This window comes from Crinia signifera, unplaced genomic scaffold (genome assembly GCF_055691185.1).
Source record: "Crinia signifera unplaced genomic scaffold, ASM5569118v1 HAP2_SCAFFOLD_159, whole genome shotgun sequence".
NCBI classification, from domain to species: Eukaryota; Metazoa; Chordata; class Amphibia; order Anura; family Myobatrachidae; genus Crinia; species Crinia signifera.
In genome coordinates this window covers 133111-205199 of record NW_028142052.1, presented here as the reverse complement: position 1 = coordinate 205199, position 72089 = coordinate 133111, and the positions used below count along the sequence as shown (strand labels likewise).

Here is a 72089-nt window from a genome sequence, read left to right as displayed (position 1 = left end):
AAAATAATTACCAAAAAATTAGGTTTAACAATCAGTTGATACATTGTTTCAGATGTTGTGATTCAGATCTAGTTTAAATAGAGCATTACAATAGAAATTCATTTATTTTTGGCCGTATACATTAATTGAGTAATTTAAAGCAGTCCATATTACTGTGAGAATCCAGACTTTTTCTTAGGGTCTGGATCACTAGAATATACATTTTATGAGGGAAAGGAAAGAGAAGAGGAGTGCAAAGACTATTTAGAAAATGCAAATATGGAGACAGATAGCTATTGTCTCCCTATATGATTAAGAGAGAAGAGGAGCTCGAGATATATCATTAATGCTAGATAGAATGGTGTGTGAGGGGTGTGGGGAGCGGCGACTGCAAACCCAGGGCATCACCCTAACCCATTCATTCCATCACTAATACTCTGGCTGCTGTAGCGCTATACTAACATTGCTCCTTAAAGTATTTCTTGATTCATCTAATTATTACGTGACCCGTCCCGGAGCTGGACATTCATTACTAATACACCTATGTGTTCCTTCTTTTTAATGAAATTATACGGTATCTGCCTGATTTTATTTATGTACTTTTTTATGTATTTTTGTATTGTTTTTTTGAACTCATGTGTACAAACCACCCTTTTTTAAAGATAAAAGTAAAAATCTTTTTTTATATATATAAAAAATTATCAGTGATAACTCAATTGTGCCTTGGTGTCCTTCTGTTCAGTACGGTTCACTAGGAAATTACTTGATCTCAGCAGCGCAAGTGCAATAAAACCCCAGCCCATTATACATATGCCACACACAGAGATGCCCATTATACATATGCCACACACAGAGATGCCCATTATACATATGCCACACACAGAGATGCCCGTTATACATATGCTACATACAGAGATGCCCGTTATACATATGCCACACACAGAGATGCCCGTTATACATATGCCACACACTGAGATGCACGTTATATATATGTCACACACAGAGATGCCCGTTATACATATGCCACAGACTGAGATGCCCGTTATACATATGCCACAGACTGAGATGCCCGTTATACATATGACACAGACTGAGATGCTCGTTATACATATGCCACACACTGAGATGCCCGTTATACATATGCCACACACTGAGATGCCCATTATACATATGCCACACACAGAGATGCCCGTTATACATATGCTACATACAGAGATGCCCGTTATACATATGCCACACACAGAGATGCCCGTTATACATATGCCACACACTGAGATGCCCGTTATACATATGCCACACACAGAGATGCCCGTTATACATATGCCACACACACAGAGATGCCCGTTATACATATGCCACACACGGAGATGCCAGTTATACATATGTCACACACAGAGATGCCCGTTATACATATGCCACACACAGAGATGCCCGTTATACATATGCCACAGACTGAGATGCTCGTTATACATATGCCACACACTGAGATGCCCGTTATACATATGCCACACACAGAGATGCCTGTTATACATATGCCACAGACTGAGATGCCCATTATACATATGCTACACACAGAGATGCCCATTAAACATTTGCCACACACAGAGATGCCCGTTATACATATGCCACACACAGAGATGCCCGTTATACATATGCCACACACTGAGATGCCCGTTATACATATGCTACATACAGAGATGCCCATTAAACATATGCCACACACAGAGATTCCTTTTATATATATATGGCCACACAGAGATGCCCATTACACATTTGACACTTAAGTGCCACTTACCTACATGCTCAAAGCCAGGGGCTTCATGCTCAATGGAGGGTTGCGGGCCCACAAGCTCTAACCTGCTCCAGCTCCCGCTCCCTGGACATGTCAGTCAGGCTGCCACCAGAGCCTCCCAGGTCACCAGCTCCTCTCCTGTCCGCAGCAGCCCCTGATCCAGCGCAGCTCTTGGTCCGGAAGATCCTAGAGAATCCTCAGCGACCCCTTCCTCCCTGCTACCCTCCGGGCTGCCGCCCCGGCCTGTCCCTCCACGGCCTCCGCTGCTGCTGCGGCGTCCTCCTCCTCTTCCAGCCTCCGGGCCTCGGGCGCCTCCAGCACTAGCAGGGCACCGCTGGTCTCTTCGCACGGGCACCTCCTCCACTCCGGCCCCTGGCTCCGTGGAGGCCTCCGCGTCCTCCTCCCCCCGGAACACCATGAGCCTCGGTCTTGCCGCCTCCTCCCCGGCCTCTGCTCTGCAGCCTAGCAGCAGGCTTAGCACCCGGTAGGAAGCGGCGTCCTCCTCTGCCGCTGCGCCTCGCATGACCCCGGTGGCTCTGCAGGCCCCGGCCCGAGCCTCCTCCAGCTCCACTCCCCGGACTCCAGGAGAGAGACATGCTGCTAAAATTCATATCTCCCGCTGGTCCAGCAGCCACCAGTTGATTGGCTGCTGGACCGCAAGCGCCCATTGGCTAGTGGTCCAGCGTGAGACGTGAATGTTACTGCTGCATGTCTCTCTCCTGGACTTCATCCATAAACAGCGGGCAGTGGAGAGGGGTGCGGGCAGGCGATGCGGGTGCCACGCAGCCTGGAGCAGGTTCCGGAACGCCGTTGCTGATGATGTCATTTTTAATTTGAGCTTCAGGAACGGCGTTCCGGCTGAAAAATAGCCCTGTATATATATATATATATATATATATATGTCAGGTAGCGCACGGCGGCACTCAGCGAATAAATGAATAACACAACGCAGGTAAATGTCCAAACGTTTTCGATGTATTAGAATCACATCTTCATCAGGAACAACAGAAAGCATAAAGAAACATACCTTATAACCCCACCAGATCACACGTGAAAGCCGGTATGGGGATGCGGGAAATCTCTGCCGGTAATCAATGATGGTCATACCGCACAGTTTAGACAGCGAAAGCAGCCCTTACGTAATTGTAAGAAGCCACTCTGCTCTGAGGTCGCTTGTTTGAGACCCGTGATGTCAGTCTTGACTAAAATATCGCGTATGTTCCTGCCACGGCTGTAGCATGGCATCACCCTGGTGTCCTGCAGGTTAAGCTCAGGGTCGGAGCTAACTATTGGCCATGTCTCATTGGTAATCTTTTTAATGTCCTTGCTTGCTACATTGTAGTGGTTGACCCAAGGGAAGCGATTGGACAGTGTCTTTTTGGTTTTACAGATTAGGGTCTCAGTGCGGGTGGACCGGAGTGCTTTGGCCTTTGCCAAGACAAGTTGTGGCCTCTCATATCCTCTCAGGGCAAAGTTGTCAATCATCCTGTCAATGTGCGTGATGACTATCTGTCTATCTGAGCAAATGCGTATTGCTCTGAGGAATTTGGAGTAAGGGAGTGAGAATTTTAAGTTGGTCGGATGAAAGCTATTGGCATGTAGGACCGTATTCCGGTCGGTGGGTTTACAGTATAATTCGGTGGACAGACTACCCTCTTTGAGATTGACCTGGACATCCAGGTAGTGTACCTGCTCTCTGCTTATGTCAAAGGTAAATTGTACCGGATGGTTGGACCTAGTGTGTGTTTCTATGAAAGCTACTAATGCTTGTTCACTGCTTGTCTACATAGTGAACAAGTCATCTATATACCTCTGATAAGTAAGCAAATGGGGAAAGAAATCATGGTTGTTAAATAAAATATCATCCTCTACGGCATACATGTAAGCATTAGCATACAACGGAGCCACGGCGGACCCCATCGCACACCCTGATGTCTGAACATAGAAAGCACCATCGAATAGGAAGTAATTACATGTCAAAACCATTTCAAGTAAATCTATCACAAGACCCACATCAGGACCGGTATACCATGGATTGTCATGTATCAGCCGTCGAACAGCAGCCATCCCTTCATCATTGGGGATGACTGTGTAAAGGCTGGAAATGTCCATGCTACACAGTATGGTATCAGCAGGTATCGTCGTGATGTTGAGCAATTTATTAAGAAAAGAGGTAGTGTCAAGTAAATGTCTCGGATGATTAACAATGCATGGTTGCAAAATCATATCAAGGTAAGTTGAAACCTTCTGAAAGACCCCACCCCTAGCCGAAATGATCGGGCGTCCAGGGGGGTTCACTAGCGATTTATGTATCTTGGGGAGTGAATATAAAACCGGCACCGTCGGGGTGTCATTATACAATGCCGTCGCCAGCTTGCGGTCAATTTTGTTCATACTCACGGCCAGATTCAGACGGTCGAGCAGGCGCTTATTGAACGTCAGGGTAGGGTCAAGGTTGAGTAGTCTGTAAACCTTGACATCACTCAGTTGACGGTAAAGTTCTTTAGAGTAATCAGACAGGTCCTGGATCATGATCGCCCCGCCTTTGTCGGCGGGGCGGATGATAATGTCTTTGTAATCCGCAAGATTTTTCAGGGCCCGGAACTCATCACCACTGAGGTTGGGATAACCCATATCGCCGGTGGTCGTCCGTATCACCTCCTTATTGACAGATTGGTCAAGTACACGGTTGAAGGTCTTGATCGATGCGTTGTATGAAACTGGATCGAAGCGAAAGCGCTTCTGGAGATGCCGTAGGGCCGCAGGGAGATGGGGTGTATCGTCACCAGTCGGGGTAGCCTTGCTACCTTTGAAGTGTTCATGTAATTTTAGTTGACGATTCATTTTATATTTCTCGATTGTCCACTGCATGGGATCAAGGCGTACTGTGGGCACAAAAGACAAACCACGTCGTAACACACTTTCTTCTGTTTTAGTCAGGGGGTGTTGTGAGAGATTGAAGATCAGGTTCTCGGGTTCAGGGGTGGGCGACCCACCCTGCCCCGACCTTTTCCACTTGCCTTCCCTCTGCCTTTGGCCGCCGCGGCGGGTCCTTTTTCTCGTGCGCCGCGTCCGCGACGGGGTCCTACCCCTAAAGGGGATTGTCTGCTGCTGTTGGGATTGTCAGATGGAATATCGGATTCACTATTGGTGCCCTGGTCCTGAGACGAGTCAGATTGCCAGAGTTGGCGATAGTTTCTGGGCTTGAAGCGTCTATTGCGCTGTCTGTCACTATTACCAGTGCCAGCGGTAGACTCTGTTCTGTTCGTAATCATCAATGACTTTTGACAGTTTGTCTTTTTTAAATTGGATTAAATCCTGTTTGTAGGATGCAATCTGGTTATCCAATCAATTGATCCAATCTTGTGACTCGTCTTCTTTGAAAGCGCCCAAGTGCTTGTGTTCAAATTCGGCAATGCATTCTTTTGCAATGGACAGCTACCGAGCAGACTCCTCAATTACCAGTAGGAGCAGATCAAAGCTGCATTTATTGAGTACAGCGATCCACCGTTTTACAAATGTAGAGTTATTGCGCCCGATGGTAGGGGAATTGTTCACTCTGAAACCACGTGGGATTCTCTTCTCTTTGTAGTAATCACTAAATGTGATACCGTGGTATAGATAATCGATTTTTTTTTTGTTTCAACTTAACCCAATCACGGTAAAGGTAATTTAGGGGAAGAGTCTCTAGTTCATCCTGGAACTTCTGTCCAAACAGAATCCTGTCAGCTTCAGCTTCTGAGAAGGTTACGAAGACACCCTGGTTTTTTTTGGAGGGCACCAGTACCAATTGACTTATTTACCAGGTGTGCTGCCTATTGGAATATATATATATAAGTCCTGGGGGGGCGGCACTCCAAGCGATGATATCTATAATGAAATGGCAAATGAGCCGGTGCCCTCCACTGACAGTTAGTGGCTGTCAATCTGTATATGTCTCTGTGGTGTCGGCGGCACTCGGAAATAAAACACACACCGAACTGTGATGCCAACGTTTCGAGGCTCGGCGACCTCTTTATCAAGGTGCTCAAACAACAAACAATGCTCAAAACGTGTTTAAATACCTGTACAGCTCCTGTGAGTTCCCGCGGCTTGGTCCGGCGTCTCCGGCGGCTGCTGATTACGTCACCGTCACAGGCCGTGGGAACAAGAGGTAATCACACTTCAAAAAAACTTTTACTCTGTGAAAAAAACATGGTACAAACAATGTAAGGTCCACTATATGACATATCACATAATGTACATGCAATTCTAAAATGGATTTTAAAAAAACCCATTTCATTCAGTGTTAAAGTGCCTAGTGCATTGAAATGGAAGCGGTCATCTATTAGAATGAATTTAGGTCTACAGTCATTAGGTCGACCCCACTAGGTCGACTGGCAGGAAGGTCGACCTGACTTAAGGTCGACATGGGCCAAGGTCGACATGACTTAAGGTCAAATTTGCATAAAGGTCGACATGAGGAAGGTCGACTGGTCATAAGGTCGACATGGGGTTTTTCACTGTTTTTTGAGCCGACATGTGCCGACAGGCGGTATTTCATGCCCTACCATCCACTAGGGCGTGGAGGAGGTTATTAAAGCTGTGGCGAGCGAAGCAAGCCACCGTGCCCGAAGCATCGCGAGGGTCCGATTCTCATTGCCAACTGTGTCCATGTCGACTGTGTCGACATTCGGATTAAAAAACAGTGAAAAACCCATGTCGACCTTATGACCAGTCGACCTTCCTCGTGTCGACCTTTATGCAAATTCGACCTTAAGTCATGTCGACATTGGCCCATGTCGACCTTAAATCAGGTCGACCTTCCTGTCAGTCGACTTAGTGGGGTCGACCTAATGACTGTAGACCTAAGTTCATTCTGATAGATGTGCCGATTCCATTGAAATGACGTACTGCATTTCCATTTAAAGTGACAGTGCTTAATAAAGTGCATATACATACAAGTTGACCTACAAGTGCAAACAACCCCTAAAACATACAGAAAAATATATTTAAAATGCTACTGCTGTGTTTCCTTCTACGTCAAAGCATCCTGCATTACACATTTACTGTACAGGAACATGTTATACCGCTCTGCGGGCCCAGTGTCGACACTGTTCTGTGTCGATTGCTGTACTCAACGGTGCCTTTACCAAGCTAAGCTAGATGTTATCATGAGGGCTGACCTGGCGCTGTCCATTTTATTTTATAAAAAGCACGACAAACCTGCGTGCTCGTTCAGGCCTCTGGGGGCCAGGGTACCCAAACGATGTATCCAGCGGCACTCCAACTGGAGTAACCGCAATGACCTGTCCCCTCCTCTAGAAAGTGGGGGGACATGGTCAATAATCCGATACCTCAATGCTGTGAGGCTATGTCGTGCTTCAACAAAATGTCTTGCAACTGGCTGGTCACTGTGTCCAGTTGCCAAAGCTGTCTTGATGGCCGACCGGTGGGCCGCAGCCCTTTCTTTGAATGTACGGTCGGTCTTGCCGAAATAGTGTCGGCCACAAGGACAGCTTATCAGGTATATCACGAATTTGGTGGAACAACCAACCCTCTGAAAGATTTTAAACTTTTTCCCGGAGTACGGATGATGGAAAGTGTCTCCCGGGGTTAGGTAGCTGCACGTAGTGCATCCGCAGCACCTGTAACAACCCCCCTTGGGTTTACCCAAAAAAGAAGGGTTAGCAGGGAGTGGAAAGCTGACGTCATTTTTGACTAAAAAGTCTTTTATATTCTTGCCTCGGGTGTAAGAACTCATGATTTTCTTAGAATGTAGAGAGGGCAATCCCTTATCAGAAGTGATGATGGGCCAATGGGAATTAACAATGCGTTTCATCTCCGCACTGGCTGGATGAAACTTGTTTACCCAGATGATTTTATTATTAATTTTTTGTTTATCAGTTCTGGGTGTAAATGACTCCTCTCTAGACAAGTTCAACACCTTCACTTTAGTTGTCTCTATTTCTTGGGCCGGATACCCCCTTTCTATAAATTTTATGCCCATGGTCATGAGAGATTTGTCAAGCCCCTCACGTTCACTACATATGCGGCGGCCCTGCAACATCTGTGAAAATGGTAATCCCTTTTTCAGGGGCAAAGGATGGAAACCTGTGGCCAGGAGGGTGTTATTCCGGTCCGTGGGCTTTGAAAATAATGACGTTTAAATGCGACCACCCACCAGTGATATAAAAACAGAGAAAAATACCGACAGTTTTTTCAAGCGCTCCTTTTTGTGTACCTCAGCGTAAAAGTCGGCAAGTATGCTTTAATTGTGGCAGTTTACTTTAAACATGAATATGGGGGAGGGGGCGCCAGAAACTTCTTTGCATGGGGGAGCAAAATTCTAGTTACGCCTCTGATAGAGGCTGTGCGCACAGCTTTGATTCATGGGTGACAGGGGAAACTCCCAACTGCACCCCACCCCTCCACAGGACACTGCCAGCCTTGGGCAGGAAGCGCGAACGTCCCAAAACAAAACGGACGCTCCCGCGATAAGCGCAACAGTTGGGAGGTAAAACTAAATCTATATATATATATATATATATATATATATATATATATATATATAAATGTTTTCCTTTAATACAGGGATGGGGAACCTTTGATGCTCCACATGTTGTTGAACTACACATCCCAGCATGTCCTGCTACAGTTTTGCTTTTTGCCCATGCTTGCTGGGATGTGTAGTTCAACAACAGCTGAAGGGACGAAAGTTCCCCATCCCAGCTTTAATGTTAAGGATATAGTGGGAGAAAATTAAAATAAATATATTAACCAGCAGTCAATTGATTAATCTGTAAAATTAATGAAAAAAATGTTTATAACTAAGACCTAGAGATATATAATGTAATGTTCCTTTCTTATTGTGTATTTGTAGTACATAAGGAGTTAAATATTAAGCTGCGAACTGTCATTACCTTCCATAGTATGAGACTGTACTGTGGGCAAAAATGTATATAGCCAGCTTGGATTTGCCCTTAGTTAAAATGGCCACCGGAGCATCACCATATATTCACCTCTCTAAAAATTAGAAAGGGGTTGGGGGCAGGGGTTCCCAATCTTTTTCGAGAGGATCAGACCATAGAATAAAAATTTTCCACGGCACCCTTAGGCCCCCCCAAAATATATATAAAATTAAGTAGATTGTGTTTGTATGTGCTTCTAAGGTTCAGTTATGTGTTGAAGCGCATATATTTTATGATTGGCAGCCACCAGCACTGGTTTTGTCCACAAATAATTGATAATAACTATTTGCTGGTTGTTTGTTTTTGGGCTTGTTGCCTTGTTCTCAGGGCCCGCCGTGGATTGGATGCTGCAAAACAAAGCTGGCTCATGATTTGCTGTGCAGGGATCGGGTGGGCGGGTCTGTAAGTAGCAGGGAAGTGCTCACTGCTTCCTGTAGCTGCTGTATCTTGTCCATAGTTGCCAAGTCAGCTTGAAACAAGCGGATTTGGGCTTGTTTTTTTCGTGAGTTGCTTATTTTTTTTGATGGTTGCTTGTTGCTTGTTTTTGGGCTTATAATTTTTTTTAGTAGCTTGTTTTGGGCTTGTTTTATTTTGGGCTTCTCTGTAATTCAGTTATTCAGCACAGAGATAAGCGTGGTGAGAACTAGGCTTATAGAAATGGTAATGACTCCCATTATCTATGTTGCGGCTTGTGTGTATTCAGTAGGGCTAATCTGATTTTAGCAATGATACTTGTAGTAAGATTGTTCTATCTTTTCTTAAGATGTCCACACATGGTACAATTTATCCCGCTCACATCGCACAGCACAAAAAGTATGTGCTCACTAGATTGCATTGCAGCGCATTCAAAACGCATGCGATCTAGTACCAAACGTACATCGCCTGTCGCACCATGTATGGTAAATATTTCTCAGTGCGTACAAAGAACAATGTTCACTTGAGATTTTTCTTTAGAGAAAAAAATGAAAGTAAAATATCTCATATTGGGGCAGATGTATGAAGGCGCGCTATGGGGGAGAAGGGGGAATCAGTGCATGTTATGTGCACCAATACACACACACAGCGCGGCACAGATACACACACACAGCGCATATTGGGGCAGATGTATGAAGGCGCGCTATGGGGGAGAAGGGGTATCGGCGCATGTTATGTGCACTGATCCCGCTTCTCCCCCATGTAAGAAGGAGCCGGTGTGCACAGGCCGCTATGTAAGGTAAATGTACTGTATGAACGGTCCACAGCGCTGACTGTTCCGCCTCCTGACGCTATCAGCTTCAACAGCTGCAGGGTGACGAAGCCCTATACCCAAAACAGTGACATCACTGTCCTTGCTGCTAGCTTCGGGCTGCGCTGGGATCTCACGTGAGTAGCGAGATCTCACGCATGCCCAGTACAGCCGGCCATGGGGAAGGAGTCAGCGCGCAAGTTTGTGTTCGCCCGCTTCGGCAGACAAGATGTTAATACATCTTGTCGATGTCCCTTCCTGCTTTGCCTCATCAATGAGGCGAAGCAGAAAGTGTTATAGTATTCTTTAAAAGCCAGTTTTGTGCTGATAAAATATCATTGTAAAGACATTACATGTATAAATAATACGTAAAATATCTACCTATCTATAGTCAAATGTAAGTTGGGCTTGTTTTGGGGCTTTTTAGGATTAGATTGGGCTTGTTTTTTGGTCATCAGTTGCTTGTTTTACGTTTCAGAGTTGGCAACACTGATCTTGTCGTGTGGCCTCTTATCTTCAGGGACCCAGGTGAGGGATAGAAGCAGGTATGTGTATGTGTGCTGCAGCAGCCTGTACATCAGCAGCCACTCAGCCTCCACATTTCCTGGGCTTCCTTATAGTTACTTAGCTCACACGGAAGCCGGGGCTGCTCTGGCCGTGCTCTGTGTGCTGCTGTACATTCCTCAGCAGCAGGGAGGGGAGGAAGGGGAACTGCTGCACTAATCTCACCCTGTACTCGGGCTGAGAACACAGACTTATCAGAGGTGCAGCAGCAGGGAGGGGGAGGACGGGGGACTGCTGCACTAATCTCACCCTGTACTGGGGCTGAGAACACAGACTTATCAGAGGTGCAGCAGGGAGGGGGAGGACGGGGACTGCTGCACTAATCTCACCCTGTATTTGGGCTGAGAACACAGACTTATCAGAGGTGCAGCAGGGAGGGGGAGGACGGGACTGCTGCACTAATCTCACCCTGTACTCGGGCTGAGAACACAGACTTATCAGAGGTGCAGCAGCAGCAGGGAGGGGGAGGACGGGGACTGCTGCACTAATCTCACCCTGTACTCGGGCTGAGAACACAGACTTATCAGAGGTGCAGCAGCAGCAGGGAGGGGGAGGACGGGGACTGCTGCACTAATCTCACCCTGTACTCCGGCTGAGAACACAGACTTATCAGAGGTGCAGCAGCAGCAGGGAGGGGGAGGACGGGGACTGCTGCACTAATCTCACCCTGTACTGGGGCTGAGGACACAGACTTATCAGAGGTGCAGCAGCAGCAGGGAGGGGGAGGACGGGGGACTGCTGCACTAATCTCACCCTGTACTCGGGCTGAGAACACAGATTTATCAGAGGTGCAGCAGCAGGGAGGGGGAGGACGGGGGACTGCTGCACTAATCTCACCCTGTACTCGGGCTGAGAACACAGACTTATCAGAGGTGCAGCAGCAGCAGGGAGGGGGAGGACGGGGGACTGCTGCACTAATCTCACCCTGTACTGGGCTGAGAACACAGACTTATCAGAGGTGCAGCAGCAGCAGGGAGGGGAGGACGGGGGACTGCTGCACTAATCTCACCCTGTACTCGGGCTGAGAACACAGACTTATCAGAGGTACAGCAGCAGCAGGGAGGGGGAGGACGGGGACTGCTGCACTAATCTCACCCTGTACTCGGGCTGAGAACACAGACTTATCAGAGGTACAGCAGCAGCAGGGAGGGGGAGGACGGGGACTGCTGCACTAATCTCACCCTGTACTCGGGCTGAGAACACAGACTTATCAGAGGTGCAGCAGCCACAGGGAGGGGAGGACGGGGGACTGCTGCACTAATTTCACCCTGTACTCGGGCTGAGAACACAGGCTTATCGGTACTTGTTTCCTAGCACGGCCACACCGATTTACATCGGGGTGGTCGTGTCGGAAAAATCGGGTCGATCGCATCGCATGCGATTTGGTCGCATGCGATGCGACCGACCGATTTTGGACCCGATTTTTTTTTTAATGAAATGTAAATCGGGTCCCTGGGACCCGATTTTACATTGGATTCAATGTAGAATATTCCCAACACCCCCAAATTTAACGGCGCACACCGCACCCCACGATAGACGTCAACCCGAAGCGTGGCGAGCGCAGCGAGCCCGCGAGGGGCGGCGGTGCGCGTCCTCCGACCTTTTCATTCCCCTACTATCCACGTCGGCGTGGAGTTGAGAATAGAATAGTGTGGCGAGCGCAGCGAGCCACCGAGCCCGAAGCGTGGCGAGCGGACGCGTATACCTGTGAAGTTATACGCGTCCCCTCGCGGGGCTCGCTGCGCTCGCCACACTATTCTATTCTCACCTCCACGCCGACGTGGATAGTAGGGGAATGAAAAGGTCGGAGGACGCGCACCGCCGCCCCTCGCGGGCTCGCTGCGCTCGCCACGCTTCAGGTTGGCGTCTATCGTGGGGTGACGACGGGGACATCTATAATGTGAAATGGGTCATATTGGCCCATTTCACATTTTTCACATTTTTTCACTATTTCAATGTTAAAAAATATTTTAACATTGAAGCCTATGGAAAAATCGGGGGCATCGCGTCGGGACCATTGTTAATGGTCCCGACCGACGCGATGCCCCCGATATTTTACCTTTCCCGACACGATTTCAATGTTAAAATATTTTTTTACATTGAAGCCTATGGGGAAATCGCGGGCATCGCGTCGGTCGCGTCGTGACCATTGTTAATGGTCCCGACCGACGCGATGCCCCCGATATTTTGTCCTAGCCGGCCAAATGGACCTGATTTCAAAGGAAATCGGGTCCATAGTATGGATCGTGTACCTTAACTTAAAGGTACACGATCCATACGATTGTGGCCGTGCTAGGAAACAAGTACCGACTTATCAGAGGTGCAGCAGCAGGGAGGGGGAGGAGGGGGGACTGCTGCACTAATCTCACCCTGTACTCGGGCTGAGAACACAGACTTATCAGAGGTGCAGCAGCCACAGGGAGGGGGAGGACGGGGGCTGCTGTACTAATCTCACCCTGTACTCGGGCTGAGAACACAGATTTATCAGAGGTGCAGCAGCAGCACAGGGAGGGGGAGGACGGGGACTGCTGCACTAATCTCACCCTGTACTCGGGCTGAGAACACAGACTTATCAGAGGTGCAGCAGCCGCAGGGAGGGGGAGGATGGGAACTGCTGCACTAATCTCACCCTGTACTCGGGCTGAGAACACAGACTTATCAGAGGTGCAGCAGCAGCAGGGAGGGGGAGGACGGGACTGCTGCACTAATCTCACCCTGTACTCTGGCTGAGAACACAGACTTATCAGAGGTGCAGCAGCAGCAGCAGGGAGGGGGAGGACGGGGGACTGCTGCACTAATCTCACCCTGTACTCGGGCTGAGAACACAGACTTATCAGAGGTGCAGCAGCAGGGAGGGGGAGGACGGGGGACTGCTGCACTAATCTCACCCTGTACTCGGGCTGAGAACACAGACTTATCAGAGGTGCAGCAGCAGCAAGGAGGGAGGACGGGGACTGCTACACTAATCTCACCCTGTACTCGGGCTGAGAACACAGACTTATCAGAGGTGCAGCAGCCACAGGGAGGGGAGGATGGGGGACTGCTGCACTAATCTCACCCTGTACTCGGGCTGAGAACACAGACTTATCAGAGGTGCAGCAGCAGGGAGGGGGAGGACGGGGGACTGCTGCACTAATCTCACCCTGTACTCGGGCTGAGAACACAGACTTATCAGAGGTGCAGCAGCAGCAGGGAGGGGGAGGACGGGAACTGCTGCACTAATCTCACCCTGTACTCGGGCTGAGAACACAGACTTATCAGAGGTGCAGCAGCAGCAGGGAGGGGCAGGACGGGACTGCTGCACTAATCTCACCCTGTACTCGGGCTGAGAACACAGACTTATCAGAGGTGCAGCAGCAGCAAGGAGGGGGAGGACGGGGGACTGCTGCACTAATCTCACCCTGTACTCGGGCTGAGAACACAGACTTATCAGAGGTGCAGCAGGGAGGGGGAGGACGGGGGACTGCTGCACTAATCTCACCCTGTACTCGGGCTGAGAACACAGACTTATCAGAGGTGCAGCAGCAGCAGGGAGGGGGAGGACGGGGACTGCTGCACTAATCTCACCCTGTACTCGGGCTGAGAACACAGACTTATCAGAGGTGCAGCAGAGAGGGGGAGGACGGGGACTGCTGCACTAATCTCACCCTGTACTCGGGCTGAGAACACAGACTTATCAGAGGTGCAGCAGCAGCAGGGAGGGGGAGGACGGGGACTGCTGCACTAATCTCACCCTGTACTCGGGCTGAGAACACAGACTTATCAGAGGTGCAGCAGGGAGGGGGAGGACGGGGGACTGCTGCACTAATCTCACCCTGTACTCGGGCTGAGAACACAGACTTATCAGAGGTGCAGCAGCAGCAGGGAGGGGGAGGACGGGGACTGCTACACTAATCTCACCCTGTACTCGGGCTGAGAACACAGACTTATCAGAGGTGCAGCAGCCACAGGGAGGGGAGGATGGGGGACTGCTGCACTAATCTCACCCTGTACTCGGGCTGAGAACACAGACTTATCAGAGGTGCAGCAGCAGGGAGGGGGAGGACGGGGGACTGCTGCACTAATCTCACCCTGTACTCGGGCTGAGAACACAGACTTATCAGAGGTGCAGCAGCCACAGGGAGGGGGAGGAGGGGGAACTGCTGTACTAATCTCACCCTGTACTCGGGCTGAGAACACAGATTTATCAGAGGTGCAGCAGCAGCACAGGGAGGGGGAGGACGGGGACTGCTGCACTAATCTCACCCTGTACTCGGGCTGAGAACACAGACTTATCAGAGGTGCAGCAGCAGGGAGGGGGAGGACGGGGGACTGCTGCACTAATCTCACCCTGTACTCGGGCTGAGAACACAGACTTATCAGAGGTGCAGCAGCAGCACGGAGGGGGAGGACGGGGGACTGCTGCACTAATCTCACCCTGTACTCGGGCTGAGAACACAGATTTATCAGAGGTGCAGCAGCAGCAGCAGCAGCAGGGAGGACGGGGGACTGCTGCACTAATCTCACCCTGTACTCGGGCTGAGAACACAGACTTATCAGAGATGCAGCAGGAAGGGGGATGATGGGGAACTGCTGCACTAATCTCACCCTGTACTCGGGCTGAGAACACAGACTTATCAGAGGTGCAGCAGCAGCAGGGAGGGATAGGACGGGGGACTGCTGCACTAATCTCACCCTGTACTCGGGCTGAGAACACAAACTTATCAGAGGTGCAGCAGCAGGGAGGGGGGGACGGGGACTGCTACACTAATCTCACCCTCTACTCGGGCTGACAACACAGACTTATCAGAGGTGCAGCAGCAGCAGCAGGGAGGGGGAGGACGGGGACTGCTGCACTAATCTCACCCTGTACTCGGGCTGAGAACAAAGACTTATCAGAGGTGCAGCAGCAGCAGGGAGGGGGAGGACGGGGGACTGCTGCACTAATCTCACCCTGTACTCGGGCTGAGAACACAGACTTATCAGAGGTGCAGCAGCAGCAGGGAGGGGGAGGACGGGGGACTGCTGCACTAATATCATCCTGTACTCGGGCTGAGAACACAGACTTATCAGATGTGCAGCAGGGAGGGGCGGGGGGGGACTGCTGCACTAATCTCACCCTGTACTCCGGCTGAGAACACAGACTTATCAGATGTGCAGCAGGGAGGGGGAGGACGGGGACTGCTACACTAATCTCACCCTTTACTCGGGCTGAGTACACAGACTTATCAGAGGTGCAGCAGCAGGGAGGGGGAGGACGGGGGACTGCTGCACTAATCTCACCCTGTACTCGGGCTGAGAACACAGACTTATCAGAGGTGCAGCAGCAGCAGGGAGGGGGAGGATGGGGACTGCTGCACTAATCTCACCCTGTACTCGGACTGAGAACACAGACTTATCAGAGGGGCAGCAGCAGGGAGGGGGAGGACGGGGACTGCTGCACTAATCTCACCCTGTACTCGGGCTGAGAACACAGACTTATCAGAGGTGCAGCAGCAGCAGGGAGGGGGAGGACGGGGACTGCTGCACTAATCTCACCCTGTACTCGGGCTGAGAACACAGACTTATCAGAGGTGCAGCAGCAGCAGCAGGGAGGGGGAGGACGGGGGACTGCTGCACTAATCTCACCCTGTACTCGGGCTGAGAACACAGACTTATCAGAGGTGCAGCAGCAGCAGGGAGGGGGAGGACGGGGACTGCTGCACTAATCTCACCCTCTACTCAGGCTGAGAACACAGACTTATCAGATGTGCAGCAGCAGCAGGGAGGGGAGGACGGGGGACTGCTGCACTAATCTCACCCTGTACTCGGGCTGAGAACACAGACTTATCAGATGTGCAGCAGCAGCAGGGAGGGGGAGGACGGGGACTGCTGCACTAATCTCACCCTCTACTCAGGCTGAGAACACAGACTTATCAGATGTGCAGCAGCAGCAGGGAGGGGAGGACGAGGGACTGCTGCACTAATCTCACCCTGTACTCGGGCTGAGAACACAGACTTATCAGAGGTGCAGCAGCAGCAGGGAGGGGGAGGACGGGGGACTGCTGCACTAATCTCACCCGGTACTCGGGCTGAGAACACAGACTTATCAGAGGTGCAGCAGCAGGGAGGGGGCAGGGCCAGTGCTAGGTTTCTTGACACCCTAGGCAAAACTTCTGACTCCCCCCCCCCCCCCCCACCACCCCCCCCCCACACACACACACACACACACACACACACACACTTTTCAGCTTATCATGGAGAAAAAGCACAATAAAATGCTGAATTGATGACACTATTTTATTAGTCCAGTGTGCTGCCACTTATGTGTTATTGTTGTTACTATATATATATATATATATATATATATATATATATATATTTATATATATATACACACAGTCTTTGGTAGCAGGGAGGCACTCCATGCATTATTGGAAACCATAAAGTAAACATAAAGAAAAAACCCTTACCCCCACGGAGTTGGAGAATTCGGAACCGGGACTCAGAGCTTGAAGAAAGTTTTCTTTTAGGTACTTATGTATTATCTGGGCTCCCATGTTAAATGCACCCCATTTTTTCATACCCCTACTATCCAACTACGCATGGAGTTGATTTTATATAGTGTGGCGAGCGCAGCGAGCCCTGCGAGGGGACGTGGTCTCATAAGAAAAACGGGAGCCCAGATATTACATAAGTACCTTCTTTTATTTTTACATAGGTGCAGAAGTTACAGCCGACAGCTGTGTCAACCAGTTTTCATTAGGTGTTAGAGCACAATGCAGCAAGCACATCTAAATACCCCTAAATTGAGCCCAAACTATGCAAATCGCATCTGCGGGTCATTGCAGCCTCTGGACCCCGTTGGGGGCTGATTGACAGGCATGGACGGGGCGGAGTGGTGCGATCAGCGGGGTGTCCCTGTAATGTCATCCGTACAGGGAACCGCGTCTGGGGCTACAGAAGCGCCGGGCAGGAGACACAAGACACGGTGTGCAGATAGTGAGATGAGAGGGAGGACAGCGTGTGAGTGTTATGCGCTGTGTGGGTGCGCTCTTGGATTAGCGCTGGCTGACACTTGTTCTCCTCACTGCGGGGGAGAGAGACAATTAATATGCAAAAAATAAGCAGGCGTGAGGTCAGACTGGCGGGCGGCTGCAGTTTGTGGTGAGGAGTATGGTGCGGGCTGAAATTGCAACACAAATTGGGAAGGAAGAGCGCCCCCCAGCGGCCGCCGCCCTAGGCAGCTGCCTAAAGCTGCCTAATGGTAGCTCCGGCCCTGCTCACACCTCCCTGCATGACAGTGTATTAATTGCACCCCAGCACCCCTCCCACCGTGCAGCATGCCTCACACCTCCCCCCACGACAGTGTATTAATTGCACCTCTCTCCCCGTGCAGCATGCCTCACACCTCCCCCAAAGACAGTGTGTTCATTTCACCCCAGCACCTCTCTCCCCCCTGCGCAGTATGCCTCACACGTCCACCCATGACAGTGTATTAATTGCACCCCAGCACCTCCCCCCATGCAGCATGCCTCACACCTCCCCATGACAGTATATTAATTGCACCCCAGCACCTCTCTCCTCCTGTGCAGCATGCCTCACACCTCCCCCCATGACAGTGTATTAATTGCACCCCAGTACCTCCCCCTGTGCAGTATGCCTCACACCTCCCCGCATGACAGTGGATTAATTGCACCCCAGTACCTCCCCCTGTGAAGAATGTCTCCCACCTGCACCTTCCTCCCTCTAGTGTCAGTGCATGTCCTCGTGTTCTGCTGCTCCTCTTCCTGTGACTAATGTCTCCCACCTGCACCTTCCTCCCTCTAGTGTCAGTGCATGTCCTCGTGTTCTGTTGCTCCTCTTCCTGTGACGAATGTCTCCCACCTGTACCTTCCTCCCCCCAGTGTCAGTGCATGTCCTCGTGTTCTGCTGCTCCTCTTCCTGTGAAGAATGTCTCCCACCTGTACCTTCCTCCCTCTAGTGTCAGTGCGTGTCCTCGTGTTCTGCTGCTCCTCTTCCTGTGACTAATGTCTCCCACCTGTACCTTCCTCCCTCTAGTGTCAGTGCATGTCCTCGTGTTCTGTTGCTCCTCTTCCTGTGACGAATGTCTCCCACCTGTACCTTCCTCCCCCCAGTGTCAGTGCATGTCCTCGTGTTCTGCTGCTCCTCTTCCTGTGAAGAATGTCTCCCACCTGTACCTTCCTCCCTCTAGTGTCAGTGCATGTCCTCGTGTTCTGCTGCTCCTCTTCCTGTGAGGAATGTCTCCCACCTGTACCTTGTTAAAACCCTTGTAAAAAGGTATCAAGTGTTTAATTGCACCCCAGCACCTCACCCCATGCAGCATGCCTCACACCTCCCCCAAAGACAGTGTGTTCATTGCACCCCAGCACGTCTCTCCCCCCTGCGCAGTATGCCTCACACATCCACCCATGACAGTGTATTAATTGCACCCCAGCACCTCCCCCCATGCAGCATGCCTCACACCTCCCCATGACAGTATATTAATTGCACCCCAGCACCTCTCTCCCCCTGTGCAGCATGCCTCACACCTCCCCGCATGACAGTGTATTGATTGCACCCCAGCACCTCTCTCCCCCTGTGCAGCATGCCTCACACCTCCCCCAAAGACAGTATGTTAATTGCACCCCAGCACCTCTCCCCCTGTGCAGCATGCCTCACACATCCACCCATGACAGTGTATTAATTGCACCCCAGCACCCCTCCCCCGTGCAGCATGCCTCACACCTCCCCGCATGACAGTGTATTAATTGCACCTCTCTCCCCGTGCAGCATGCCTTACACCTCCCCCAAAGACAGTGTGTTCATTGCACCCCAGCACCTCTCTCCCCCCTGCGCAGTATGCCTCACACATCCACCCATGACAGTGTATTAATTGCACCCCAGCACCTCCCCCCATGCAGCATGCCTCACACCTCCCCATGACAGTATATTAATTGCACCCCAGCACCTCTCTCCCCCTGTGCAGCATGCCTCACACCTCCCCGCAAGACAGTGTATTAATTGCACCCCAGCACCTCTCTCCCCCTGTGCAGCATGCCTCACACCTCCCCGCATGACAGTGTATTGATTGCACCCCAGCACCTCTCTCCCCCTGTGCAGCATGCCTCACACCTCCCCGCATGACAGTGTATTAATTGCACCCCAGTACCTCCCCCTGTGCAGTATGCCTCACACCTCCCCCAAAGACAGTGTATTAATTGCACCCCAGCACCTCTCTCTCCCCATGCAGCATGCCTCACACCTCCCCACACGCAGTAGGTCTTGAGGAAGTCTCTGGTTGCCTAATAGAGGAAATGTGTCACTTTCGCCCATACAGCAGGCAAAGCATCTGAAAAACCAACCCACACCCCCCCCCCCCCCCCCCCACACACACACACACACACACACACACACACACACACACACACACACACACACACACACACACACACACACACTTTTCAGCTTATCATGAACAAAAAGCACAATAAAATGCTGAATTGATGACACTATTTTATTAGTCCAGTGTGCTGCCACTTATGTGTTATTATTGTTAATATATATATATATACCTGGGAATGGCGAGTGCTGTTTGCACCCCATTCGCAGGGATGGTCGAGTGTTGTGGTACTCTGTATGTGTATATATGTGGGTTCATTTTTATTAACCTTTGTTACTGTGATCATAGCTTTCTCTTTCACCCCAGATGAGCTAATTTATCTGTAACCTGTTACAGCTGCCCCTTTAATTCTAAGTCAGGTGTTGTGTTAGGTGACTGCCTCATCTTGAAAAGCCATAAGGCACTTGGCAGGTGAGCTTTAAACCAGGAAAAAACACATGTCCACTTTAGCTATGATGTGTCGGCAGTTGGCAGGCTCTTGAGAAACAAATGCTAGTGTAGGACTTGCAGTGAAATGGGGTCCCTTGGCGATGGGCTGCAAGCTTAAATGCATTGATCAATTCATGAACTAAAACCCCATTATTTATTTGATTAATTGTATACTAAGGTGAGTTAGTTCATTATGGAGAGTGTTGAGTTCCTGTATCTGTATATATATATATATATATATATATATATATATACACACACAGTCTTTGGTAGCAGGGAGGCACTCCATGCATTATTGGAAACCATAAAGCAAACATAAAGAAAAAACCCTTACCCCCACGGAGTTGAAGAATTCGGAACTGGGACTCAGAGCTTGAAGAAAGTTTTCTTTTATTTTTACATAGGTGCAGAAGTTACAGCCGACAGCTGTGTCAACCAGTTTTCATTAGGTGTTAGAGCACAATGCAGCAAGCACATCTAAATACCCCTAAATTGAGCCCAAACTATGCAAATCGCATCTGCGGGTCATTGCAGCCTCTGGACCCCGTTGGGGGCTGATTGACAGGCATGGACGGGGCGGAGTGGTGCGATCAGCGGGTGTCCCTGTAATGTCATCCGTACAGGGAACCCCGTCTGGGGCTACAGAAGCGCCGGGCAGGAGCCACAAGACACGGTGTGCAGATAGTGAGATGAGAGGGAGGACAGCGTGTGAGTGTTATGCGCTGTGTGGGTGCGCTCTTGGGTTAGCGCTGGCTGACACTTGTTCTCCTCACTGCGGGGGAGAGAGACAATTAATAGGCAAAAAATGCAGAAGCGTGTCCTCGTGTTCTGCTGCTCCTCTTCCTGTGAAGAATGTCTCCCACCTGTACCTTCCTCCCTCTAGTGTCAGTGCATGTCCTCGTGTTCTGCTGCTCCTCTTCCTGTGAAGAATGTCTCCCACCTGCACCTTTCTCCCTCTAGTGTCAGTGCATGTCCTCGTGTTCTGTTGCTCCTCTTCCTGTGACTAATGTCTCCCACCTGTACCTTCCTACCCCCAGTGTCAGTGCATGTCCTCGTGTTCTGCTGCTCCTCTTCCTGTGAAGAATGTCTCCCACCTGTACCTTCCTCCCCCTAGTGTCAGTGCATGTCCTCGTGTTCTGTTGCTCCTCTTCCTGTGAAGAATGTCGCCCACCTGTACCTTCCTCCCTCTAGTGTCAGTGCATGTCCTCGTGTTCTGCTGCTCCTCTTCCTGTGAGGAATGTCTCCCACCAGTACCTTGTTAAAACCCTTGTAAAAAGGTATCAAGTGTTTAATTGCACCCCAGCACCTCACCCCATGCAGCATGCCTCACACCTCCCCCAAAGACAGTGTGTTCATTGCACCCCAGCACGTCTCTCCCCCCTGCGCAGTATGCCTCACACATCCACCCATGACAGTGTATTAATTGCACCCCAGCACCTCCCCCCATGCAGCATGCCTCACACCTCCCCATGACCGTATATTAATTGCACCCCAGCACCTCTCTCCCCCTGTGCAGCATGCCTCACACCTCCCCGCATGACAGTGTATTGATTGCACCCCAGCACCTCTCTCCCCGTGCAGCATGCCTCACACCTCCCCCAAAGACAGTGTGTTAATTGCACCCCAGCACCTCTCCCCCGAAGCAGCATGCCTCACACATCCACCCATGACAGTGTATTAATTGCACCCCAGCACCCCTCCCCCCGTGCAGCATGCCTCACACCTCCCCGCATGACAGTGTATTAATTGCACCTCTCTCCCCGTGCAGCATGCCTCACACCTCCCCCAAAGACAGTGTGTTCATTGCACCCCAGCACCTCTCTCCCCCCTGCGCAGTATGCCTCACACCTCCCCCAAAGACAGTGTGTTCATTGCACCCCAGCACCTCTCCCACTATGCAGCATGCCTCACACCTCCCCCCACGCAGTAGGTCTTGAGGAAGTCTCTGGTTGCCTAATAGAGGAAATGTGTCACTTTCGCCCATACAGCAGGCAAAGCATCTGAAAAACCAACCCACACCCCCCTCCCCCCCCCCATCTTCCTGCTTCCAGTGTTCTGGGCCTTGTAGCACACTGACTGAAGAGGTTCCTCTGCCTCCCACCTCCCCCAACCAGCTTGGCAGCTGCACAGCACGGACATCCACGGGAGCCAGACTCTGCCACATATTCCTGCCCAGCCTGAGCGTGGCACAAGGAGGGCACGGCCATTTGCATTCCTCCCGTAGTGGGACAGGTGAGCATGTAATTACAGCCTCAGGCAATACCTTGCACCATGTAAATGACTGATATACATTACAGTGCTCTCGCTTCCATGTCTAATCCATCCCAGCTGCAATAACAACACGTCTGACTGCTGCTTGCTGTAATAAGCTCACTGACCTGACCAACTACTGCTGCTACAACAACCAGTTACCCCCTACCCTGCCAGACCAGAGCCAAACACGACACTTACACCAGGCTGACTTTGCTTTATAACTTCTCAGTGCAAATGGCAATGTATTAATTACATCACAGAACTCAAGGTGCCCATACACGGTATAATTGTTGGGTGCGATGAGATGCTGCACATACTTTTTGTACTAGAACTCAAATCATCTCATTGCAAAACCTATGCGATGCGATATTGTATACAGGGCCGGTGTAAGGTTTCGTGACACTCTAGGCAAAAAGTCTGCCAACTGCCCCCCCCCCCCCCATAAAAATGTGCAAATGTGTGTGTAATACTGTATATACACATGCCTATTTAATTATTTAGAGTTTGTCAAACTTTTTTTTCTTCAACTGCACTGGCAGAGTGCACACAGTGCAGGGGCCACGGTTTGCTCCTCTGTCCTCTCCCGAGTCCCAACTTTCTGTCCCCATGTGCTAGCTGCAGTCCCCATTGGCTCTACCAGGATGGTCCAGTCCTCACTTTAATGCTGTAAGGAGGCCGGACTGCTCTGTCCTGACTCCTGCTGAATACCATCAGCAAGCGTAGCAGCAGTGGTGGCCGCGCCTGTGTGCCTCCCACAGCCAGCAGTACATACAGAGCATGGCTGCGGGCAAGCGTGTCTGCGGGCTTGTGGGCGAGCGTGTCTGCGGTCGGGTGGGCGAGTGTGTCGGCACGGCAACGGGTGGGGGGGGCAGGAGCTGTGGCTAAGTTGCCAGCGGGGGCAGGAGCTGCCGCCCGCCGCCGAAGTTTCCCGCTGGCTGCTGGCACCGCGGCCTGATGACCGTCCGGGCGACAGCGACTGACTACGTTCTGTCAGCGCTGGCGGCAGGCCGGCGGCAGCCATGTACACGGGCGGGGGGACGGGGGTAGTCCGTTATACTTACAAGCTCAGCTGTGCAGTTGTTGCTGAGCCTCGCCCTCAGCCTGTGTGGAGTCCAGCCGCTGCCTTCTTGTTCCTCCTCCAGCTCTCTCCTCTGCGGTAGCGTCGACGTGCGTAGCAGCTTCCTCCTGCTGCTGGCCAGGCCAGCTCACTACCGCCCTCCAGTGGCCGGCGCCCTAGGCAAATGCCTAACCTTGCCTAGTGGTTGGCGCCGGCCCTGGGAGGGGGAGGACGGGGGACTGCTGCACTAATCTCACCCTGTACTCGGGCTGAGAACACAGACTTATCAGAGGTGCAGCAGGGAGGGGAGGACGGGGGACTGCTGCACTAATCTCACCCTGTACTCGGGCTGAGAACACAGACTTATCAGAGGTGCAGCAGCCACAGGGAGGGGGAGGACGGGGACTGCTGCACTAATCTCACCCTGTACTCGGGCTGAGAACACAGACTTATCAGAGGTGCAGCAGCAGCAGGGAGGGGGAGGACGGGGGACTGCTGCACTAATCTCACCCTGTACTCGGGCTGAGAACACAGACTTATCAGAGGTGCAGCAGCAGGGAGGGGAGGACGGGGACTGCTGCACTAATCTCACCCTGTACTCGGGCTGAGAACACAGACTTATCAGAGGTGCAGCAGCAGGGAGGGGGAGGACGGGGACTGCTGCACTAATCTCACCCTGTACTCGGGCTGAGAACACAGACTTATCAGAGGTGCAGCAGCAGCAGGGAGGGGGAGGACGGGGGACTGCTGCACTAATCTCACCCTGTACTCGGGCTGAGAACACAGACTTATCAGAGGTGCAGCAGCAGGGAGGGGGAGGACGGGGACTGCTGCACTAATCTCACCCTGTACTCGGGCTGAGAACACAGACTTATCAGAGGTGCAGCAGCAGCAGGGAGGGGGAGGACGGGGACTGCTGCACTAATCTCACCCTGTACTCGGGCTGAGAACACAGACTTATCAGAGGTGCAGCAGCAGCAGGGAGGGGGAGGACGGGGACTGCTGCACTAATCTCACCCTGTACTCGGGCTGAGAACACAGACTTATCAGAGGTGCAGCAGGAAGGGGGATGATGGGGGACTGCTGCACTAATCTCACACTGTACTCAGGCTGAGAACACAGACTTATCAGAGGTGCAGCAGCAGCAGGGAGGGGGAGGACGGGGGACTGCTGCACTAATCTCACCATGTACTCGGGCTGAGAGCACAGACTTATCAGAGGTGCAGCAGCAGCAGGGAGGGGAGGACGGGGACTGCTGCACTAATCTCACCCTGTACTCGGGCTGAGAACACAGACTTATCAGAGGTGCAGCAGGAAGGGGGATGATGGTGGACTGCTGCACTAATCTCACACTGTACTCGGGCTGAGAACACAGACTTATCAGAGGTGCAGCAGCAGCAGGGAGGGGGAGGACGGGGGACTGCTGCACTAATCTCACCCTGTACTCGGGCTGAGAACACAGACTTATCAGAGGTGCAGCAGCAGCAGGGATGGGGAGGACGGGGGACTGCTACACTAATCTCACCCTGTACTCGGGCTGAGAACACAGACTTATCAGAGGTGCAGCAGGGAGGGGGAGGACGGGGGACTGCTGCACTAATCTCACCCTGTACTGGGCTGAGAACACAGACTTATCAGAGGTGCAGCAGCAGCAGGGAGGGGGAGGACGGGGGACTGCTGCACTAATCTCACCCTGTACTCGGGCTGAGAACACAGACTTATCAGAGGTGCAGCAGGGAGGGGGAGGACGGGGGACTGCTGCACTAATCTCACCCTGTACTGGGCTGAGAACACAGACTTATCAGAGGTGCAGCAGCAGCAGGGAGGGGGAGGACGGGGGACTGCTGCACTAATCTCACCCTGTACTCGGGCTGAGAACACAGACTTATCAGAGGTGCAGCAGGGAGGAGGAGGACGGGGGACTGCTGCACTAATCTCACCCTGTACTCGGGCTGAGAACACAGACTTATCAGAGGTGCAGCAGCAGCAGGGGGGGAGGACGGGGACTGCTGCACTAATCTCACACTGTACTCGGGCTGAGAACACAGACTTATCAGAGGTGCAGCAGCAGGGATGGGGAGGACGGGGGACTGCTACACTAATCTCACCCTGTACTCGGGCTGAGAACACAGACTTATCAGAGGTGCTGCAGCAGCAGGGAGGGGGAGGATGGGGGACTGCTGCACTAATCTCACCCTCTACTCGGGCTGAGAACATAGACTTATCAGAGGTGCAGCAGCAGCAGGGAGGGGGAGGACGGGGACTGCTGCACTAATCTCAACCTGTACTCGGGCTGAGAACACAGATTTATTAGAGGTGCAGCAGCAGGGAGGGGGGGGGACGGGGGACTGCTCCACTAATCTCACCCTGTACTCGGGCTGAGAACACAGACTTATCAGAGGTGCAGCAGCAGCAGGGAGGGGGAGGACGGGGGACTGCTGCACTAATCTCACCCTGTACTCGGGCTGAGAACACAGACTTATCAGAGGTGCAGCAGCAGCAGGGAGGGGGAGGACAGGGGACTGCTGCACTAATCTCACCCTGTACTCGGGCTGAGAACACAGACTTATCAGAGGTGCAGCAGCAGGGAGGGGGAGGATGGGGGACTGCTGCACTAATCTCACCCTGTACTCGGGCTGAGAACACAGACTTATCAGAGGTGCAGCAGCAGGGAGGGGGAGGACGGGGACTGCTGCACTAATCTCACCCTGTACTCGGACTGAGAACACAGACTTATCAGAGGTGCAGCAGCAGCAGGGAGTGGGAGGACGGGGGACTGCTGCACTAATCTCACCCTGTACTCGTGCTGAGAACACAGACTTATCAGAGGTGCAGCAGGGAGGGGGAGGACGGGGACTGCTGCACTAATCTCACCCTGTACTCGGACTGAGAGCACAGACTTATCAGAGGTGCAGCAGGGAGGGGGAGGACGGGGGACTGCTGCACTAATCTCACCCTGTACTCGGGCTGAGAACACAGACTTATCAGAGGTGCAGCAGCAGCAGGGAGGGGGAGGACAGGGGACTGCTGCGCTAATCTCACCCTGTACTGGGCTGAGAACACAGACTTATCAGAGGTGCAGCAGCAGCAGGGAGGGGGAGGACGGGGGCTGCTGCACTAATCTCACCCTGTACTCGGACTGAGAACACAGACTTATCAGAGGTGCAGCAGCAGCAGGGAGGGGGAGGACAGGGGACTGCTGCGCTAATCTCACCCTGTACTGGGCTGAGAACACAGACTTATCAGAGGTGCAGCAGCAGGGAGGGGAGGACGGGGAACTGCTGCACTAATCTCACCCTGTCTTGTGGCACACTGACTGAAGAGGTTTGTCTGCCTCCCACCTCCACCAACCAGCTCGGTGGCAGCACAGCACAGACATCCACGGGAGCCAGACTCTGCCACATATTCCTGCCCAGCCTGAGCGTGGCACAAGGAGAGCACGGACATTTGCATTCCTCCTAGTGGGACAGGTGAGCATGTAATTACAGCCTCAGGCAATACCTTGCACCATGTAAATGACTGATATACATTACAGTGCTCTCGCTTCCATGTCTAATCCATCCCAGCTGCAATAACAACACGTCTGACTGCTGCTTGCTGTAATAAGCTCACTGACCTGACCAACTACTGATACTACAACAACCAGTTACCCCCTACCCTGCCAGACCAGAGCCAAACACGACACTTACACCAGGCTGACTTTGCTTTATAACTTCTCAATGCAAATGGCAATGTATTAATTACATCACAGAACTCAAGGTGCCCATACACGGTATAATTGTTGGGTGCGATGAGATGCTGCACATACTTTTTGTACTAGAACTCAAATCATCTCATTGCAAAACCTATGCGATGCGATATTGTATACAGAGCCGGTGTAAGGTTTCGTGACACTCTAGGCAAAAAGTCTGCCAACTGCGCCCCCCCCCCCCCCCATAAAAATGTGCAAATGTGTGTGTAATACTGTATATACACATGCCTATTTAATTATTTAAAGTTTGTCATGGTGCAGTGGTGGCCGCGCCTGTGTGCCTCCCACAGCCAGCAGTACATACAGAGCATGGCTGCGGGCAAGCGTGTCTGCGGGCTTGTGGGCGAGCGTGTCTGCGGGCGGGTGGGCGAGTGTGTCGGCACGGGCACGGCAACGGGTGGGGGGGCAGCAGCTGTGGCTAAGTTGCCAGCGGGGGCAGGAGCTGCCGCCGCCCGCCGCCGAAGTTTCCCGCTGGCTGCTGGCGCCGCGGCCTGATGACCGTCCGGGCGACAGTGACTGACTACTGTCTGTCAGCGCTGGCGGCAGGCCGGCGGCAGCCATGTACACGGGCGGGGGGACGGGGGTAGTCCGTTTTACTTACAAGCTCAGCTGTGCAGTTGTTGCTGAGCCTCGCCCTCAGCCTGTGTGGAGTCCAGCCGCTGCCTTCTTGTTCCTCCTCCAGCTCTCTCCTCTGCGGTAGCGTCGACGTGCGTAGCAGCTTCCTCCTGCTGCTGCTGCTGGCCAGGCCAGCTCACTACCGCCCTCCAGTGGCCGGCGCCCTAGGCAAATGCCTAACCTTGCCTAGTGGTGGCGCCGGCCCTGGGAGGGGGAGGACGGGGGACTGCTGCACTAATCTCACCCTGTACTCGGGCTGAGAACACAGACTTATCAGAGGTGCAGCAGCAGCAGCAGGGAGGGGGAGGACGGGGGACTGCTGCACTAATCTCACCCTGTACTCGGGCTGAGGACACAGACTTATCAGAGGTGCAGCAGCAGGGAGGGGGAGGACGGGGGGCTGCTGCACTAATCTCACCCTGTACTCGGGCTGAGAACACAGACTTATCAGAAGTGCAGCAGCAGCAGGGAGGGGGAGGACGGGGGACTGCTGCACTAATCTCACCCTGTACTCGGGCTGAGAACACAGACTTATCAGAGGTGCAGCAGCAGGGAGGGGGAGGACGGGGGGCTGCTGCACTAATCTCACCCTGTACTCGGGCTGAGAATGTGGTACACCGGAAAAGACGGCCAGTAACCCTTTACCTTAACCTTGGGTGTCTTGAGCGCGACGTGTCCTTTCGGCCTGAGCCTCAGCCAAGACAGGAATGAGACTAAAATAGCGGTTCAAAGGTATTTATTAACAACCACGATAATACCTGAGCGGATAACCAGCGGGTTCACCCACAATAGTAATCAGAGTAGCAACGTGCAATTTTTGTCAGAGGCGAGGTTATAGAACAAGGCACAAATAACGATCTAATCAGTTCCCTAGCCAATTAACACATCTAAGGCAGGTAATGCTAAATCAATACATTCACTGTGACGGCAAAATATGACAATAACAGGTTATAACAAATTACTGCAGCACATCAATCACAGTAACATTTAGGACTACACATTAAGACTATACTGTAAACACGGTCACGTGACTGGGTACCCAGATACTTATACTAAACTGTCTTGACGACAGCACCTATGCATAGGGGTTTAAGGTCCGTTGGAGGCCTCAGGTAATCCTGCGCCAGGTTCAAGGCACGTGAGATAACACTCCTTCAAGGTGGCGAAGGGGACAACTTTAAAGGGGCAGGATTCCGGAACAAAGGGGCAAGGCAGTTCCTAGTTGCGCCACAAGATGGCGCTGTAAGCTTAGTAGTCTCCTGAGCTGGGACCACAATCAACTTTTCAGCAAGTTTACTCCACAGTGCAGAGGCTATCAACAAAGGTGCATTGGGGGACTCACTGCAGGGTCGGCTTGTCCATAAATTAAGGGAGTCTCTCCTGATACCCCAGTGGGCTATGGGGATACGCTCAGTGAGCTCTTGGTGTAAGGCTGTGACTTAAAGGGAGGCAACCTTCTGTCTCCTGGGGCTCTTTACTGTCTCAGGGTTAATAAGGGCCTGGTAGAGGGGTCCTCAGTGGAGTGCTGGCTGCAAGGGTGGATCAGGGTGGCAGGTCTCCCTTCAGCCTGGTGCGGGCTCAGGTGGGCCAGAGGTTGGTGGTGCAAGCCTGGCTTGCTGGGCAGCAGTTCAGTTAGTGAGGGCTCAGGTGGGCTGGAGGTTGGGGTGCAGGCCTGGCTTGCCGGGTAGCACTTACGTTTTGTTGCAGCACCTGCTGTCTGGACTCCGTTGGGGCTGATCTCCAGAGCGGTCTGCGGGATGCTGGGCCTTGTAGTTCCCCTCTCTCCCTCTGCCTGGATGCGGGAGGGGGGCGCTACGCGTCAGCGCGGTTCCGCACGCCGGAAGGTAGGAGGCTGTGAAGGCTGGGTGCTGCTGCGGCGTCTTCCTTCTGTGGGGTTTCACTCGGTGCCTTCCCCGCTGGTCTCTGCGTCTCTGCTGCTGGGAGCCGGGGCGCTCATGCGGTGACGCGGCTGGATATTGCCGCCTGTCACTCACGCCGCCGGGTCTCCTCTCTGCGCTCACGCTGCCGGGACTTCACGCTGCGCTCGCTCTGCTGGACGCCGGGACACTCTGCAAGCCGCGGCTGGCTGCTTCACCCTGCGCCCTGTTCTTCTCTCTCCGGGGCCTCTGGATACTTCCCACGCTGCCGTGCTCCTTCGTCGCGGCGGGGCTCTCTCTTGATACGCCACGCGCTGCCGGACCTTCTCCGCAGGTAACCCCGCCTTTCACCTTCTTCTCTCCTCGGTACACCCCTCCTCCTCTCCTTCGCGCTCACAGCCCTCCAATCCCAGGCCTCTCTCTTCGCGCGCTTCTACGAGCGCAGGGGGTTAACCCTTCAGGGTCCTGCCTCCATCCGGTTGTTGGGTTTGGTTGCCTAGCAACCCGCCAGTGGGGCACAGCACACAGTCAAAGTCCTGGGGAAAACGGGGCACCCCCAGGCTGGGTACACTAAAGGGGCACTACCAAAGTCTGGGGTGTCACATGTCCCCCTGCTCGAAGGATGCCAGTCCCCGGGCATCAATTTACAAACTAGCAAAAGTCCTGAATAAAGTCCCGAACCTAAGTACAAGAAGAGGAGGCCCTGAAATGTCCTTTTAAAAAGGGCCACAGTAAACAGCAAATGTCAGATAAATCTTAACATTGTATGCAATTTTATATACATTATTTACACAGAATTTGGTAGTACAATACTGTTTACATTCTGTAGCGGAGTGGCAACACTCCTCTTGTGCACCGCTCAGATCTTCGGACTTCCCTGACCGGAGTACGGTGGACAACAGGGATATCGGCAGGGTCCGCTTGATCTTCAGTTACTGGCCGTGTAGGGCTCTCGTGGCGTACAGTCTGTACTGGTGATCTCGGCATAGACCCACTCATGAATAGCAACAGTTCCATTGGGTCATGGAGAGGAATGGGTTCAGCGGCCTCGCTGAGTTCTGGGTCAGAGGAGTCTTCTTCTTCTGATGGGGGTCCCTCGATGCACAACTTTAGTTGATTTCTCGATACGGTGAGGACAGGCCCACCAAGGTTGCGTTGGATTTGGTAAGTGTAGACGTCACCATACGGGATGCGAAGCACGGTGTATGGGGCGGTCTCCCACATTGTATCGAGTTTGCTTGACCGATGGTGTTTCCTCTTCCAGACCCTGTCGCCTATCTGGAGTGGCGTGGGACGAGCATTAGCGTTGTAGTCGGTCTCTTGTCTGACGTGCGCTGCTTCCATCCTCTTCTCTACGATCTCCCGAGCGTTCTCCATTCTTTGCTGGTGTTCTTGCACCCAACTTTGTTGTAAGCGGGGTTGATTGTCTATGCCGGGTGACAGCTCCAGGTCCTTTGGCAGCTTTCCTCGTCGACCAAACAGGAGGTAGTAGGGGGTAAATCCCGTGGAGCAATGTTCTACATTGTTGTATATGTAGGTGAGCTCGGGGAGCAGGGTCGGCCAGCGAGTGCGTTGTTCTGTAGAAAGACTCCGGAGCATCCCCAAGATGGTCCTATTGGCCCGCTCGCACTGTCCGTTGCCCTGGGGGTGGTATGCCGTGGTCTGGACCTTCTTACAGCCGTAGGTGGAGCACAACTCATGGAACAGCTGAGAGTTGAAAGCGGGCCCTTGGTCGGTCAACACTCTGTCTGGATACCCGTACGGCTTCACAAAGTGCTTCCAGAACAGTTCGGCCGTTGTCTTGGCTGTCAAGTCGCGAACTGGTACCACCACTAGGAATTTGGTATAGTGATCGGTCATTGTCAAGGCATAAGTGTGTCCACTTGAGCTGGGCTCCAGTTTTATGTGGTCGAGGGCCACTAACTCGAGGGGGTAGGTGCTCTTGATGGGATGTAAGGGATCCTTTTCACTGGCCTCCGGATGTCTTTTGAGACTACAAGGTACGCACTTCTGGCACCACTGCGCGATGTCTTCCCTCATGCCGATCCAGAAGAACCTGGTCCTTAAGACTGCTTCGGTCTTTTGCGTGCCGAAGTGGCCGGAGGCATCGTGGTATGCTTCGAGTAGTCTAGTGGCTTGTTGCCGTGGGACGATCACTTGCGTGGTGGTCTGGTGAGTTCCTGGGTGGAGACTAACACGTACCAGTAGGCCCTGCCGTCTCTGCAGCCGGCCTCGGTGTCTTAGTAGCTTCACCAGTTCAGGGTCTGCTGCCAGTCTCTGTTCTTTAGTCAGGCCACAGCGTCGTCGAAGGAGGCGGGAGAGGTCTTGGATCACCGGGCTCTTCTGCTGCACTTCGACCCAGTCTACCTCAGGCGTCCCAAAGGTGGGGGCGGTATCGGTTTGACTAGCGGCAACCAACAGAGGTTCGGAATAGACCATAGTTCTCCTCTCGGCCTGGAAGAGCGGAGCTTCCAGTTCTTCGGCAACTTCTCCACCCTCTTCGGCCACATCTTCCACAGGAAGGCGGGAAAGGGCGTCTGCGTTCCCGTTCTCTTTGCCACTTCTGTAGGACACTGTATATCGAAAATTGGCGAGGCGTGAGACCCAGCGTTGCTCCATGGCCCCTAGCTGAGCGGTGGTCAGATGGGCCAGAGGATTATTGTCCGTCATGATGACGAAGGGTGTTGCAGCGAGGTAATTCTTAAATTTTTCAGTGACGGCCCAGATCAGGGCGAGCAACTCGAGTCTGAAGGTGCTGTAATTCTCGCAGTTGCGCTCGGTCTTGCGGAGTCCCCTGCTGGCATACGCGATCACCCTTTCCTTCCCGTCCTGTATCTGGGACAGGACAGCTCCCAGTCCTCTGTGGCTCGCATCTGTGTATACTTGGAAAGGCTTCTCGTAGTCGGGATAAGCCAACAAAGGGGTATTCGTCAGGGAGGCTTTTAACTGCTCGAACGCCTGCTGTTGTTCGGGCCCCCAGTCGACCGGGGCAGACCCCTTTCTCTCTTGCCCAGACTTTCCTCTCAGCAGCTCGTGGAGTGGAGCGGAGATGCCGGCGAAGCCCTCTACGAATCGGCGGTAGTAGCCGGCGAAGCCGAGGAAGCTCCTCACCTCCCGCACCGAGCGGGGCACTGGCCAGTCTCGGACGACCTGAATCTTATCGGGGTCTGGTCTCACGCCCTGTGCACCGACGATATGCCCCAGGTAGGCTACTTCAGGCTTGAGGAGGTGACACTTCGCGGGTTTTAGCTTCAGCCCAGACTTGGCTAGCAGCCGGAATACCTCTTCTAGGTGCTGGAGATGCTCTTCGTAGGTCCTCGAGAATATGATAACGTCGTCCAGGTACAACAATATCATTTCGAAGTTGTGGTGGCCCAGACAATGCTCCATCAGCCGTTGGAACGTGGCGGGCGCATTGCACAATCCGAAAGGCATCCTTTCGAATTCGAAGAGTCCCATCGGCGTCGTGAACGCGGTCTTCTGCATGTCTTCGGGGGCCATCGGGACCTGCCAGTACCCACTCATGAGGTCCAACGTGGAGAAGAAGGCCGCGGTCTTCAACGCTGTCAGCGACTCCTCTATGCGGGGCAGTGGATAGGCGTCTTTGTGGGTCACCGCGTTGAGCTTGCGATAGTCAACGCAAAACCGTAGACTGCCGTCTTTCTTTTTCACGATGACTATCGGAGAGGCCCATGGGCTATGGCTTTCTCGTACGACTCCCGCTTCCTTCATCTCGTCAATCATCTTCCTCACCGGCTGGTACATCGCGGGAGGGATAGGCCGATGCCTCTCCTTGATGGGAGGGTTGGTCCCTGTCGAGATGTAGTGGCACACATCCTTCGCTCTTCCAAAATCGGACGGGCTTTGGCTAAACGCCACCGCATTCCTCCTGACGATCTCGAGGACGCCTTGGCGTTCTGGGTCAGTGGTGTCGGGGCCTCCTATTTTGATGTCTTCCCACCACACTTTCTCACCACCCCCATCTGGTGGGCTCTCCTCGTTTCCCTCGCCGTCCGTCACAGAGGTCACGTTATGCCCAACCACGTCCTGGAAGTCGACCTGGAAGATTCGGGCGACTGGGCAATGTTGATGGAGCTTGATCGGGTAATTGTGAGGATTGACAATTCGGACCGGTACCCTACCGTCCTGGACTCGAGCCAACGTTCTGGCCACAGCAAACGGTGGGTGGCCGTCATGTTCATAAGGTTCCAGGATGGCATCGTATGCTCCTCCTCCTGGGCCAATCCTGGCCTTACACCAGATGATGTGTTCCGAATTAGGCAGGAGCAGGATCGGTCGTCGGTCTGCGACCCGAGCTTTGCCGACTTCGCCTCGGTCGTCTGTAAACCTCCGTTGTCCTTCAAGAACCCGCATCGTCCGCTGCATCGTCTTCTTATCTCTAGGGCCAGCTGTCCTCATCCCTTTCTTCAGGGCCTCGACCATCTCTTCTGGACAGTGTTTGAGGATATTCATCCCCAGGATCATCGGGGGCAGGTGTCCACAATGGGCGGTCGTGACTAGGCAGCCTTGTCTCTGTAGGGTGGTTTTGCCTATCTTGACATCTGTCTCCCAGTAGCCTTGATAGTCGATGGGTTGACCATTACTTGCCAACAGGTGGAGCCACGTGGTGGGGGGTGCGACAATGTTCTCTCTGGGCCAGTGGCGGTCAAATTCCTCCAGCTTGATAGTTGAAACTTGAGAGCCAGTGTCCAGTAGCGCCTCCATTGTCACCCCATCGATCTCAACACTGATTTGGGGGCACTTCCCTACGAAGCGAGGCCACCAGTCTTCTTTCGGGGGACCTAGTAGCGGGTCTCCTCCCGAGGGTCGGTCCTCCTCCTCGGGGTCTCCCCGTTTAAATCGCCCTGAGGGCAGTTTCTCTCAACGTGGCCGCTTTGGTTACATCTCCGGCAGATTGGTCTGCCTTCGTCGTCGAACCGGTCGGTCGATCGTCTTCCCGATTCTCGGGGTGTACTCCACCGCGGTCTTCCTCCTCCTCTTTCTCTTCGCGGGCGCCACTCATTTTGTCTAGCTTCGCTCTGCTCCAGCCTTTGCCCCATTCTGGCCATGTTTAGGGTCAATTCTGTGAGTTTGCTATTTATAGCGGACAATGGATCTGGGCCTGCCGGCGATTGCGCTTCCTGAAGTACTGTTCTCTTCTTCGCACTACCAGGTCCCTGGTGTCTGGCTTCCCAGTGGTCCTCCGCCTCTTCTTCTCCCGCCGTAGCTCCTTCTTCCGGCTCTTCGTTCTGGATTTTTTCCAACACCTGTAGTGCTGATTCTTTGAGTTCCTCGAAGGTGCAGCCTTGTTCTTGTCGCTTTATCATTCGGAGCTGGGCGCGGGTGGTCTCTTCTCTCGCCCCTTCTACGAAGAGGTCTATCAGCATTTCGTCCGCCAATTGCACTTCTCTTGGGTCTGCGGCTTGGACTGCCTTCATGGCCTCGTATAATGCCAGTGCGAAATCACGCAGTGATTCTCCTTGTTTCTGCTTCCTGGCATATAACCTGCTCTTCAGCATTGGCACGGTTTTGGCATCGAAGATCTTTGCCAGTTTTTTCAAGATCTTGTCCGCCGTCTCTCTGTCGCCTTTTGACCATGATTTCACTTCTCTCAGGGCGGACCCTCTCAGTTGTGCCATCAGTATCTCTTTGCTTTGTTCTTCGTTCAGTTGGTATAGGGTGAACGTCGAGTTCATGCGGTCCTTGAATGCCTTGAAAGTGCTTGTGCCTTTCGTCCGCGTATCTCCAGAGAATGTGAGGAGCCACGTGGCCCCGAAGTAGTAGGGCATCGTGATCTGTGCTGCCGCTGCCTTTGGCGGTTCTTTGTCTTCCGGTAGTGGTGGGAGACGTCTGCGGGGTGATGGTATTGGGGTACCGTCTTCCGACATTTTCCGGTCCTGTTCGTGGACGCCAAAGTTAGATGTGGTACACCGGAAAAGACGGCCAGTAACCCTTTACCTTAACCTTGGGTGTCTTGAGCGCGACGTGTCCTTTCGGCCTGAGCCTCAGCCAAGACAGGAATGAGACTAAAATAGCGGTTCAAAGGTATTTATTAACAACCACGATAATACCTGAGCGGATAACCAGCGGGTTCACCCACAATAGTAATCAGAGTAGCAACGTGCAATTTTTGTCAGAGGCGAGGTTATAGAACAAGGCACAAATAACGATCTAATCAGTTCCCTAGCCAATTAACACATCTAAGGCAGGTAATGCTAAATCAATACATTCACTGTGACGGCAAAATATGACAATAACAGGTTATAACAAATTACTGCAGCACATCAATCACAGTAACATTTAGGACTACACATTAAGACTATACTGTAAACACGGTCACGTGACTGGGTACCCAGATACTTATACTAAACTGTCTTGACGACAGCACCTATGCATAGGGGTTTAAGGTCCGTTGGAGGCCTCAGGTAATCCTGCGCCAGGTTCAAGGCACGTGAGATAACACTCCTTCAAGGTGGCGAAGGGGACAACTTTAAAGGGGCAGGATTCCGGAACAAAGGGGCAAGGCAGTTCCTAGTTGCGCCACAAGATGGCGCTGTAAGCTTAGTAGTCTCCTGAGCTGGGACCACAATCAACTTTTCAGCAAGTTTACTCCACAGTGCAGAGGCTATCAACAAAGGTGCATTGGGGGACTCACTGCAGGGTCGGCTTGTCCATAAATTAAGGGAGTCTCTCCTGATACCCCAGTGGGCTATGGGGATACGCTCAGTGAGCTCTTGGTGTAAGGCTGTGACTTAAAGGGAGGCAACCTTCTGTCTCCTGGGGCTCTTTACTGTCTCAGGGTTAATAAGGGCCTGGTAGAGGGGTCCTCAGTGGAGTGCTGGCTGCAAGGGTGGATCAGGGTGGCAGGTCTCCCTTCAGCCTGGTGCGGGCTCAGGTGGGCCAGAGGTTGGTGGTGCAAGCCTGGCTTGCTGGGCAGCAGTTCAGTTAGTGAGGGCTCAGGTGGGCTGGAGGTTGGGGTGCAGGCCTGGCTTGCCGGGTAGCACTTACGTTTTGTTGCAGCACCTGCTGTCTGGACTCCGTTGGGGCTGATCTCCAGAGCGGTCTGCGGGATGCTGGGCCTTGTAGTTCCCCTCTCTCCCTCTGCCTGGATGCGGGAGGGGGGCGCTACGCGTCAGCGCGGTTCCGCACGCCGGAAGGTAGGAGGCTGTGAAGGCTGGGTGCTGCTGCGGCGTCTTCCTTCTGTGGGGTTTCACTCGGTGCCTTCCCCGCTGGTCTCTGCGTCTCTGCTGCTGGGAGCCGGGGCGCTCATGCGGTGACGCGGCTGGATATTGCCGCCTGTCACTCACGCCGCCGGGTCTCCTCTCTGCGCTCACGCTGCCGGGACTTCACGCTGCGCTCGCTCTGCTGGACGCCGGGACACTCTGCAAGCCGCGGCTGGCTGCTTCACCCTGCGCCCTGTTCTTCTCTCTCCGGGGCCTCTGGATACTTCCCACGCTGCCGTGCTCCTTCGTCGCGGCGGGGCTCTCTCTTGATACGCCACGCGCTGCCGGACCTTCTCCGCAGGTAACCCCGCCTTTCACCTTCTTCTCTCCTCGGTACACCCCTCCTCCTCTCCTTCGCGCTCACAGCCCTCCAATCCCAGGCCTCTCTCTTCGCGCGCTTCTACGAGCGCAGGGGGTTAACCCTTCAGGGTCCTGCCTCCATCCGGTTGTTGGGTTTGGTTGCCTAGCAACCCGCCAGTGGGGCACAGCACACAGTCAAAGTCCTGGGGAAAACGGGGCACCCCCAGGCTGGGTACACTAAAGGGGCACTACCAAAGTCTGGGGTGTCACAAGAACACAGACTTATCAGAAGTGCAGCAGCAGCAGGGAGGGGGAGGACGGGGGACTGCTGCACTAATCTCACCCTGTACTCGGGCTGAGAACACAGACTTATCAGAGGTGCAGCAGCAGGGAGGGGGAGGACGGGGGACTGCTGCACTAATCTCACCCTGTACTCGGGCTGAGGACACAGACTTATCAGAGGTGCAGCAGCAGGGAGGGGGAGGACGGGGGGCTGCTGCACTAATCTCACCCTGTACTCGGGCTGAGAACACAGACTTATCAGAAGTGCAGCAGCAGCAGGGAGGGGGAGGACGGGGGACTGCTGCACTAATCTCACCCTGTACTCGGGCTGAGAACACAGACTTATCAGAGGTGCAGCAGCAGGGAGGGGGAGGACGGGGGACTGCTGCACTAATCTCACCCTGTACTCGGGCTGAGAACACAGACTTATCAGAGGTGCAGCAGCAGGGAGGGGGAGGACGGGGGACTGCTGTACTAATCTCACCCTGTACTCGGGCTAAGAACACAGACTTATCAGAGGTGCAGCAGCAGCAGGGAGGGGGAGGATGGGGGACTGCTGCACTAATCTCACCCTCTACTCGGGCTGAGAACACAGACTTATCAGAGGTGCAGCAGCCACAGGGAGGGGGGAGGACGGGGACTGCTGCACTAATCTCACCCTGTACTCGGGCTGAGAACACAGATTTATGAGAGGTGCAGCAGCAGAGAGGGGGAGGACGGGGGACTGCTGCACTAATCTCACCCTGTACTCGGGCTAAGAACACAGACTTATCAGAGGTGCAGCAGCAGCAGGGAGGGGGAGGACGGGGACTGCTGCACTAATCTCACACTGAATTCGGGCTGAGAACACAGACTTATCAGAGGTGCAGCAGCAGCAGGGAGGGGGAGGACGGGGGACTGCTGCACTAATCTCACCCTGTACTCGGGCTGAGAACACAGAGTTATCAGAGGTGCAGCAGGGAGGGGGAGGACGGGGACTGCTGCACTAATCTCACCCTGCACTCGGGCTGAGAACACAGATTTATGAGAGGTGCAGCAGCAGGGAGGGGGAGGACGGGGGACTGCTGCACTAATCTCACCCTGTACTCGGGCTAAGAACACAGACTTATCAGAGGTGCAGCAGCAGGGAGGGGGAGGACGGGGACTGCTGCACTAATCTCACACTGAACTCGGGCTGAGAACACAGACTTATCAGAGGTGCAGCAGCAGCAGGGAGTGGGAGGACGGGGGACTGCTGCACTAATGTCACCCTGTACTCGGGCTGAGAACACAGACTTATCAGAGGTGCAGCAGGGAGGGGGAGGACGGGGGACTGCTGCACTAATCTCACCCTGTACTCGGGCTAAGAACACAGACTTATCAGAGGTGCAGCAGCAGGGAGGGGGAGGACGGGGACTGCTGCACTAATCTCACACTGAACTCGGGCTGAGAACACAGACTTATCAGAGGTGCAGCAGCAGCAGGGAGGGGGAGGACGGGGGACTGCTGCACTAATCTCACCCTGTACTCGGGCTGAGAACACAGACTTATCAGAGGTGCAGCAGCAGCAGGGAGGGGGAGGACGGGGACTGCTGCACTAATCTCACCCTGGATAGGATTTTTTGTTTTTGCCTTGTTTTTCACTTTGTGGTTGCTTGTCTTTCATTTCAGAGTTGGTGACACTGCTGTACTTACACATAGGTGCCAGCAGCTGGGAGACCCGGATTACTTTGGTCCTCAGGGGTCTGTAATACCCAGCAAGGTATGTGATTAGTCTGACCATGCCGAGTACTGTGTTATATATGTCTGTTCTACTAACTTGCGATAACCGCATCAACCACACTGACTGCTCTCTATAAGGGAACCAGTATCTCTTATATATTTAGCCAGATCTGTCACTCATCCCCTGTGTATATAACGTTCCCGCCCAGCGGGATACACAAACCCCCCCCCCCCCAGGGAAAAGACCAGTGTTTTATGTGTATAATGTTTTTATGTGTATAACGTTCCACCCCCTTGACATCACCTCCCCCCGCCCAACCAGGGCTGCAGTACACGCCCACCATCCACCATTACTCCACAGCCACCATCCACCATTACTCCTGCACCCCACCCCCCTCTGCCAGCACCCCCCACGTACCTCCGCGACCCCCCTCCCGCGATTCGTGGGACCCCCCTCCCGTGATTCATGGGACCCTCCCACGATTCGCGGGACCCCCGCGACCCTCCCTCCCACGATTCGAGGCAACCCCCCACCCCCTCCCGGGATTTGCGGACCACTGCCCCCTCCCGCGATTCACGGCACCCCCCTCCTGCGATTTGCAACACCCCCTCCTGCGATTCGCGCCCCCTCCCGCGATTCTAGCCCCCCCTCCCCCGCGTGATTTGCGGACCTCGCCCCCTCCCGCGATTCATGGAACCCCCCCGTAGTGCCCCCTCCCGCAATTTGCGGACCCCCTCGGCACCCCCCCTCCCGCGATTAGCGAACCCCACCCCCGTGATTCACACCCCCCCTCCCGCAATTTGCAGACCCCCTCCCTCAATTTGTGGACCCCCCCTCCCGCGATTCACGCAATTCACGGCACCCCACGCACCCCCCCTCCTGCAATTCGCGGCCCCCCGCCCCCTCCCACAATTCACGGAACCCCCCGTAGCTCCCCCCTCCCGCGATTTGCGGACCCCCTCGGCACCTCCTGCCCCCCGCGATTCGCAGGATCCCCGCGACCCCCCCTTACACGATTCGCGGGCCCCCCCCGCGACCCCCCCCCCCTCCCGCGATTTTCGGACCCCCTCGGCATTCTGCGCCCCTTCCCGCAATTTGCAGACCCCCTCCCGCGATTCGCGGCCCCTCTCCCGTAATTCATGCCCGCTCCTGCGATTCACGGACCCCCACGCCAACCCCCCTGCGCCCCCTCCTCCCTTGATTCACAGCACCTCCCGCGATTCACCGACCCCCCCCCCTCCCACAATTCACTGACCCGACATCCCCCCTCCCGCAATTTGTGGACCTCCCTTCCCGCGATTCAAGCCCCCCCCTGCCCCCTCCCATGATTTGCGGACCCCCACCCCTCCCGCTAATCGCGGATCCCCGCACACCTCTCCCGCAATTTGCAGACCCCCCTGACCCCCTTCTAGCAATTCCACCCCCCAGCGGACCACCGCGACCCCGCTCCCGCATTTCACGTACCCCCGTGAGAATGGGGGATCCTGTACCGTCACAAGCAGGTGCCGCCCCTAGGTGGGAAATCCGGCCCTGGCTACCATACTGCAGGTTACCCTACTGCCAGAAGTGTCCCCACGGTCCTCTGCACCAGCGCCACAACTTTTATCAATGTCTTGCCCACATACCACTATTATACAGCCTCCTGCTCTCATGCACGCTCACTCCCTCCCAGTGGGAGGAGACGCTCACCCACTGCTGGGAGCTGCATACTGTCCCCCACCACCTCCAGTTCCAGGGATGCCCATCGACCATCAATGATTTCAAATAATCAATGGTTTGTGGCTGATGTTGAATACTTTTCCATTGATGTGGGAGGACCAGATGGTTTCCCTACATCGATGGCAAAGGAGAACCAATCAAGGTTCAAATTTTTTTTAAATCTCTTGCGATTCGCAGAGCCCCCCGCGACACACTTCCCTCCCGTGATTTGTGGACCACCGCCACCGGGACACGGAGCAGAGCTCCGCCCCCCAAACCCGGAAGTCCCGCCACCAAGTTCTGATTGACCCACGGCCTTTTCAGTCAGATATAATGGATGACCATCGATAGCTACAACAATCGATGGTTATCCAAGTAATATGTTACTACTATCGATGGCAGGGTGCAAAATCGCCATCAATGCCAACCATCGATGGCGTCTGTCCTCCAGCCTCCTCTTTAGTCCCCCGTATGCCCACACACCCTTATCACTACCCAGCTTCCTGCTCTCCTGAACCGTAACTTCCACCACTGGGAAGTCGCTGGCGCTGTGTTGCCCACATACCCCTATCATGCCTCATAGCCCAGCCTCCTTCTCTCATGCACCCTAACTCCCCCCCCCAGTAGGAGGAGACACTGACTCAGGGCCACCGTCCTGTACTCCTGTGCTGCCACGCTGGACCCTCACCTACTGGCAGAAGCTGCACAGTGTCCAGTGGCAAACGCAGGATTTTCAGAAGGGGGTTTCCAGAGGGGCGGAGCAAAGCACGGAGATGGACACTTAGGTGACCCAGTATATGCTGGGTCAGTTAAAGTATTATAGATAGACAAAATGTATATAAATAATAATAATTATATATATATATATATATATATATATATATATATATAGTAGAATGGCAATAAGGCGTCACTCGGAGATTGGTCACCACAATAAAGCTTTGAAACTTCACGCAGTCTCCGAGTGACGCCTTATTGCCATTCTACTACATTGGGTCTTTGAACCTGGGAAGGCACCGGAGCAAGTACAGCTCATACTTTTGGTGGAGTGCCGGATTTCTTCTTTTGAGATATATATATATATATATATATATATATATATATATATATATATATATATATATATATATATATATATATATATATATATATATATATGTATATATGTATATATATATATCGAATATCCGAATTATTCCGAAATACGGACATTCCAGAAAGTGAAAAAAAAATTTTTTTTTTGCTAAAAACTCACTGGGGACATTTGTAACAGCATCACTGGGGACATGATATGTAACTGGCACTATATATGTGCAAGACAATGATTGCTTGGCATTCAAATTCAATATCTGAGATAGTACACACATTTTGTTTCACGTTTTGAAACCTTGTTTTTTGAACAATTAAAATATATTTGTGTGTATTTTATGTGGTAATAAAATATATTTGTGTGTATATTATGTGTTTATACAGCATAAATGCAAGATACTTCAAAATACATCATTGAAATATTAAAATATTCCGAAATACGGAATAATCCGTTATCCAAAATTCTCCTGGTCCCGAGCATTTTGGATAAGGGATACTCAACCTGTGTATATATATATATATATATATCTATATCTCTATCCAGATCCGTCACTCAAAAGCAGTGTAGGTAATGGTGGGCGGGGTTCCACGGGTGATTGACAGGCCCATCCACCGTTATCCACAATGCAGAACCTGCATTACAAGTTCTACACATCCTATGTCTTACACAAAGCTCCTGCCCCTTACTCTCCCACCACTCCCCATGTCTGGCCAAATACCACCCAAACCCCGCCCCACGGCTGAACACCACCCCCTCCACCCGAGCACACTGTGACCCAGGATGCCTTTGCTGCAGTGGCTCATGTGTACTCTCTCCTCCTGCCAGCTCCTTCCTCCCTGGTCAGACATCCACAGTGAGTACTTCTGTACTCAGCGTACAGCCCCTGCTGAAGGTGGCATAGGGGGGGGGGCGCGCGATTTTCGGGAGGGGGGGGTCGCGGGTGGGGGGAGGGGTGCCCGCGATTTTCGGGAGGGGGGGTCGCGGGTGGGGGAGGGGTGCCCGCGAATTTCGGGAGGGGGGGGTGGAGTGCCCGTGAATTGGGGGGGGGGTGTGTCGCGGGTGGGGGGAGGGGTGCCTGCGAATTTCGGGAGGGGGGTCACGGGTAGGGGAGGGGTGCCCGCGAATTGGGGGGTGTGGGGGAGGGGTGCCCGCAAATTTCGGGAGGGGGGTCACGGGTGGGGGGAGGGGTGCCCGTGAATTGGGGTGTGTGTGTGTGTCGCTGGTGGGGGGAGGGGTGCCCGTGAATTTCGGGAGGGGGGGTCTCGGGTGGGGGGAGGGGTGCCCACGAAAGGGATTCCCTCTCTCTCTCTGCGATCCCTCTCTCTCTCTGCGATCCCTCTCTCTCTGCGATCCCTCCCTCTCTATCTTTCTGCGATACCACTCTATGGCCATTATTCAGATCTGATCGCAGTACAAATTTGTTCTCAGAATGGGCAAAACCATGTGCACTGCAGGGGGGGGGGGGTTTGGGCAGATGTAACATATATAGAAAGAGTTAGATTTGAGGAAGTTATTTTGTTTTTGTGCAGGGTAAATACTGGCTGCATTATTTTTACACTGCAATTTAGATTACAGTTTCAAAACACCCCACCCAAATTTAACTGTTTCTGCACATGTTACATCTGCCCCACCTGCAGTGCACATGGTTTTGCCCATTTTGAGAACAAATTTGTACTGCAATCAGATCTGAATAAGGGCCTATCTCTCTCTGCGATACCACTCTCTCTCTCTGCGATCCCTTTCTATCTCTCTCTGCGATCTCTATCTCAATTACACTAGATCTCACACTCACATATATTTCTACATCTAATGGGGCGTAGCCCCTCACGACGGTGTGAAGAGCGCCTGGAGGGCGCGATGAATCACCTAGTGTGTGTATATATATACAGGGGCGTCAACAGCAGTGTAGACCCCTGGGCATAGCAATGTATTGGGGCACCTACCGATCCTTCAGCGGTAGGAGTGGGGGAAGCTTTGATTTTAATGGAATTAAAAACTAGAGAACCCCACCTACCAAATGGTATTGGGGACTAGGGGATCAGACTTCAGGAGGCAGAGCAATCTGCCAACGAGTATATAAAACTACATACCAGGTGTGTGGAGCTGGAGCAGTAACCAGCTGCTGGAAGGCTGATATCTCTGGTTCTGGGAACAATAGAGACAACCTACTAGTGTCCATCAAAGGGGGGGAGAGTCCCAGCTATTGGAATATACCCTCAGAAAAACTCTAAGTCAGACAGAACCTGAAATATCTGACTGGGAAGAGCAATTAATAGGCTTGGATGGGGACCACTGCTTTGAAGTCAGATATCTCCGGTTCCCAAGGGCCGATTTTTAAAATTCTTGTACCCTTGGAAAGAGGGGACCCTCAGCTTTCAGACTAGGGCCCTTAGACTCCAAGGGGGTTTCTGGGTACTCAGAAATCCCCCCTGCGTGCGCTACTGGTGTCCCCCACCCTCCTCTTTAGTCCCCCTCATACCCACACACCCCTATCACTACCCAGCTTCCTACTCTCCTGAACTGTAACTTCCACCACTGGGGAGTCGCTGACGCTGTGTTGCCCACATACCCCTATCATGCCTCATAGCCCAGCCTCCTTCTCTCATGCACCCTAACTCCCACCCAGTAGGAGGAGACACTGCCTCAGGGCCACTGTCCTGTGCTGCCACGCTGGACCCTCACCCACTGGCAGAAGCTGTACAGTGTCCCCCACCCTCCTCTTTAGTCCCCCTTATGCCCACACACCCCTATCACTACCCAGCCTCCTGTTTTCCTGTGTCGTGACCTCCGCCAGTGGGGAGCCGCTGATTCATAAACACCCTACTATACTATTGCACACACACACACACCTCAACAACACGCACACAGAGCCCCCCCCACACACACCCACAAATGTCACTGTACCCTCCACACTATCAGTGTACATCTTACTCTGTAACCGCTTTTTAATTAAACAAAACAATACACCCCCCTTCCACATCATATGCTCTCTGTGTAACACATTTCACCTATAACTCAAGCTGCAATACAGGCATCTTACATACAATTCTAACCATATTTCTCACAATACAAACGTTCACAAATTAAGGGGGCGCAGCCCCTTACGCCGGTGTGAAGAGCGCCGTAGGGCGCGATGAACCACCTAGTATATATATATCTCATTGCAGGGCTGAGTGCTAGTAACAAGTAGATGGGGTTACAGCAGACGCTGCAGAACACTAATATACTGACCAGAGATGGACACTAACTCCTTATAGGAATATTATTGGCTGACTAATATCCTAACAGCTCTGTAATAGGTGCTGACTCATACCTCCCAACATTCATAGAAAGGAACCTGGGACTGCTCGCGTGCGTGACAATTTTTTTGGAGGTGTGGCTACTGAAAAGGGGCGTGACCTGTTCCTGTGATGCTGCTACAAGGCCACGCCCATTTTCACCGCTGTGTGCCCCTCTGGCTGCAAGAATCGACGCTGTGCAGAGGCAGAACTCTGGGAGGCAATGGAGTCATCTGCTGCCGGGCTCCTGCTCCCAAGTGGGCACCTCTCTTCCCATGTGAGTTTAAATCAGTTAATTGAAAGCCGTTGATATCACTTCTGTGGCTGACTCCCCCTCCTAGCAGGACCATAGATGTCCCACTCTCTTTAATCTAAACATAATATCCATACCATACACACATGCATACATATATTTATATAAGATGGTGTGTGTGCTGGGGGGCACCAATATTTATCTTACCTCCGGGCAACTGGGACGAACTGACGCCACTGATGCTGTGAGCATGTGCACCTCATCTATTCACGGACCACAGTGGGGGTACTCCCAACTGCCCCCCCCCCCCGCCGCGGGACAAAAAAAGGGACGTTCCCGCGATAAGCGGGACAGCTGGGAGGTATGCTGCCTGAGAGTGGTAATATTCATTATATATATATATATATATATTAGGATTATGTTTGTGTTTCCGATGTGTAATGTGTGTGAGTGTAACATAATAGGCAACATAATATTTTTATGTAATAAATGTCAAATAAGGTATTTTACCTCTCCCCGTGCGCAGTTATATTGTTCTTCTCTGTTTTATACTCCTATTTATAGCTTCTACTACAGGTGAATTCGTATTTTTGGCATTTACTTAAAAAAAATAATTGCAAAAAAAAAAACTGAGTGGGGTCCCCCCACAGCCGTAACCTGCACCAGGCTGAAAGAGCCGGGGCTGGTATTAAAAAAATCAGGAAACCCGGCAAATAGGGGTTCCCCGTTTTTTGTTTTTTTTTAAACCAGCCCCATGCTCCAGGTCCGGGGCTGGTTTACAAAATACAGGGGACAAAATGAGTAGGGGTCCCCCGTATTTTATGAACCAGCCCCAGGCCAAACCAGCCAGCAGGGTGATGCCACAGCCGGGGGCCACTTATTATATAAGGTCTCGCGGCCAAAACATCACCCTACTGACCAGTCAGCCTGGCCAGGGGTCCTGGGGGATTGGGGACCCCCCAATAAAGGGGTCCCCCCTCCAGGACTTACCTGACCAGGCTGAAGCCTGGTGCTGTCCCTGATGCCCCTGGGCGGTGCTCACCGGGCTGATTCAGTGTAAAAAATAGAATAAAGTATTGTCTAATACTGTGGAACTATGAGTCCCAACAAGCCCCACCGCAAGCAGGGACTTGGAGAACAACAAGTCCCAGCATGCGGGGCATTAAAGGGCCCGCTGGCACTTGTAGTTCCACAGTATGAAAAATAGTAAAATAAACACACACCACATCCAAAGCCCACACATACTGATACTTACCTATCTTGAGCCCGTCGGTAGGTCCCTGGGTCCGGTGCTCCTGGGTCTGGGCCTCCATGGTCCAGGGTCTGGGGTCCGGTGCTCCGGGGTTATTTATTTTACCAATTTTTTTTACACATCTGACCATATATACGGCGCTAATACGAATCATTACGCCATCGGAGGGTTACAGAGCAGTCGTATTTGACTGATTTATAAATTCCCCTCCGGAACATGAATTTGCATACTGCGGAAACAGCCGTATGCAGTCGTAGTCATTCCTATTAAGAATACGAATACGAAATATTGTATTTGTATTCTTAGTAAATTTCCCCCCTGATGTCAGTCACATTTGATTTGGACGCGTTTCATGGACTATATCACCGCAATCATATGAAAAGTGACCAAGGGGCCCATTTATCATGATCGCATTTACACTGGGATCTGGGCGGAATATTACCGGCCAGGATCACATTGTAAAATGCGGACACATCACAGGGATGTATCATCCCTGACTACAGGGACAGAGCTCCAAAAGGAGCCAATCCCTGTAAAGTGCTGACCCGGAAGCTGGGGGGGGGGGCTGCGCATGCGCGGTTATGTGTTGACCCCCGCCGACTCCTCTGACCGCACTGCCCTGCTCGGCAGTGCGATCCCGTAGCCATGGGCTATCACCATTCCAGAATGGCGATAGCCAAGGGATGCAAAGCCGGGGTGCCCAATGTGGGGCATGCGACCGGCGGCGCTGCAGGGGGATCGCAGCAGCGATCGGAGATTCCTGCTGCGGTCCCCCTTTGATACATTGGGGTGATACTTAATATTTGTGGCTAACCCCCGAAAACGGGTATTTTCTGGGATTTAGCCGCAAATATTATTTGATAAATGGCGCCCCAAATCACAAGTGAATTGCCCTAGTGTATGTGTGCCATACTATTGGCCAATAGTCACCACCCTCAATCCTTAAAGAAAGGGCTCCCTCTCTCTCCCAGTATCTATGACTCCACCGGATCTGCAGTGACCCAGAGGAGAAGCTCAGACAAATGGATCAAATGATGGTTACATTTCTCCAAAGAGGATGTTCATATACAGCAATACAGCAAGCTAAGATAGAAGTGTTGGGGGAACCCACGAGGAGTACGACAGCCCCAGCAAATAAGAGCGAGACATCGGTAATATGGATAAATAACTACACAACGGTCACACAGAGACTAACTACGACTGCTGAGAGAATCTGGTCAGTGGTCCTGATGTGAGAGGAATCTCTTAGCGCTCATTACTCCAATGTTATATGAGGGGAGAAATATTACAGACGCTCCGGTACATACTGAGGTTTCTAATTTTGACAGATGCGGAGAAACATTTATTAATAAAGAAACCTGGTAATTTTATATGTTTAGGATGCACCACATGTATGTATTTAGTAACGGGGGATTACATAGTGCTCCCGCACACAGATAGAAGCCTATGGGCTTCTATCACCTCCACCGACCCCCACCACAGATGCCGACCCCCCTGGCATACCTTCCTAGGCTAAAGCCTGGCCTTGGACCCGGAAGGTAACATCCTCCCCCTAGCAACGCAGCCGGAGGTCCTTCCAGCCGCAGGAGGAGGAGGAGGTACCCAGGGAGGTGACGGAGCACACCACATCCCTGTTATCGCGGGGGACTCCTACACCGCATTGCAATGCTAGTCGCATATGTTAGTACATATGTGCTAGCATCTCTGCGGTGGGGCGGCGATGTATTATAATACACCCACCCAGTGGGAGGTTACTCTTGCAAAAAGAAGCCTAAATGGATAAATAAGCTTAATACTGTCTCCCCTGTGGCCTTAATGAGACTGTTGCTAAATTGTTCCATTTTAAATGTTTGATATAATTAGGCTGGCCATACACTACTGCGATGTATCAGGGCTGTGTATGGCCATCCGATCCCCCTGCAAACCACCTGGGACCATCCTGTGCGGCAGGATCACATGCGATACATTGTATGCGCTCCTTTCATATGTGATGTATCGCATGCGGCCTCTGTGCCGCGGATGGGAGGGAGATCAGTGCCAGAGGTCAGACCTACATGCATGTCCGGCCTCACACTCAGGTCCAAAGGATGCGCACCGGACCCGATGACATGTCATTCTCAGCCCGATTAGTCGCAATGGATGGAATTGGCCCATATCGCTGTAGTGTATGGGGTTATTTATATTCAGTTTAGAGCTAAAACTCCTCCTAGTTTTCCATCTCTACCCATATAATATAAGCCAGCGGTTCTCAAACTGTGGGTCCTGACCTTGAGGTGAGTCCTGATCACCTCAGCATGGGGACGCGACTCCATGTTGCTGACCATCAGCCTGATGACTTCTTCAATCTCCCAGTCAGTGAGCCAAGGAGTCTGACCCATCAGTAGAATTGTCTGTTACGTCAGACCCTACAATGCTGCCAGGCATGTGCGCTCTGCTGACTACACATGTGCGTATAACCATGTGCTCCTTATACTCAGGTGCAGAATCCGTATTGCCGTGACTTGCTGTATGATCCCTGTAACTGGAGGCAGAAATATAACCGGATCCTCCTCTCCCCTCCGGTGTACGTGGGACACTGCTGCCGGCCAGTGATACGGGAGGATAAGGTGACTATAACATTATCTTATCATATTGGGCACTGATCAGTACGGCAGTGAATGACCGTGTTATACACTATGTCCAGTATCAATCAGCTGCGGTAAAATATATGCCAGGAGCTATCCAATTATCCTGGAGTGGTGCTCTACCACTGCTTCATACGTGTACATGTTTTCTAATAACGCTCCTCTGTCCAGACCACTTCCCCTCTTTGTCTACTCTGCATCCCGACTAATACTGCTCCTACCGACACCTGAGCTCTCAGCCAGCCACAGCCAGAGACACCACCACCGCGCTACTTGACCCACACCGGCCAATCAGCTGCTTCCAGCTCCCTTCTCTCTTCTCTCCCGGCTCTATCGCAGCAGCAGCACCGCTTCCCTTCCCAGAGACTGAGCTCTGATCACTAACACCATTATTGTTCGGCGGTACTTCTGTAGTTTCACGGCGCCACCGCGCGCACAGTCTGCAACAGAAACTTGGCAGTCTGCCAGAGGCTCTGTTTCACTGTGCGCGTGCTGCTCTAGCTCTGTCTGACTGAGCTTGTGCCGCTCTAGCTGTACGTAAACAGCGTAGCTGCCGGCCAGCAGCAGCAGCAGTGCTGCCCAGGCGCTGACAGGTCAATGTCACTGTGGCACTTGTAGTTCCACAGTGAAATAGGCAGCGCCTGGGCACCGCTGACAACGGGGGTATGTTAAAGTGGACACCCCGGCACAGTGATGCCGGGGCTTCTAAACTGTACGCGAGATTCAGACGCAACTGCGTCTGAATCTCGAGTCCCATAGATAGCCGCTAAGAAGTTTAGGTGGCCCTAGGGGAACACTATTGAAACCCACCCTCAGTGCCACTAGTGGACGCCACAGCTGTGGACTGTGTAAATCCCACTATACACGCCCACCCGAAGCGTGGCGAGCGTCGGCGGTACGCGTCCTACGACCTTTTCATACCCCCACTATCCACGTCGGCGTGGAGTTGAGAATAGATTAGTGTGGCGAGCGCAGCCTGCCACCGAGCCCGAAGTGTGGCGAGGGGACGCGGATGCCTTCACAGCTATCCGCGTCCCCTCGCAGGCTTCACAGATGTCAGCGTCCGCTCGCCACGCACCAAGCCCGAAGCGTGGCGAGCGGACGCTGACACCTGTGAAGCCCACGAGGGGAAGCGGATAGCTGTGAAGGTATCTGCGTCCCCTCGCCAGGCTTCGGGCTCGGTGGCTCGCTGCGCTCGCCACACTAATCTATTCTCAACTCCACGCCGACGTGGATAGTGGGGGTATGAAAAGGTCGTAGGACGCGTACCGCCGCCCCTCGCTGCGCTCGCCACTCTTCGGGTGGGCGTGGATAGTGGGATTTACACGGTCCACAGCTGTGGCGTCCACTAGTGGCACTGAGGGTGGGTTTCAATAGTGTTCCCCTAGGGCCACGTCTGAATCCAGGCTTTCCGGCTTCTTAACGGCTATCTATGTGACTCGAGATTCAGACGCAGTTGCGTCTGAATCTCGCTTACAGTTTAGAAGCCCCGGCATCGCTGTGCCGGGGTGTCCACTTTAACATACCCCCGTTGTCAGCGGTGCCCAGGCGCTGCCTATTTCACTGTGGAACTACAAGTGCCACAGTGACATTGACCTGTCAGCGCCTGGGCAGCGCTGCTGCTGCTGGCCGGCCGCTACGCTGTTTACGTACAGCTAGAGCGGCACAAGCTCAGTCAGACAGAGCTAGAGCGGCACGTGCACAGTGAAACAGAGCCTCTGGCAGGCTGCCAAGTTTCTGTTACAGACTGTGCGCGCGGTGGCGCCGTGAAACTACAGAAGTACCTGTTCGGCTTCCATACGGGATAGTGAGATGGTTAATATAACTAAACCTTCCCTGAGAACTGCAGTACATAATAGGGAAAATGGCACAAAAATTTGTACAGTAGTTTAAGATTAGCGCATTCAGACAGACATGTATAAGTTAAACACTGCCAGTTCCAGACCATGCCCTTCGGTCTATCCATGGCTCTGTGTATATTCACAAAGGTGATGATGGTAAAGATGTTCCTGCTCAGAAACGAGGGGATCAACATTGTCCCGTATCTGGATGGCCTCCTAATAGAGGCTAAGTCGGAGGAGAGGTTGGTGCAAGTGATCAATCTCGCTATGCAAGTTGGATTCTGAATCTTCCAAAGTCCTCGTTGGTACCATGCCAGCGTCTTCAGTTCCTGGGCATGATCCTAAACACAGGGGAACAAAAGATGTTCCTGTGGACAAAGTGGTGGCACTTCAACTGTTGGTAAAGGAAGTACTCTGAGCCGAATATCAGTCCCCTTTGATACATTGGGGTGATACTTAATATTTGTATTGAATATCAGTCCATATGTGCATCAGATTACTGAGCAAGTTGGTGGCCTCAATCGAGGCTGTTCAATATGGAAGGTTCCATTCCAGAACTTTTCAACTGTTCATCTTGAGCAAGTGGTCCGGGTCTCACCTCCACATGCACAAGATAATATGTCTGTCCCCCCAGACATGGTTGTAACTCCATTGATGGCTTCAGTTTCCCAACCTGATGGTGGGCTAGAGTTTTGGGATTCAAAACTGGATCTTTCTCAGGAAGGTCGCCAGTCTAATGGGCTAGGGTGCAATGACGCAGTGGGTTCAGTTCCAAGGCAATTGGGCCTCATGGGAAGATAGATTACACATCAACAGAGCTTTGAGCCAAGTTCAAAGCTCTGTTGCAAGTCTATCCACTACTACAGTGTCAAGCTGTGCAGGTCCAGTCAGCCAACGCAATGACAGTTGCCTACATAAACCATCAGGGAGGTATGAAGAGCAGAGCGTGTGTGAGGGAAATGTCCAAAATTCTCTTCTGGGCAGAACAGCATGCAAGAGTGATCTCAGCCATAGAGATGGAGCACCTGTCAGCCAGGGTCTCCAAATGTCCCGTGCCAGAACGGGACGCACGAGCACCCCCTTCTGGTGATTGGTGGCGGACATTCTATCACCAGGAGCAGCTCCATTGAGAGCTGTTCCATCTCTATTTATCCCGGGAGTGGACAACTGGCACACAGATTTCCTCAGTCGACAATCTCCATCCCGGGGAATGGGGCCTGAACCCCCAGGGATTAGATCTGATTGTAGATCAGTGGGGACTTCCACAGATAGACCTGATAGCATTTAGACTCAACAGAAAACTCAACTGGTATTGTTCAAGAACAGTTGATCTTCAAGCAGTGGCTGCCCTGACAGCGAGTTGGTCGTACTGACTGGTATTCCTGTTCCCTCCGATTCCCTTAATCGCAAGGGCGCTGAAAAGAATTAGGAGCCAAGGAGTGGAGGCGATACTGGTGGCCCCAGACTGGCCTCTATGGGAGTGGTATGTTGATCTTCAGACTATGGTAATCGAAGATCCATGGTACCTGCCTCTAAGAAAAAAATCAGCTCCAGCAAGGCCAGTTCGTCTTACAAGACTTAGGGCTGCTTCACACGCTCTGGCTGACACTGGGTGGCAAAAAACCTGCACGCCCAAATGCCGTGCCGTACATAGTAGTTATTAATGGACAGGATTGTGTCCATTCACACGGAATGGTCACGGCCCGGCCGCTCGGTTGCAGTTGGCTGTCACCACTGGAAAGGACGGCTGCCGGGCTGTGGCCATCCCGACCAGTGTAAACTTCTGTGCGCGGCAGGGCTACTTGGCCGTGCGGGGTTTCGCCGCCCCCGGCGGCTGCCGGTGTGTGTGAAAGGGGCCTCAGGGTGGCTTTGTTTAATGGCTTGGAGGTTGAGAGACAGATTCTAGCCCAGAAGGGCCTGCATGCCTCGGTGATATCTACTATGACCCAGGTTAGAAAGCCTTTGGAGGAAATATGTTGCCTGGTGTGAGAACAAGACCTTTCTACATGCTGTTTTTAAGCTGGAACATTTCCTGCAGTTCTTGCAGACAGGTCTGGATTTGGGCCTACGTCTGGGATCGTTAAAGGTTCAGATTTCGGCCTTGTCTGTTTCCTTCCAGAAAAGTTTGGCAGTCATGCCTAAAGTACAGACATTTATTAAAGGTGCTCTCCATATTCAGCCTCCCATTGTGCCTCCTATGGCACCCTGGGAACTGGACATGGTGTTGAATTTTCTGCAGTCATCGTGGTTTGAACAAGAAAAAAGAGAACATGTAACAGCGCTGATCACCAGATTCAAGATAGGATAAAACTGCAATCAATAAAAATGTAAATTACAAATCTTGTTTTGTTAAGGTTTTTGACTGAGGGAGCTACTACCCCCAGTAGCTTGTAATAGCAGCTACTTGGCCTACCAACTCACCGTGGAGCGACCTCTCTATGTCTTCGATATAAATCATGGTTTGAACCCCTGGCAACGACTGATTTGAAATACCCCAAGTGGAAGACGGTAGTGCCTCTGGCCCTAGCCTCTGCTAGGAGGGTGTCAGAATTAGGAGCATTGTCGTGTAAGAGCCCACATCTCTTCTTTCATGAAGACAGGGCAGAGCTTAGAACAAGAGAGCAGTTCCTGCCGAAGGTGGTATCGGCATTCCATCTAAACCAGCCTATTGTGGTTCTTACTAGCACTGCTCATCCTAATATCCCAGAATCCCTGTATGTTTTGAGAGCCTTGAAAACATATGTTAAAAGGATAGCTCACATTCATAAGACAGATTGCCTCTTTGCTGTTAAGGTTCTGAGGGGATTCCAGACAAGAGGTTACTGGGACGGACAGGCCACAATCCAACCATAACTCTGTTAATCCCTCCAGAGGCTATAGGCACCTGCAGAGCTAAGACTTCACCAATAATAGCCACGTTCAAAGGAGTAAATTAGGTACACTCCAACCCCGGTGCCACCTGGACTTGGCAAGGAAACAAGGTGCCTACCACCTCCAGAGCAGACAAGACGATTTCTAACTAAAAACCCATAAACATAGAACAAAACATTAATGTGACACGACTGTCCTCCAAAGGGGAATTCTCCAGCAGCCCAACGTACACTTGTTTTGACTAGTGATCCATAGCTGGATCAATTAGAAAGATAGTGAAGTAGGGAGCAAAGATACAGTTTCCCACCACACTACCCTGTATGCAACAATGCATTAAGATGTTAATAATTACACAATACTCCAACAGTTAGACCTATACATGCAGTTCTGCAGCAAGATGTAATAACACGGATTTGGCTCCCACCATAACACTGAGGATAGCTTGTGGGAATACCAGAGAGACACCACATAAGTTTGCACATAGATAAGCAGAGAATACAAATGCCTAGATGGTACAAGGACACTTATCTCTGTACAGGTCTGGGTCAGGACATCAGTAGCCAGTACCAGAGGACAATAGTTTGTAGGGGAAAGAGAAAGATTTGAACAATAAATGCACACCAAAGAATGGATTTAGTGTGTTAAAAATTAAATACCTAACCAAATTAAAATCCATTTATTGGTACAAAACCCATTGCAAGTGGGGACCAAATCCCAAAGAAGTGATACCAGATTATTTCTTCTCATAGGGGTATTTCTCCAAATAGTGCTGAAAAATAAAGATTTATAAAATATAAAGGTACTTGTTTCCTAGCACGGCCACAATCGGGAGTAATCGTGTCCCTTACTTAAGGGACACGATTACCCCCGATGGACCCGATTTCCTTTGAAATCAGGTCCATTTTGCCGGCTAGGATACAATATCGGGGGCATCGCGTCGGTCGGGACCATTAACATTGGTCCCGACGCGACCGACGCGATGCCCCCGATATTTCCATAGGCTTCAATGTTAAAAAATATTTTAACATTGAAATCGTGTCGGGAAAGGTAAAATATCAGGGGCATCGCGTCGGTCGGGACCATTAACATTGGTCCCGACGCGATGCGACGCGATGCCCCCGATTTTTGCATAGGCTTCAATGTTAAAATATTTTGTAACATTGAAATGGTGAAAAAATGTGAAAAATGTGAAATGGGCCAATATGACCCATTTCACATTATAGATGTCCCCGTCGTCACCCCACGATAGACGCCAACCCGAAGCGTGGCGAGCGCAGCGATACGCGTCCTCCGACCTTTTCATGCCCTACTATCCACTAGGGCGTGGAGTGAGAATAGAATAGTGTGGCGAGCGCAGCGAGCCACCGAGCCCGAAGCGTGGCGAGGGGACGCGGATACCTTCACAGGTAAACGCGTCCCTTCGCGGGCTTCACAGGTGTCCGTGGCGACGCGGACACCTGTGAAGCCCGCGAAGGGACGCGTTTACCTGTGAAGGTATCCGCATCCCCTCGCGGGGCTCGCTGCGCTCGCCACGCTTCGGGCTCGGTGGCTCGCTGCGCTCGCCACACTATTCTATTCTCACTCCACGCCCTAGTGGATAGTAGGGCATGAAAAGGTCGGGGGACGCGTACCGCCGCCCCTCGCGGGCTCACTGCGCTCGCCACGCTTCGGGTTGGCGTCTATCGTGGGGTGGGGTTTACGCGGTTAAATTTGGGGGGGTTGGGAATATTTTACATTGAATCCAATGTAAAATTGTGTCCCAGGGACCCAATTTACATTGGATTCAATGAAAAAAATCGGGTCCAAAATCGGTCGGTCGCGTCGATCACATCGCATGCGACCAAATCGCATGCGATGCGATCGACCCGATTTTTCCGACACGACCACCCCGATCTAAATCGGTGTGGCCGTGCTAGGAAACAAGTACCAATATAAATATTCACAGCACTGCCAAATTGTCCAAGAGAAACTATTTTAATCCCTAAAAACACTATTTCTTTCTTGTGTGCATTTGCACTTAACATTATATGTTGTGTATATGTATGTCTAAAAAGTTTTAACGGTACTCTTTACCTAGGACGGTGCCCATCGCGGGCATCGCGTCCATCGTGTGCACTAAAGTAACGGGTGCGACGCGACCGACGCGATGCCCGCGATTTCCCATTGGGATCAATGTTAAATTTTTCAATGGACCCGATTTTTCAGTTCAATGCCTCAATGCCCGCGATTTTGCCATAGGAAACAATGTTATATGGGCCACAGAGCCCAAATAGGCACCCTTAGCAGTGAAATGTCCCCCACAATTGTTAACGACACCCCACGATCCACGCGAACCCGAAGCGTGGCGAGCCCGCGAGGGGCGGCGGTACGCGTCCTCCGACCTTTTCATACCCCCACTATCCACGTCGGCGTGGTCGAGAATAGAATAGTGTGGCGAGCGCAGCGAGCCACCGAGCCCGAAGCGTGGCGAGCGCAGCGGATACCTGTGAAGCCCGCGTAGGGCCGCGTTTACCTGTGAAGGTATCAGCGTCCCCTCGCGGGGCGCGCTGCGCTCACCACGCTTCGGGCTCGGTGGCTCGCTGCGCTCGCCACACTGTTATATTCTCAACTCTACGCCGACGTGGATAGTGGGGGTATGAAAAGGTCGGAGGACGCGTACCGCCGCCCCTCGCGGGCTTGCAGCGCTCGCCACGCTTCGGGTTCGCGTGGATCGTGGGGTGTCGTTAAAAATTGTGGGGGACATTTCACTGCTAAGGATGCCTATTTGGGCTCTGTGGCCCATTTAACATTGTTTCCTATGGCAAATTCGCGGTCATTGAGGCATTGAACTGAAAAATCGGGTCCATTGAAAAATTTAACATTGATCCCTATGTGAAATCGCGGGCATCGCGTCGGTCGTGTCGCACCCGTTACTTTAGTGCACACGATGGACGCGATTTTTTACACCCGATGACCGCGATGGACATCGTGGGCGCCGTGCTAGGTAAAGAGTACCGTTTTAACCTCTGAAAATATTTTCACAAGCCGCAGAAGGAGGTTATCCTGTGCAATCCTATGTGTTAAAAGTTTGCACAGGACAGTGTCCTCTCTTCTTTTTATTCAAATTAACTAATAAAAGTTTACATTTTAAAACCGTAACAAACCAAAAATTTCTTCTTCAAATATCTTTCTCCTTTGGTGTGCATCTATTGTGCAAATCTTTCTCTTTCCCCTACAAACTATTGTCCTAACCTTTGCCCGGATAGCACCCCCGCCAGATTATTTTCAATAAAGGCAGCCCAAATACATAAAAATCCCTAAAATTACTAAAGGGATATGACCCAGTTGTGTGCGGACCTCCAATCCCCCCTCCCCTCTCTCCCTCATTGATTGGGTACCAGGGGACAGGAAGAAACTTGGTCTCTTCTGCAACAAAATCCCAGATGCACAGCAAGGACACCGACTTCAGGCTTGCACCAGAAGCTGACAGGCAAAACAGAATAGGACAGGCTACACAAGGAAAATCACCGGCGTCGGGGTGAAAGGCAGCATGGGAAATAAACTCGCAATCACAATAGCCAAGGCAGACAAGCCCCCTTAACAAGGAGACTTACTACAGGTATGCAGCCTGACACACCAGGCCCAGAGCTAATTGGTTTAATTAAGCAACAGCTGTTACTTCGTCAGGACAGATTCCCAACAGACATTGGTCAGTTATAATTACTCATGCACAAACTCCAACCTTGGATTTCAATTTATCTTGTGCAAAACCATAGTATTAGAGGTGGATACCGTGTATAAATCATTTTTGCCAGTGATTTAATGACAACATTACCATTTAAATTGTTGTAGAAATGTATTCATGTATGTACTTATTTAATTGTGGTGATGTTTCTCTCTTTTTTTAGAGTTGTTTAATAAAAGTTATATTCTAAGCCGTCCATTGCTCATTGGATACAAACAACGATTCAACAAGCCTATGTGTCAGCAGATTAGACACTTCCTGCTTCCGTGAATGCCCATTCAACAAGAGCGGTGGGGTTAATCTGGGCAGCTGCCTGGGGTGTCTCTGCTTTGTAACTTTGCAGAGCTGTGATGTGGTCAGGCCAACATACATTTGTAAAGTTCTACTAGTTTGACGCTCTGGCCGAAGAAGATACCCAGTTTGGGCAGGTGGTGCTACAGAAGTCTCCACATGTTCCTATCCATTCTGGTATTTCTGGGACATTCCTATCATATTGAGACCCCAGTATACCAAATGGGTGATAGAGAAAATAGAATTGTAATGACCTACCGGTAAATCCCTTTCTCGTAGTCCGTATGGGATACTGGGTGCTCCCGCCTCAGTGCAGAGTCTTTTCTGCAACATGTTATCAGTTATCATGAAGTTGTGTTGGTAACCTTTCTTGTCACCAGTTGTGACTACCATTAAAAAAAACATGTTTCCAGTGCTCCTGGTTACTGTTGACGTGTGCTGGTATGAAGCTCACCACGCTTTTCATATTCTTCTCTCAAGTATATCCATCCTACTTCGGGCACAGTTTTCCCTTAACTGGCTTGTGGTTGGGAACGTAGATGGGAGGAGCCAGTAAACCATGCTAAAGATTTTATATGCGCCTGTTTCCTGCGGAGGACCCTCTATTCCCCAGCATATTTAGACCCCTGCATCCCATATGGACTACGAGAAAAGGATTTACCGGTAGGTAATTAAAATCCTGTTTTTTGTGGTTAAGCATTGCTTGCTGCTGTTTATGGCCTCTAGAACCTGCTGAAGTGTAATTTCAGGGGTCCTCGGTGGGCTATTGACCTTGGAGGGCAGGGGCGGATTGGGATGTAAAACCAGCCCGGGAAACTTATGGAAGCAGCCCTGGGGGTGGAGTCTGCTGCGGGGGTGGAGTCTGTCAAGAGGGGGCGGATCCCTAATAATAGAATCTGTTCTCATTGCCGCCCCTGCAAAATCCCGGGTTTTTGTTCCCGTGTTTTTGGCGGGGCATAGAGCATCTCAGCTCTACAGACCCCATTCATACTGCACCTTAGACCCGGGAAATTCCCGTGTCTGCCCCGTTCACACTGCTTCCCCTGGTATGCCTGCCATCAAGTGTGTGGCATCTAAGAGCAGCTTTGATTGGCTGTTTAAAAAGCAGCTTTGAGCAATGCAATGAACTTGCTTTTTTGCATTTTGTGAAAAAAACCTGTGTCTAACCTGTTCACACTGCCATACACCCGTGTATTACCCTGGAAAAACCCTGCAAAAAAACCTGCATGTAATTCCCAGGGCATAACACCCGGGAATTTCACAAAGACCCTTTCCCACTGAGACAGGACACGGGAAATTACTGCTTGCCCTGGCAAAAGCCCGGGTTATTGCGGCAGTGAGAATGGGGTATAATTCAGAGTTGCATGCAGTTGCGGCCTTCCTTGTATATTTTGATGCAGTTGCATATGCGACTTTATGCTAATGCTGCTACTAGGGATGCCAATTCCGGGGCATTTTTTCAATCCCGGGATTGAAAAATGCTCAATCCCGGGATTCCCAGGATTGGCATCCCTACCTGGGATCATAATCCCATAGACATCACCACACCGGCTGACCCGCACAATTACTTACATTAGCGAGCGGGCGGGCGGGCGGCCGGGAGTGGGTTTGGAGGTGCACGGTGCCTCCCGGCAAGTGCACCTCCTCAGCAGACAGCAGGCGGAGGCAGGCGGGCGGACGGACGGAGGAGAAGAGGCGGGCGGAAGAGAATGGTGGCGAGTGATGGCGGTGTGGCCTGCGCAGAGTGACCTCTACTGTCACGCTACGCAGGACGCATGCCGGGGTCGGGATTCAGGAACAGTCGGGCAGCGTCTGAGCGGGTGTTCAGACACTGCCCGGCATTAGACTGCGCATGCACAGTCTAATCCCGAAATCCCGGGCTTGGATACTCCAATCCCGGGATTGAACACCCTAGCTGCCACCATTGGCTGCATTATTGAAACTTTCACCAGTCCTATCCTAGGTGCAGATCATCCGTCTCAGTATAGCCTACAATGCGAGCAAATCAGCTTCTCTGTATGCAACCACTATAAGCAACTCGTCCATATCACTCCAATAACACGCCCATACTTTGTACTGCAATCAGATCTGAATAAGGGCCATAATGCCCACAGTAGTAGAACTCTTACACACATATTGTCCACAGTAGCGGCGCAGTTTACACATCATGCCCACTGTTGGCCACAATAGTACACAGTAGCAGTGCTGCATAACTCCCGCACCAGTTGTCGACAATAGTAGCGCTGCGTAACGCCCATACCAGTTGCTGACAATAGTAGCACCGCGTAACACACTCACCATTTGCTGACAGTAGTAGCGCTGCGTAACACTCTCACCAGATGCCGACTCTAGTAACGCTGCATAACAACCGTACCAGTTGCCGACAGTAGTAGCGCTGCTTAATACCCTCACTAGTTGCCGACAGTAGTAGTGATGGGTAATGCCTGCACCAGTTGTCGATAGTAGTAGCGCTGCATAACACTTGCCGACAGTAGTAGTGCTGGGTAATGCCTGCACCAGTTGCCGACAGTAGTAGCGCTGCGTAACACACTCACCAGTTGCCGACAGTAGTAGCCCTGCGTAATGCCCACACTAGTTGCTGACAATACTAGCCCTGGATAACACCCGTACCAGTTGCTGACAGTAGTGGCGCTGCTTAATACCCTCACCAGTTGCTGACAGTAGTAGGGCTGTGTAACACACCCACCAGTTGCCGACAGTAGTAGCGCTGCTTAACACCCACACCAGTTGCCGACAGTAGTGACATTGCATAATGCCCTCACCAGTTGCTGACATTAGAAGCACCGCGTAACACACTCACAATTTGCCGACAGTAGTAGTGCTGCGTAACGCCTGCACCAGTTGCTGACAGTAGGAGCACTGCGTAACGCCCGCACCAGTTGCTGACAGTAGTAGCGCTGCGTATCGCCTTCACCAGTTGCTGACAGTAGTAGCGCTGCGTAACGCCTGCACCATTTGCCAACAGTATTAGCGCTGCATAATACCCACACCAGTTGCCGACAGTAGTAGCGCTGCATAATGCCCACACCATTTGCTAACAGTAGTGGCGCTGCGTAACACACCCACCAGTTGCCGACAGTATTAGCGCTGCGTAACGCCCAAACCAGTTTCCGACAGTAGTAGTGCTGCGTAACGCCCGCACCAGTTGCTGACCGTATTAGTGCTGCGTAATGCCCACACCAGTTGCCGACAGTAGTGACACTACATAATGCCCTCACCAGTTGCCAACAGTATTAGCGCTGCGTAACGCCCAAACCAGTTCCTGACCGTAGTAGCGCTGCGTAACGCCCGCATCAGTTGCGGACAGTATTAGCGCTGCGTAATGCCCACACCAATTGCCAACAGTAGTGACACTGCACAAGTTGCTGACAGTAGTGACACTGCATAATGCCCACACCAGTTGCCGACAGTAGTGACACTACATAATGCCCTCACCAGTTGCCAACAGTATTAGCGCTGCGTAACGCCCAAACCAGTTCCTGACAGTAGTAGCGCTGCGTAACGCCCGCATCAGTTGCGGACAGTATTAGCGCTGCGTAATGCCCACACCAGTTGCCAACAGTAGTGACACTGCACCAGTTGCTGACAGTAGTGACACTGCATAATGCCCACACCAGTTGCCGACAGTAGTGCAATGCACACTACTGTCGGAAACTGGTGTGGGCATTATGCAGTGTCACTTCTGCCAGCAACTGGTGAGGGCATTATGCACTGACTGCATAATGCCCTCACCAGTTGCTGACAGTAGTAGTGCTGCATAATGCCCACACCAGTAGTAGTGCTGTGTAACACCAGCACCACCACTGTATTTACCTTAAAAGCTGGCTGCTTCTTTCAAATTCTTTCATTAACTCAGTGCTCCCGTGTAGCTCCGCCTCTTCCACTCGTGTAGCTCCGCCCCTTTTCACTCATGTAGCCCCGCCCCCTTTCCACGATCCGCTGTCGTGACTGAGGACATCAAAGGGGGTTGGGACTTGAGAGCCAGGAGGGAGCTCACCTCACCTCTGTCTGTGCTGCTGGCGCTGCTGCCTGAGGCTGGTTTCACACACTCCGGCTCCTGCCGGACGGTGATATCCCGCAAGACCAGGGAGCCGTGCCGCACACATTAGTTGTGAATGGACACTATTGTGTCCATTCACATGGGGCGGCCACGACCCGGCCGCACGGTTGCAGCCGGATCCCGCCACTGGAAGGGACGGCTGCCGGGCTGTGGCCATCCCTTCCATTATAAACTAGTGTGTGCGGCACGGCTCCCTGGCCGTACGGGATTTCACCGTCCGGCAGGAGCCGGAGTGTGTGAAACCAGCCTAATGCAGCCAGTGTGATAGTGTACTGGCAGCCGGCAGCCACAGAGCCTGAACAGCAGCGGGGATGTACTGCAGGGAGGGCGCATCTCATGGCCGGCGCCTCCCTGCACGCAGGTAACACTGTAAGTGACAGAACCGCGGGAGCAGCTGCGTGCGGCTGCACATGCGCACCAGCCCTCCCGCGGCCATTTTTACTATTGGCTGCTTATATTACTTCTACTTAATGATGCTGGCCGCAGCCATATTTGTTTAAGGAAAACTGCTGCGGCCGCGGCTGTGCGGTCCGCGGCCCAGCCAGAGGGGGTGAGCAGCCACTTTATGTCAATTATGGGCCGGCCCACCGGGAAATGTCCCGGTTTCCCGGCATGCCAATCCGCCCATGTTGGAGGGGGTGGTATGTGGTGTGGTCAAGGGTGTTTGTGAATTGTTTCTGGCTTGTGCGCAGGCATATCTTTCTAGCTGGGCTGCGGCTGTGCTATTGCAGATTTTCCCCAGTATAACTGCCAAGTGCGGTGCTGGTGTCTCCATACACACACACACACACACACACACACTATTAGTATTACATTTCTGTACCAGGGGACTTGGCTATCTTAATCTATGTCACTCCACAATGATGCTACAGTTGCTTTATGCAGTTCTATTTTAATGGCAAGCTGAATTCTACAGTTTAGATACATGAAGGGCTTTAAGAGCCAGCACAATCTCGCTGGCAATCTCCCTTGGCAACAAATACAATGTCCCACTCTGATGGTACAACACAGAGCCCTCTAGCCCTCTGGTAACTGAGCCAACACTAAACTGATATTATCTGCTGACAATAAACACAGACTATGCAGTTTAAGAATAAAGGTTCAGGTAAAGACGGGACTTATGCCCCGCAGCAGCCTCTTGGTAATAACACCTTCTCCTGCGGACTACAACAGCCCACTACTTCCAGGCGTCTGGCGCTGTCTCCTGCTGGCATGACCACCTAGCTCCTTACAGAATTAAGGTTCCTGGCGGCTGGTAAGCAATGTGCTCATGCAGCCTCACAGATGACCACTGGGCCCTCGGCTCCCATGAATGGCAGCTCGGTGGAGCGTTACACAGCAGCGGTTGCAGGTATTGTCTGCTTTACCCTCACGTCGATGTCTGCCGGTGCTTCCCGCCCTGCAGCTATCAGGATGGGAATATCAGCCAGGGAGCTCTTTCTTCTACTCCAGGACAGGCCAACCTGTGGCTCTCCAGATGTGGTAAAACTACAAATCCCAGCATGCCTTGCCCCAGTTTTAACACTCCCTTATAGCAAAACTGTGGCAAGGCATGATGGGGTTTTTAGTTTCACAACATCTGCAGAGCCACAGGTTGGCCAGTCCTGTTCTACTCCCATGCTGCCAAGGTCATGTCCCTAGCGCTTTGCATAGAATTTTAATAAAAATATGCTCGGCTCTTACAATCCCGCTATGGCATGGCAGGACTAGAAGGACTGTTTAACGCACAAGGAGGCTGGATGTATGTGGACACATCTGTACACGAATATATAATCAGTGACTGATACTTGTTATTGTGTATAAATATATCTCTTATACAATAAAAGTAGTGTTATCCTGGTAACCATTATGCTTTTATATATTAACTTTCTTACAGGACATATAAGGAGCAGGATTCTAACTAAGACGACGTGGACAGGGACATTGTTCTCCGATCAAGCCAACTAAATACATCATATCTCCTTACACCTCAGGAGGAGGAACAAAAGCAATTTTATTTTCTGGATAGAAGAAACCTTCAGCAACTAATTTGTTTATCTCCTCATACATGATGAGTCACACAGGAGAGAAACCACATGTGTGCTCTGAGTGTGACAAAGGCTTTACATATGAATCACATCTTCTCAGACATCAGAGGAGTCACACAGGAGAGAAGCCATATAAATGTTCTGAATGCAGCAAATGTTTTTCCCAGATGGTTAAGCTTGTCAAACATCAGAGGAGTCACACAGGAGAGAAGCCATATAAATGTTCTGAATGCAGCAAATCTTTTTCTGATAAGTCAATGCTTGTTATACATCAGAGGAGTCACACAGGAGAGAAGCCATATAAATGTTCTGAATGCAGCAAATGTTTTTCCCGGAAGTCACAGCTTGTTATACATCAGAGGAGTCACACAGGAGAGAAGCCATATAAATGTTCTGAATGCAGCAAATGTTTTTCTCAGAAGTGGCATCTTGTCCTACATCAGAGGAGTCACACAGGAGAGAAACCATATCAATGTTCTGAATGCTGCAAATGTTTTTCACATAAGTCACATCTTACCGTACATCAGAGGAGTCACACAGGAGAGAAGCCATATAAATGTTCTGAATGCAGCAAATGTTTTTCCAAGAAGTCAAATCTTGTCCTACATCAGAGGATTCACACAGGAGAGATTCTATATAAATGTTCTGAATGCAGCAAATGTTTTTCACATAAGTCACATCTTACCGTACATCAGAGGAGTCACACAGGAGAGAAGCCATATAAATGTTCTAAATGCTGCAAATGTTTTCCCAAGAAGTCGGAGCTTGTTATACATCAGAGGAGTCACACAGGAGAGAAGCCATATAAATGCTCTGAATGCAGAAAATGTTTTTCCAATAAGTCAAATCTTGTCACACATCAGAGGAGTCACACAGGAGAGAAACCATATAAATGTTCTGAATGCAGCAAATGTTTTTCCAATAAGTCACATCTTGTCCTACATCAGATGATTCACACAGGAGAGAAACCATATAAATGTTCTGAATGCAGCAAATGTTTTTCCCATAAGTCACAGCTTGTCATACATCAGAGGAGTCACACAGGAGAGAAGCCATATAAATGCTCTGAATGCAGCAAATGTTTTTCACATAAGTCAGATCTTACCGTACATCAGAGGAGTCACACAGGAGAGAAGCTATATAAATGTTCTGAATGCTGCAAATGTTTTCCCAAGAAGTCAGAGCTTGTTATACATCAGAGGAGTCACACAGGAGAGAAGCCATATAAATGCTCTGAATGCAGAAAATGTTTTTCCAATAAGTCAAATCTTGTCACACATCAGAGGAGTCACACAGGAGAGAAACCATATAAATGTTCTGAATGCAGCAAATGTCTTTCCAATAATTCACATCTTGTCCGACATCAGAGGAGTCACACAGGAGAGAAGCCATATAAATGTTCTGAATGCAGCAAATGTTTTCTACAGAAGTCACAGCTTGTCCTACATCAGAGGAGTCACACAGGAGAGAAGCCATATAAATGTTCTGAATGCAGCAAATGTTTTTCGCAGAAGCCACATCTTGTCCGACATCAGAGGAGTCACACAGGAGAGAAACCATATAAATGTTCTGAATGCAGCAAATGTTTTTCCAATAAGTCACATCTTGTCCGACATCAGAGGAGTCACACAGGAGAGAAGCCATATAAATGTTCTGAATGCAGCAAATGTTTTCTACAGAAGTCACAGCTTGTCCTACATCAGAGGAGTCACACAGGAGAGAAGCCATATAAATGTTCTGAATGCAGCAAATGTTTTTCCCTGAAGTCACAGCTTGTCCGACATCAGAGTAGTCACACAGGAGAGAAACCATATAAATGTTCTGAATGCAGCAACTGTTTTTCCCAGAAGACACAGCTTGTTATACATCAGAGGAGTCACACAGAAGAGAAACTAAAAATGCTGTGAATGCAGGTAGAGTGTTACTAGAAAGACAATACTTATTAATCCCTTGAGTCACTCTGAGGGCCTGAATGCAGCGTATTTCATATATAATTAGGGTAACTTGTAACACCACAATGCAAAATTATAAAATTATAAAAATGCACACTGTACATATAATTTGGACATATATGTCACTTTTTCAATGTAGATGTTATGTATATAATGCATATTTGTGTATACAGTATATGTATTTTTATGTATTTTTGTCCACTTGCTTTATATATCAACAAGTGGTTATATAGGGGCAAATTCATGTAATTTGTTTATATTATGCCAGAATTAGTGAGGCCATCCGGGCTGGTTTCTAAATACCCAAACGTCATTCTAATTGCTCAATATCTCTTGCACTCCGCTGATTGGTTCCCCTCTTACACAGTTGTTTTTATCATTGAGATGACACATGATGTTGCGCTTGTTTGATTTGTCGGAATGCAAGTTGAACTTCTGGTATCTGCACTGTTGTTCACTGCGTGTCCGACCGCCCATGGCACGCGGAAGTCTCCCCTCGCCAGTACCGGTGGAACGCAAGTTCTACTTCCGGTCTGGCGTCTGTAGGGTTGAGACAGTCCTGACACGCGGAAGTTCTCCGCTGTACTGACCGGTGGAACGCAAGTTCTACTTCCGGTCCAGCGGGACTAGTGCGACTAGCGCTAAACAGCGCTTTTGTTGATATTTGATGTTTTTGCTTTACACTATGGTACATTCCGCTGCCCTTATTGATTATAGCTTATATTAGCAGATCGCCCTGTTTCTTCTATATGTGTTTATACGAGAATGTACCGTTTATGATGTTACACCAGGAAGTGAAGTGATCACTTCCGGTCTAAGGGTATTTAAACTGGCCCGGTGAGGCTATACAGTTGTATCCCCTCCATGGATGGATACCAGGTTGCCTGTTGTTGGAAATGATACCTGTTACCTGTGTTGTTACTTTCCTGATGACGATCTTTTGATCGAAACGTCACGTCACGTCGGATGTACTACCCTTTTCATGAATAAAAATTTATTTGCTGAATTTAAAGACCTTGGTGAGTGCCCATTTCATATACATATATATATATATATATATATATATATATATATATATATGTATATATATGTAGAAAAAAGAAAGAACAAGAGGCGCACAATGGTGTAGTATTTTTTGATTTAAAAGCATCAATCTTTACTCATAAAAAGGTTCACTCACAAAGGTACAGGTGTTATCATCACAATAACACAAAAGCGCATGAATATATCACCAATTTGGGGCTATCTGGAACGTAGCACGCTGTACAAACAGTCTCTCTCCTGGACTCAGCCGCGTCACCTCGTGTCACCACGCGTCACCAGCTTCCGTCCTTCAGCTCCGCCCAAACGCGTTTCGTCCTTGCCGGACTTCGTCAGTGGGTGTGTCCGTTCACGGACCTTGTGTGTATATATAGCCCTCTGATTGGCAATCATCAATTACATCATTTAGCAGCGTTGCTTTCAGGGGAGTGCCGGACTTCTTTCACTTTCTTTCAGACATATTTATTGCCTCCTTTTACTCGTGTTATTCTATACATATCACTGAATGCGGCGGCTATTTTTGTGAAGAAAACGTCTCCGTTACTCACGGCGGCCATCTTATTATAGATTGTAGCTATAGATCTTATTGGAAAATAGCGATTCAGTCACTGGCATTTCCGTCAAAGCAGCGCCTCACAAAATTCACATATAAAATACATATAATGAAAATAAAAAAACATTTAATGACACTAGCTAAAAGAGTACATATATATATTCTATACCTGCTTTATTTTGAGCCGTAATTTTTTAGAAAACATAATTGTAACATAAATAATTCATATATTATACGATGATCATAGTCGCACTTGATTTTTTTAAAAGATTTTTTTCATACATGCATGTATGCATCCATATAGATGCATGCATACATACATACATACATACATGTAGCTGAATCCTCATATATATATATATATATATATACAGTGCTATTTTTGTAGGAAAATAGGTTCAGGAACTGTGGGCGGGGCAGAAAGTGGGCTGCGATGTGGGAGGAGCTACAAAAGGGGCGGGGCATTACATAAAAAACTACATATAATTCCTCCCAACAGTGGCTGTAACATAACAATCCCCAGCAGCAAAGTGGACAATATGCGCGCGCCTTAGGCACGCGCTCAAAAAACAGGGGTGTAGCCTCACTGCAAGGGGCACAGCATTGCAGGAAAAGACTACTTTATACCGCAGTTCTGCAACCTGCATTATGTTGCAACCAGTGTTATGTTACTGCCACTGGCCCATTATACATATGCCCCACTCCGTAACGCTTATTATACATATGCCATACACAGACATTCCCATTATACAAATGCCACACACAGAGATTCCCATTATACATATTCCACATACCGTGATGCCCAATTATAAATATGCCACACACCGTGATGCCCATTATACATATGCCACACACCGTGATGCCCATTATACATATGCCACACACCGTGATGCCCATTATACATATTCCACACACCGTGATGCCCATTATACATATTCCACACACCGTGATGCCCATTATACATATGCCACACACCGTGATGCCCATTATACATGCCACACACCGTGATGCCCAATTATACATATGCCACACACCGTGATGCCCATTATACATATGCCACACAGAGATGCCCGTTATACATATGCTACACACAGAGATGCCCGTTATACATATGCTACACACAGAGATGCCCGTTATACATATGCCACACACAGAGATGCCCGTTATACATATGCCACACACAGAGATGCCCGTTATACATATGCCACACACAGAGATGCCCGTTATACATATGCCACACACAGAGATGCCCTTTATACATATGGCCCACACTGAGATGCCCATTATACATATGCCACACACTGAGATGCCCGTTATACATATGCTACATACAGAGATGCCCATTAAACATATGCCACACACAGAGATGCCCGTTATACATATGGCCCACACAGAGATGCCCATTACACATTTGACACTTAAGTGCCACTTACCTACATGCTCAATGCCAGGGGCTTCATGCTCAATGGAGGGTTGCGGGCCCACAAGCTCTCACCTGTCCAGCTCCCGCTCCCTGGACATGTCAGTCAGGCTGCCACCAGAGCCTCCCAGGTCACCAGATCCTCTCCTGTCCGCAGCAGCCCCTGATCCAGCGCAGCTCTTGGCCCGGAAGATCCTAGAGAATCCTCAGCGACCCCTTCCTCCCTGCTCCCGCTCCCTGGACATGTCAGCCAGGCTGCCACCAGAGCCTCCCAGGTCACCAGATCCTCTCCTGTCCGCAGCAGCCCCTGATCCAGCGCAGCTCTTGGCCCGGAAGATCCTAGAGAATCCTCAGCGACCCCTTCCTCCCTGCCCCGGCCTGTCCTCCTCCTCTTCCTGCCTCTGGGCCTCAGGCGCCTCCAGCACTAGCAGGGCACCGCTGGTCTCTTCGCACGCGCACCTCCTCCACTCCGGCCCCTGGCTCCGTGGTGGCCTCCGCGTCCTCCTCCCCCCGGAACACAATGAGCCTGGGTCTTGCCGCCTCCTCCTAGCAGCCGGCTTAGCACCCGGTAGGAAGCGGCGTCCTCCTCTGCCGCTGTGCCTCGCATGACCCCGGTGGCTCTGCAGGCCCCGGCCCGAGCCTCGGCCTCTCCCAGCTCCGCTCCCCGGACTCCAGGAGAGAGACATGCTGCTAAAATTCATATATCCCGCTGGACCGCTAGCCAATAGGCGCTCACGGTCCAGCAGTCACCAGTTGATTGGCTGCTGGACCGCAAGCGCCCATTGGCTAGCGGTCCAGCGTGAGACGTGAATGTTACTGCTGCACGTCTCTCTCCTGGACTTCGTCAGAGGGCTGACGAAGTCCAGCGTGACGAAACGTGTAGGGGCGTGGCCTAGCGTCAAGCATGACCGGAGCCTTGAGTGTAACCTCTCCAACGCTTGTAAAGGTGCTGTGCACCGTCCTATGCCTGTTCTGTGCGGTGACTTGTAAGCCGCTTTATATGGTACGTTACCCATCCCTTGTTCTGTGCAGTTTACAAATAAATTTCCTTGTTTTAAAAAGTGGTAATCTTTGCACTATTTTCTAGATCATATAAATATATTTGTGTATGTGTGTATGTATATCTTTCTGTCCCCACGTTTACCTAAGCCTGTGGTGCACCATATTGCTACCCGGGACCCACCATCTTTGAGCACCTAGCCCACCGTACCACCTACCCATGGTGAGATAAACGTTGCACCGGCACTGTGTGTTATTTTTAATTGTTATGCCAATAAAGCTTTTTAAGGGTCCAAATTTATTATACATATCGATTGTGATTATCTTCCTTTACCCCCGCAGTTTCTACCATTGCCCCCTTTTCCACATGTAGTCTCCATCTGTCCGGGAAGGGCAGGGGCGTAGGGAGGGCGGAGCCGGCGGAGCACAGGCGCAGAGAGATCAAGTGGCGCCGGAGCCGTGCAAACTGTGCCGCCGGCTCCCCCATCCTGCTCACCCGCTCCCTCCCCCGCCTGGCTGCAGCACTTACAGTGCTTGTAGTTCAGTGTGCGTGGATGTGCCGGGATTCAGCATTCAGAGGCACCCGGCAGGACGGAGAGGCAGGGACAGTGGCATCATGGGAATTGTAGTTTATATGTTACTGCTCAGACTGAGCAGTTAACGATTAAACTACAAATCCCATGAGGCCATGCTTTGCCCTGGGCAGGAAGTCTCACACTGAATAAACAGTGGAAACAAGCTGCCTGGTGACATGCCTGCGAGTCAGACAGAGACAGGGCAGTTACAACGATCCTGGAGGGAGACAGCTCTGCAGTTCTCTCCCTCCGCCTACCTCCCCCGCATTTATCTAAGCAGCAGCAGCATCAGGAAGAAGACCCTCCGTGACCATGTGTCATCAATGAGGGTAAAGATCCTGTAATGTGGCTTGTAGTTAATTAAATTGGCAGCTTATACAGATAGTATTATATGTTACTATTAATTTCACCTCCTGCAAACAAAATGGAGTGTTGTGTGTGTGTGTATATGTATGTGTTATATGCGTGTATGTGTAGGTGTTATATATATTATAAGCAGGGGCGTAACTATAGCACCGCAGCCGGGGGGGCGCTGTGCATGTGGGGGCGCCGGGGGCTGCGGTGCTATAGTTACCCCCCCCCCAATCCCCCGCAGACTTACGTATCTAGCTGGTCCCGGCGGCTCCGTTCTTCTGATGAGGACCACCACAAAATGGCCGCCCCCATATAGCAAACACTTCTCTGAAAGTGTCTGCTGTATGGGGGCGGCCATTTTGTGGTGGTCCTCAGCAGAAGAACGGAGCCGCCGGGACCAGCGCGATAGGTAAGACTGCGGGGGAGGGGATTAGCATAGGCGACGGGGCGGCCGGGGGGGGGGGGGTGCTTGACGGGGCGGCGGCGGGGGGTGGGTATTTAAAGAAAAGACTGTCTAGAGGAATTAGCATTTCCTCTTTTGTAATATGTCTTCCCAGGTCGATATGTCTTCGCCTCCCTATATGCCTGCTTTGTGGAAGCAGGAAAATTGAATCGATTCTTCTTCTCTTGGGGTAAGCGGACAGATTTTCCCCCTGAAATTCTTTGTATCATTGTATCAAGTTTGGAACCAAATAAGAACTTTCCTTCAAAGGGTAAGTTGGTTAACTTATTCTTCGAATTAGCGTCTGCGTTCCAGGGTTTTAGCCACAGAGCTCTACGCCCTGTTACTCCTGCCGCCATAGCT

The 72089-nt window shown here is 51.5% G+C and overlaps 1 protein-coding gene across 2 annotated transcripts; it reads left to right on the top strand.

The window, feature by feature from the left end:
- Positions 1-22346: 22346 nt before the first annotated feature.
- LOC146053359 (uncharacterized) lies at positions 22347-67364 on the top strand. 2 transcript variants are annotated; one of them, XM_083167995.1, is made up of 4 exons: positions 22347-22532; positions 39309-39399; positions 49409-49537; positions 64240-67364. In XM_083167995.1, the coding sequence occupies exon 4, from the start codon at positions 64411-64413 to the stop codon at positions 66295-66297; it is 1887 nt and encodes a 628-aa protein (XP_083024121.1). In that variant the 5' UTR covers positions 22347-22532; positions 39309-39399; positions 49409-49537; positions 64240-64410; the 3' UTR covers positions 66298-67364. The 2 variants fall into 2 exon arrangements, with proteins under 2 accessions (XP_083024121.1, XP_083024122.1); XM_083167996.1 differs by lacking the exons at positions 39309-39399; positions 49409-49537.
- The last annotated feature ends 4725 nt before the right edge of the window (positions 67365-72089 follow it).

What these genes read in the sequence shown, in the direction of transcription:
- LOC146053359 (XM_083167996.1), top strand. Translation starts at nt 64,411, where the DNA reads ATGATGAGTCACACAGGAGAGAAACCACATGTGTGCTCTGAGTGTGAC.